The 72,089-nt window shown below is 46.1% G+C and overlaps 1 protein-coding gene across 1 annotated transcript; it reads right to left on the reverse strand.

Annotated features, from left to right (window-relative positions):
- Positions 1–12,180: 12,180 nt before the first annotated feature.
- On the reverse strand, positions 12,181–58,115 carry LOC139832376 (uncharacterized). The gene is made up of 14 exons (XM_071822117.1): positions 57,612–58,115; positions 57,236–57,460; positions 56,939–57,146; positions 43,684–44,265; positions 43,437–43,620; positions 42,914–43,064; positions 42,720–42,793; positions 42,466–42,613; positions 16,484–16,652; positions 14,907–14,972; positions 13,179–13,232; positions 12,924–13,094; positions 12,615–12,692; positions 12,181–12,206 (listed from the first exon to the last, which is right to left on the reverse strand). Exons 1-14 carry the CDS (start codon positions 58,113–58,115, stop codon positions 12,181–12,183), a joined length of 2,640 nt encoding a protein of 879 aa, XP_071678218.1.
- Positions 58,116–72,089: the final 13,974 nt, after the last annotated feature.

A 72,089-nucleotide genomic window follows, 5' to 3' on the forward strand; every position in this document is an offset into this window, starting at 1 on the left:
GGCTAAGGAGAGGAGGAGAGCAACTAGGGCATGGCCATGCCGGCCATGTCCCGAGCCCGACTACCTCCCCCTCTCTCCATTGCTTCTCTGCCCTGGCCCCCTCGCCACCATACGCCAACGAGACCCCTACGCCACCCTAGCACCGCCGTTGTCGAGCTCGACGACGACACACGCCGGAGACAGCGCGCCCAAACTCGCCCTGCATGCCGAGGACGTCGCACGGGAGCGCGCCCTGGACACGCGCCGTTCCACCGCCTCGCACTCGCCCTGGACCCCCTGTGCACACGTTGAGCACCGCAGTGACACCGCGACGTCGCCAGACACGCGCCCAGCCCAGACCCGTGACCGCCGTCGCCGGAGACGACGACTTGTTCCCGTACGCGCCGCGGCCGTCGTGGAAGAAATGCGACCAACCCAGGAGCCGCCCGACCAAGCCAACACCACTCCTAGCGTCGCCTGGAAGAGGAGAACCCGACCGCCACCTCGCCTAGCTCGATAGCTCGCCGAAGAAGCCGCACCATGGTCGACTTCTTCACGGCCCCGCAGCACCCTCGCGTCTCTATAAAAGGAGACCTCTCCTCGTCGATTTGAGCACACCATCGCCTTCCCCTCTCATCACTCGACCACCAGAGCCACTCCACCCTCGACATTGCCCACTGACGCCGCCCAATTGAAGCCTCACTGCCCGTGGTCGCCGCCGAAGCTCGCCGTCGATTGGAGCCGCCCCAGGACGAGCCGCCGGTACCAGGAGCTTCGCCGTCGTCGACATCGTCCCCGAGCACACTGCCCACCCTAGCTGGAGCCACCGTAAGCGCTCCGACCCCCTGCCCTCGCCGCCAGACCCTCTGCTTCTCGCCGGAGAAGACGACGACCGTGCGCCGTTGGATCGTCTTCTAATCCAACGCGCCACGTCGCTCGTACCGTTTCGGGTTTTAAACGCCGCTGACAGGCGGGACCCCCTGTCAGGCAGCCCACGCGGGCACAGACGCGTGGTGGGCTGGAGTGGGCCGTTTTAATTCAAATCGGCCCAGCTTCGTTTTCCCGCCGGCCCTTTAATTCAAATTTCGTTTAAATAATTTCCATCCAATTTCAATACTGCACAAACTTTGAAATTAAATAGTTTCAATTTGGCTAAACCAAATTTAGTGAATTTGATATTGTTAGAAAGCCACTGAAATTCCCTATCCAATGCCACTGGCCTCTTGGTCAAATTCTTTGTAGAATTAATGTGACAAAAATAACAAGCCAGGGACTTTTCCCTATTCAAATAAATCTTAAAAAATCAACCAAAATAGATATTAAGTTAATTCCAACTCTAATAGCTCACATTTGACTTACACTAATTGTTTATGCAATCAAATGGTGTGGTCACTTTGCATGATCATGCCATGGTTTTGTGAATGGATATTTTGACTAGTTTAACTAGTTGATATTGTCCAAAACTATTAAAATTAAATTGTGTGAAGTATTACACTTCATTTAAACTTGTCTCACATGAATTCATGGGATGTTTGGACCCCTGGTTCCAAACTCTCTTATATGAATTTCTTGAGATTTAAATCAAATGTAGTGTTATTTAAATGGCATGAGGTGTTCCACCTCATTTAAATCATTCTACCAAATGATGATGATGATGAACATTTGATTTAGGTCAATATGAGTTCATCCATGATTGTTGGAGAAATTAAATCTTAAGAAGATTTCAATGAGAGGAAATTATTTCTCAAGAACCCTATGGAAACTATCATTTACATATGGAATACCAATCCTATTTAAATCCCACCACCCATGCACCCTAGTTTACTTATGTGTGTGCATAGAGTAGTTTGTGTGTTTAATTGTGATGTGTGGAATAGCCATTGAATTAGTGAGTAATTATACTCGTATTCAAATTTAGACGGTAGCACCGGAGAGTACGCCGAAGAAGAAGGTTGCTACCAGGAGGAGGAGGAGGAACAGTTTGAGAACTACCAAGGCAAGCTAAATTACTATGCAAGCTTTTACTCTTGCAAAGTACAAAGCCCCCTTGGGGCATGGCATCATGTTTCTTATCTTTTCTTATGTGAACCCATCCCAAGTTTTCACTTGTTTTCTAAATGATTTACTTTTATAGTTAACTTTGGTCAAAGTACAAGTTGGATACTGGAGTAGTGAGTTAGTCTCTTCCAAGCAAAGCAAGGTAGCACCCCTCATGACTTAGAGCTAGTGCTAATCAACTAAACTTGACTACTCTAGATGGGAATCTTATGATTTTTGAAAGGATTTTGAAACCTTGGAATGAAGATGCATTCCATTGAATGATTTTTGAAGGTGAATATGACCAAGAGAAGATGGTGATTTTTGATAAAACATGATGTTGGTTTGAATGCGATACCTTTCCAATTATCAAGTACCCCCACAATACCTGATTATGGGTAGGGCTTAACTGGAAGTTTATGCGTCTTAGTATGGGTTCCCTCTAAACAAGCGTCATCGGGGTTATGCCGAAAGCTGCCTCTACCACAAAAGAAACGATACGATATGATGCGAAATGAGGTGAATGTCCGGCCCAAGCCCTGTGCAGTTCCCAGGTTGACAGTTGGTCTTCACTGGGAGGCCAAGCTCATGGGGAGAGGTGCTCATACTAGGGTTCGTAAGTGAAAGGTTATGGTTGATGATCCGCGTACTGTGTTACGATTATTCGGGGAAATCCCGACGGATGAAATCAAATGTTGTGGCACAAGTGTGCAACCTCTGCAGAGTGTAAACCTATTCGAATAGCCGCGTCCACGGTTACGGACGGTTGGAAAGGCCATACAGTTTCCAATGTCATATCTTTGAAAATGATGTTGAAAGGTGACGGTGAAATGACTGGTGGTGGATTGAATTGAAATCACCACTTGAATGGTGGGAATGACACTAATGTTCCCACTTGAGTTAGTTAGCTCTTGAGTAAGCTTTTCTCAAAACTTTGTGAACTAAAACTAGCTTTATGCAAATAAACTAGAGCCTAGCAAACCCCACTATATTGTCTAGCACTTACTTTTAGTATTAGTTTGCGAGTACTCAACGTACTCACGGCTTTGTCCCTGGCTATTCAAATGGCCAGAGTATGAAGATGAACAAGGAGATGATCAGCAGGACGCCTACGACAACTAAGCGCCTTCCGACGTCAAGCGTTGGCCTGTGGACTCGAGAGTCCTTGTATCTTACGCTTCCGCTATGTGAACTATGAATTTGTGTTTGTTCGTTGATCAATAGATCAACTATTCGTGTAATATGGATCATGTGATTCCAATTTGTAAGACTTATGGTTTGTAATGAATGATGACTGTGATACTTAACTATTATGCCTCGCAACAACAATATTCCTGGGATTGCGATGTATGACATAATAGGCATTCGGACTTAAAAATCCGGGTGTTGACAAGTGAGAAGTCCAAATGCTGAAATACCATCATCGTCCAGTAAGGACAATGTTTAAAGAACTGACAATAATGCTATAATGCATAGTATGAGATGCAATCGTCCTGAGCGTAACCTAACCTCGATGATTTAGGATGTATGAGTTGTAAATATTTCTTTAGGGTTGGTTGCACTTTTAGGATGATTCTCAAACAAGGTTATTATTAGGGTTGGTGATATTAATAGCACAAACAAGTAAGATAATGTATTATAACAAACATACACATAAAGGACTTGTAGTTGAACAATATGTAAAAAGCAGTTGTCCATTTTAAGTTCTACAGGACATGGTTGATGATTACTTGTATTATACTTCAAAATAATAACTTTTGAAGAACATGTTGTTTAAGAAATAATGAGTATTTCAAAGAAGGATTAGGGCTTCTAAGGTTTGATTGACATTTGTACTTCAAAAGAATAACTTTTGAAGAACAGGTTAAATAAGAATATGAACTAATATACATAGGAGATATGTAACTCTAAGGTTTACTATTGGGTTCATTTAGTTTCATTAATAGGAACTAGTTGGTTCTTAACTTGGAATGGGTTTCTATATAAATAGCAAGTATTGGTAGGTTTATTGCTATGGTTTCTTCTAAGCATCATATCAAAGGATGGTTATCAAGATGGTTCTATAAATTAGCTATTAGGGTTTACTATGGTTTCACAATTGCTTTACTAAGTAATCTCTAATTGCTTCTAAACTAGATGGTTTATTATTTCTTTAATAGGGTTTAGTTGGATAGGAGCATGTGTTGTGAATTGCTACACAAGGTTGGTACTAGGGTTCATCATTATGGTTCTACTAGGGTTTGATTGTTTAGGTTGATTTTAATGGTATGGTATATAGAAGTGGTGATCAATGGTGTCAATGTGAGGTTAGCAAGCTAGGGTTTGTAATTAAGTGACACTAGTGGATCATACAAGGTTTATTCAAAAATAAAGACATGAAATGCTAATCACATGTAAAGTGATGTTGTGTTATTTTAGTAGATCATGATCATGTATTAATTTGTTTTTTCTTAGGGTTCTATAGGTATAAGTGAAGCTTATAGATTCACATGGGCTAAACCCCTAGGTTTTAGGATTGCAACAATTAAGGATGAACACATAAAATAATGGGATTAATGTCTTACTTAAATTAAAACTAGGGCTTCTAAATTATGGTACAACTCTTAAAATGATAATTGGCAATATAGGTGTGGTTACTAATTACTTTGAAACAAAATTAGTAATGGTTTGATATTTTATTAATTTTCACAAGACTTAATAATTAGGGTAACTCCTATTTAAATTTTAATTTAGGAACTAGGGTTTTATATTTATGGTTTAGGTTTTAGAATAACTTGTGAACTAAAAATGTTTAAGCTAACAATCTTTGAGTTACCAACAATAATATTTACTTCTAATATTTTCTTGTTTTAGTATTATGGTTTAAAGAAAATAGAAAACAATAATTTGCAAATTAGGATTTATGAATTACCACTAATATTTGAATTAATGACAAGATGATCAAGAAAATTAATATTAACATTTTATTTACTTACTGAATAGCTAATATTTAATTTTGAAACTTTAATAATTATTTGAAGTCAAATTGGATTTAAAACAAATGAAAAGGCATAATTAATAGAGTTAAAAATAAGTGAATTTTTATTTTGACACACATTTTATTTTATATTTTAATTGAATAGAGTTTATTTTTGTGAGCATTTTGATATATTATTTATATTTTTCTGAGTTAATATGAATTTTATATATTTCTGCAAAGTTTCAGCATTTTTTCTGGAATATGAAATTAAACAAAAATCTAAACATACCGATTCGTTTCTAGCTATAGACACTGACGAGTGGGACCGTTGACTCGGTCAGTTGCCACGTTGGCAACGACCAGTCAACACGCATATGTGACCCCTCCGCCACGTTGGCAACATCGACGGCTAGATGCCGGCGACCAGTAGACGATGGCGCCGCCGCTACAGGGCCTCCCCAAACCTCCCGTGAGTTGCGTTCGAACGAGAAGAGGATGAGGAACACTATGGTGGTGGCGAAATCAACTATTGGTGACCGGAACCATGTCAGAAAAGACGTCCTGCGGCGGTGCACTCCGGCGAGGTGGCTAAATGGAGCTGCAGACGTAGATAGGATGCGAGAGCAGGCTCTACAGACGCGCGAACTCACCCTGAGTGTGATGGCGTGGTTGGCGACGATGATGGATGACGGAGACGGCGAGGACCTCGCCATTCCCGGCGATCTGCTGCAAGGGGAAAACCCAAAATTGGCGTTGCTCCGAGCTCCCCTTGATGCGTAGCTTTGCCAGTAGAACGGCGACGTCGAGGCGTATCTCCTCGACCAAACGGTGAGCTCCGGGGTGGCCTCAATCGACGGCTAGCCGGAAAAGGACTGCCGGTGAGTTTGGTTGATTGAGAGAGATAGAGATGGGCTGAGAGGAAATGAAGTGGCGGAGGCAAACAAGGCGTGCACGGTAATGCTCTCCACCTATTTATAGGCCAAGGGAAGCCATATGGCCTCGACACGGTGACGGCCATGGTTGGAGAGGTGGCGGTCTCTGGAAGCTTCTGGCTGGCATGGATCTCTTCGAGTGTGGATAAGCTCGGACGCGAATCGAGTTGGGCGTGGTTCTGAGAGTCCTGGCGACGTCTGGGCAAGCTTATCGACGAGGAGCTCGACGTCTACTGGTTATGTCGCGCTGTCGACGCCGGGGAAGAAGAAGAAAGAGGCGTCTCGCTTCGCATGATCTTTGACGCAACCGAAACGGTACGGTGGTGTTGGGCTGACTTCGTTCGCGGGCTAGGCTGGTTCTGGGCTATGTTGGCCCGCTTCATGTTGGGGGGATGACCCCCGGTATGCCAAAGGCATGCCAAACCGGATGGTTTGAGCCATCAAGATACCGGTTTAATGTTTTTACCGGAGCGCAAAGATAAGAGTTTGGCTAAGTAAAGCCAGGCCGGTATCCCCAGAGGGGTATACCGGAACCGGATGAAGAAGACACCGGGTTACCGGAAGGAAGAGCATGTCGGCAAGACTGGTCAAAGATTCTCTTCAGAGCTAGAGGACAAGGATGAGCTAAGCAAAGTGGCTTTAATCGAAGCCCTGGCACCAAAGAGAGGGATGACGCTGAAAGAAGCCGGAGGACGTCAGCCTCCCTGTTTAAAGAAGACCCCGGCGTCATCCATGGTTAAAGTTACTTTGTAAAGTAGTTTGTCCAGTCAAAGATGCCATTAGGGTTTCTTGCTCTGTAAGCCACCCTCTCCCCTATAAAAGGAGAGGGGGCACACCCGTATTTAGGATGATCAATCTCTGGGTGAACCTTGTACCCAAAAACCTGTACCATGTTGAGATCAATGAAGATAGTGATCTAGAGCAGAGTTCTTCCTTGTGTGTTTCTTCTTGCATCCCTGCCTTTGGCTGTGTTCTTGAGGAAAGCATCCGGAAGTTCATCCCATCTAATCACAAACCCTCCCCCGAATCCTCTAGCGTCCATTCGGCCCCAACTCAAGCCATCCCATGGCATCTGCTCGTTCACCACGACGACAGTTGGCGCCCACCGTGGGGCCTGAAGTGGCGCTTGCTGGAGTTCACATTCGGGTGGGCATCCTCGACGTCGCCGGCCAGCGAACGGTGTCCGCGCTGGTGCAGCGCATCTACGCCATGGACTTCATCAACGACAACGCGGGCTGCTTCGCCAACGGCGGCATCTTCCCCAAGAACGGCCGCATCATCGAGTTCGGCAGCCACCGCATCTACTTCGGCACCGTCCCTGTGCGCCAGTGCCCCTCGCCGGTGCTGGTGGCGTCGGATCCGCCAAGATGGCTACATGCTGGCCGCGCTCCTGGCAGCGTGGAGGTGATGATGGCAGGCGCGGTCGACGCCGGCAAAGGAGCTGTGGAAGAAGGTGCTGGGCGTGCGGCTTCAACCCGTGCGGCCAAGCCACCGCTGGAGCGTGACGCAGGCGCTGCGGGAGCATCGTCCGCGCCACTGGAAACACCGCTCCAAGCGGCGATGAACGTCCTCGCCACCCCCATCGCGCAGAACATCGACCCGGCAGCGGCTCAGGCGGAGCTGGAAGCGCAGCGCCAGAAGGTGCTCGAGAGCGGCAAAGACATCCTCAAGGCGCAGCGCGAGCTGAACCTAACCATAAGTGAGTACAACGCTGCCCATGGCTTTGTTTCTGTTAGCGCACATGCTGCTAGGATACCGGAGAACCGGCTTAAGGCTCGCAATCTAGATCAGAATCTACGCAAAGAAATTCTTGCCGGCAAAAGTACCTCTGCATGTGTGAGCATTGTAGAGAAACCTAAGTACAGTAGCCCGGATAAAACCATAAAAGCTGCTAAAGCTGCCGTAGAGCTGTGTGAATCTCTTACCGGGGACGCTCTGGCAAAACAACAAGAGCGCGTCCGGGAGCTGCTTGAGACTATCGAGCAGCAACACGCTGAGCAGCTTGTTAAGCTAAACAAAGCTGTGGCTTCAAAATCCGCACGTTCAACAAAGAATGCCGGTAGCAAGTCCCATGGGCAGGCTTCGTCCCCCCCATCCGGACAGAAGAAGAGAAAAAGAGATGAATGCGCAGCAGATGACTATGTATGATCCGGTCCTTGCCGGAAAACAACAAGCCGGGCAATACGACGCCGGTAGAAAAAAAAGCCAAGGGGCAGACAGAGGCTACACCAAAGGAGGCTATGCCAGAAACAATCATGCCGGTAGACACGAAACCGGGCAAAATTATCGAGCTGCAAGGACATCGTATGATGAGGAGGAAATAGATCCCCCAAGGTACCGGCAGGCAAGAGCCGCGGTACCAGAACATGAAGACGAGGTTGATTCAGCAAGACCGGCAGCATACCGGAACCCATTGGCAGAACGTTTGGGAGAAAGATACCTGCCAGAACGGGATGCGAGGCACCGTTTGGACAGAGTATACTTGTCGGAAATAATCGAGGCAGAAGGACCTCCAGGCCCAAAGTGTTTTGGTCCAAGGATCATGAAAGAAGGACCACCGGTTCGCAACTTCCAGTTGCCCCGTGACACAAAAACATATGATGGCACAACTAAGCCGGAAGATTGGCTCGCGGATTACGTGACCGCGGTAAACGTCGCTGGCGGCGGAGGTACCGTAGCTGGAGGAGGAAACCGACGTTGGGCCGTGAGAATCATACCAGCATTCTTGGTGGGACCGGCAAGAATCTGGCTAAACAACTTGCCGGCAGGAAGCATAAATGGCTGGTTGGACTTTGAGGAAGATTTCGTGAGTAACTTCAGCAGCACATACCGGAGGCCAAACAGGCCGCAGCAGCTCGCTCTGTGCGTGCAGCACCCAAATGAAACAGACCGGGATTATCTGGCCCGGTGGAAAACCACAAGGAACTCCTGTGAAGGGGTGATAGAGGCGCAAGCCATTGCTTGGTTTAGCAGTGGGTGCAGAAGAGGTTCACCGTTGTGGCAAAAGCTGCAGCGAAACATGCCGACAACGTTGGCAGAGATGATACGCGTGGCGGATAGCTATGCGTTGGGAAACCCAACGCAGCCGGCAGTACAACCCGAGCCGGAACAATCAAACCCGCCTCAGCAGCGCCAGGAGCAACACCGGGATAACCGGAACAACAAAAGAAGGGAAGATTTCCCGGATCGAAGGTACGGTCCGCAGCAAGTTGCTGTTGTGCAAGAGAACTCTGAGGCCAGCGGCAGTCAGAGGCAAAGAACCAGATCGCAGCCATGGGCGGGTCCTAAGAAACAGTGGGTCGAAAAGAAACCCTGGGGCCAGAAAAAGAACTGGCAGGAACCCGTGAAATACACCATGGAAGCCGCCATGGATCAACCTTGCCGGTGGCACACGCCGAATCCGGCACACCCGTCAAACCATTTGACGAAGGATTGCTCTTGGACAGATTACTTGATGCTCAAGGGAGCAGTGAAAGATGCACAACCACCACAAGATATGCTGCGACAGCAACAGCTACCACCAACACCACCACTTACCGGGGATAATGCCTTACCGGTACAGCCTCAGCCAAACCGGCAGCAGTACCAGCAAGTTAACCAGGTGGGAGAATGCAATGGCCAACCGCCTCCACCGGCACCTTTGGGCCGGAATGTTTACCATGACCCAGATATGTGTTGCGTTGTGTTCGTCACTGAGCCAACTGACAGACAGAGCTTACATCGCCGTTCTATGGAAGTGAACGTGGTGATGCCGGCAGTACCAAAATACATGTTGTGGTCTGATCAAGAGATCTCTTGGTCGTTCAAGGATCACCCCAAGATAATGCCTAACCCGGGTGGCTATGCTCTTGTCTTGGACCCAATCATGCAAGGGCCAAACGCTCGAGTCAAGTTCAGCAAGGTGCTGATAGACAATGGCAGCAGCATAAACATCATTTACCGGCACACCATGAACATGCTGGGCATAACAGAAAACATGCTTCAGCCAACGCGCACGACTTTCCACGGAATCGTTCCGGGCCTGTCCTGCGCACCGGTTGGAAAAGTCCGGGTGGATGTGTCGTTTGGAGGACGTGACAATTGCCGGGTTGAAAACCTTGAGTTTGAGGTGGTGGACTTAGATAGTCCTTACCATGCGTTGCTAGGGAGACCGGCATTGGCTGCTTTCATGGCCTCAACTCACACTGTGGTGGGGAACTATAAAGTTTCACTGGAAACAGCATTCGCCGGATCAAACCTGGCAGAATCGCTGGTGATCGCAGAGGAAAAGAAGAGGATGCAAACTACGGTTGCGCTGGCTCAGTCCTCACAGCTGAGCTTAGCGGCAATGAGTGCAAACCTGGGCACACCGGCATTCAAGCCGACAAAAGAAACAAAGGACATTGTGCTGGACCCGGCTTACCCTGAGCGCACCGTTTGTATCGGTGTCGGCATGAGTGAGGCATAGGAAAGCGCGCTCGTCAGCTTCCTCCATGAGAAACGGAATATCTTTTCCTGGTCTACTGATGACTTGGTAGGTGTTCCGAGGGAGCTGGCTGAGCACTCTTTGAATGTCCGGAAAGATGCAAAGCCGGTAAGGTAGCCACTGCGCCGGTTTGCTGAAGATAGGAGAAAGATCATTGGAGAAGAGGTGACAAAGTTACTGGTTGCCGGTTTCATCGTGGAAGTACTGCACACTGAGTGGCTAGCCAATCCGGTGCTGGTCGAAAAGAAGAAAGAAGAAAACCTAGAAGCAAAGGCTCCAAAGGTGTGGCGCATAGCATCATTACAGACAACGGAACCAATTTTGCTCAAGGTGAATTCAAAAGATTTTGGGAGGATAACAACATCCGGTTGGATTTGTGCTCGGTAGCACACCCACAAGGCAATGGCCAGGTGGAAAGAACGAACGCATTGATACTTTCCGGTATCAAACCAAGACTCATCGAAGCGGTGGAAAAGTCACCAGGGTGTTGGCTTGATGAGATACCATCAGTGTTGTGGAGCATAAGAACAACTCCAAACCGGTCCACCGGATACACTCCATTCTTCATGGTTTACGGAGCAGAAGCGGTCATACCAACCGACATCCTCCATGACTCACCAAGAGTGCAGCTCTATACCGAGCAAGAGGTAAAAGAGGCCAGAGAAAATGATGTCGACTTGCTAGAAGAAACAAGAGAATTGGCATTGGCAAGAATAGCCATTTACCAACAAAACCTCAGACGCTATCATAGCCGGAAGGTTAACCCGAGAGTATTCCGGGAAGGAGATATGGTGTTACGCCTAGTGCAGCGCACTGAAGGCCGGCATAAGCTTTCACCACCATGGGAAGGACCCTTCGTTGTGAGCAAAGCTCTCCACAATGATGCCTATTACTTAATCGATGCACAGGAATGGAAGAAAGGAAAGGCGGACAGGTCTGGAGAAGAGAGCAAGCGTCCATGGAACGTAGCTCTGTTGCGTCCCTTCTACTCTTGAAGTTGTGGTGTAAGAAGTTCCTTTTTGTACCTTACATGCTATGAATAAAAGATGTCGGAACCTCGAATGAATCTCGGGGACTACCTCTACATAAATTGCATGCAATGTGTTTATTTTTCTCAGTTCACCGGTTGCTTAGTGAACATTTTTTCTTTCCGGTTTAGTAGCTAGCGTGCTAAACCTACTGGAGTCTTCGACTCTGCTGCTGTCCGCAACCCAGCTTCATGGCAAGCCAGATAAACCGGTAGCAATTAAGCACGCGAACTGCGAAAAGAGAGAGTGGGAACGAACAATCCGGAAAAGTTTAACTAACCCCGGTTAAACCGGTTTTTTGCAAAAATTTCGAGTTATTTCTAAGTTCAAGAAAGTGCTTACTTGGTAAAAGAACTTTGTGCTCATACGCCAAAGAACACCCAGAGAAGGCAGGCAGAGCCAAAGTAAAAGAGCCAAGTGTGCATCGGATTGGATGCGGAAGCAATTCCGAAATCTTTGCAGTGCAAGATAAAAGCAAAACGATAAGCAAAAAATGCTAAGACAAACATAACTTAATAGGTTACAGGTATAGCATACCGGCATAAATTGTTGTACCACCAACAAAAGGGAGATTAAGATTTTACATCACGAACCCCGGCATACCGGGGTAGAATTTAACCAGCAATGTTTTAAGTCAAACAGGGCAAACAAGCATGTCACAGGCAAGCAGATAGCAGCAAATGCTTAAGCAGCAGGGGCTTCGGGAGGAGCGTCGTCGGCGCCGGGACCATCCAGAGGCTCATCGTCAGCTCTGGCCTCCTCATCATCTTCACCTTCCTCCTAGTCGCTCAGATAGTCCTTGACGTCTGGAGGAGGGGGGATGAAGGTCCGCATATCAGCGTACTCCGCGATGTGGTATGCTCGATCCTGCCGCTTAGCGGTAAGGACCGGGTCCAGATCGGTTTCGGCTCCTTCGCGCACTCCGATGAGGGCGTCCAGGTCCAGCTCCGGGTACCAGGAGCAGGCAACGCGAAGCGCGGAGTCTGCTCCGGCACGGGCAGCAGAGCACTGCCACTCCCGGATCCTTCGGCCGGCACCCTTCAGACGATCGCTGATGAGGGAGAAGGTGTCTGGCACCACTTCTCCGGGCCAAAGAGTCCGGAAGAGTTGGGTGGCCACATCAGGGATGTCGGAGAGGTTCCGGTCTATGGCACACATGTGGGAAACCCGCGCGTTCAGCGCAACCAAATGGTCATAGGGGTCCCAGGGCGCACCCAGATTCTCATACGCCTGTGCCACCCGATGCTCTCCAACCTTCTTCACGGCAAACGCCTGGGAGTCCGGGAAGAGCCCTACAAGACAAAGACAAGAAGCTAAGCAAATGCTACCGGAAGAGATAAGCTTATAAGCAGAAACTGGAAAAGGAAAAAAGAGAAACTTACGGAGGGCAAGCACGTCAGTCTGTGTAACCAGAAGGTCGTACTCCTTCTGTTCCGCCTCCAGCCGCGCGGCCTTCTCCTCGGCTGCCTTCCGCGCCTTGGCGGCCTCCTCCAGCTCAGCCTGCAACACCACATTGGCGTTGCTGGCATCCTCCAGAGCCTCATCTAGCCTGGCTTCAGCGATGGCCTGGGCGGCCTTCAATGCCTTGCTGTGCTCGAGCCCGAGCTGGATGAGCTGATCCTTAAGCTCCTTGGAGGTGGCTCTCTGGGCGCTCAGGTCCTCCTGGTGCTGCCGGATGAGCTGGTCCTTCTCCTCTGGAGCCCGGAATGAAAATGTTAACAAAGTTGTACTGATAAAATGAAGAGAAAGTAAGTCAACTGAAAAAGAGGAAGCAGTACCTTGGGCGGCGGCAAGCTGAGCCCTGAGGGCCTCATTAGAAGCTTCCGGGATAGCTGTTAAACAAAAAATCATAAGTGTTGAGAAAGAGAAAGTTTTCCGGTAAGAAGATGTCGGAGGCGCAAAGGCTTACCTTGGCACTTGCTGTGTGCCTCGGCAAGATCCCGGTGCTCCCAAAGAAGCTCCTCAAAGAGGATCTTCCGAGCGTCAGCCATGGTCTGTTAAAGAAAAAGATATAAGTTAAGTTTCGCGCTAAGAACAAAGATCTTAACCCGAAACTCGAGGACTGGCTATGCCGGTTTCGCGCGTTTCTAAGTTAAGTTTCGCACTAAGAACAAAGATCTTAACCCAAAACTCGGGGACTGGCTATGCCGGTTTCACGCGTTTCTTAGTTAAGTTTCGCGCTAAGAGCAAAGATCTTAACCCGAAACTCGGGGACTGGCTATGCCGGTTTCGCGCGTTTCTACCTAAGTTTCATGCTAAGAGCTGAGCTCTCAACACGAAACTCGGGGACTGGGAAGATAGACAAGATTCAGCAAAAAAAGAGAAGCCGGCATGAAATTAAAAGTTGGAGAGAAGGTAGAAAAGATCCGGAAAAAGAGAAACCGGCAAGAGTTGAAAAAGAGAGAAGTTGGCGGAACTTACCATCATGTTATTCGTGGCATCGAACCATGCGCTGTCCAGCTCCTTGACGGCCCGGCGCAGCCGCATAAAGTGCTCCTCTGAGCACCGCTCACCAGCAGGGTCAGGCGCCGGTAGCCGGTCCTTGCCCAGGCCGCGGGTCGCCTTGGACACGTCCGCGGCGTTCCAGTTCTCCGCGTAGGGCAGCAAGTGCCCCAGCTCCCGGCCTTCGCGCTGGAACTCTGTGATCCGGCCAAGCAGGCCGGTGGCCTTCTCGCCGGCAGCGCTGGCGGCGCGGGCGACGTGCAGCACCAAGGGCTGCTGGCCGTCGGAGGGGGTGCTGGAGGCCGTTGCCTTTCCCTTTACGAGCTTCAAGGTCTTGGGCGGCGGAGGCGTTGGAGTGGCACCGGCTGGCTCGGTGCGAGGAGCTTCAGGTGGTGGCGTTGGCGTGGTCTTCGGAGAAGGGGGAGCGTCAGGCGCGTCACCCGGGTTGGAGCTTGCCGGCACGGAAGTTTCCGGCGCGGCTCTGGAGGGGGAAGACGTCTTGGTCTTCTTCTTCTTCTTTTCTAGGACGGGAGGAACCAGAGGTTCCGCCCGCCCGGCAGCTTCTTCTTCGGCGCCGATGTTGCTGGCGCCGGTGTCTTGGTTCTCAGGAGGGGAGACAAGGTCCTCCTCCGCGCGGTGATCTGGCGGTGTAGGGGCCGCGCGCCCCGCACTTGAAGTGCCTCCCAGAGGGGAGGCAGAAGTTTTGTCGGCACCAGATGGTGTCGGGCTTGAGTGAGGAGGAGGGGTTGAGGTCCTCGCGATACCCTCAGAGCCCTCAGGCCTTGGGCCAAGCTTGAGCGCAGGGCTGAACGAAAGAAAAAGAAAAGGTTGGAAAAAAGCAATCAGCAAAAGAACTTGGTAAAAACGAAACAAGCAGGGGAACAGGAGCTTACCCAGAGGAGCTCGGCATTGTTTGCGCTTGTAGCGCCTCACGCCTGCGACCTTCCCCGCCAAGGGCTCCGTCCGAAAGCGCTTCGGGGGAGGGGCCTGGCTCGAACCGGCATCAGATGCCGGAACCTTGTTCTTCTAGCCCTGGGCCACGAGCTTTTCCACAAACTCGGGACCGGCCACGGCCTGCAGGGGCGGCGCGTGCTCGTGGATCTGCGGGATGGAGCTAGCTGAGGGAACATCTACAGAGGAACAATAATGAAAAAGTATAAGAGATCAAAAAGAGAACTACCTCAAGCAAGGTCAGGTCGTCCGAGGAACCAAATGGTTCCGGCGGGGATTTACCAAGGTGCTAAGCTTTCGTCCGGCCCATCTTCAGGTCTTGTCAATGAATGTAAGGGTCCGGGTCAACCGAATCTAGGGCACGCTTCTGGCAGGGGCCTCGTCGGTCCGTGTCGATGCGGGGGAAGCGGTCCTTGGCCTGAAACAAGTAAAAAGAAGGTTACCAGCAGCATAAAAGTTACCGGTAAACCGACCCGAGTTGCGTAATCTCTTACTTCTTGGGTCGGAGGGTTAGTGGAACTGAGAGGCCGGAGGCCCCATTCCCAATCATCCGGCATTGCAGTCTGGCAGATCTGCCTAGCCTTGAGGACGATGTCCTTCTTGCTGAGAGGAAGGCCGGTGATCTTGGTGGGATCACCGGGACCATACATCTCACTCATATTGTGATGCCGGCGCTTAAGAGGAAGCACCCGGCGCGAGATGAAGGTGCGGATAATGTCGTCGGAGCAGATGTTAGTCTCCTTCATCAGATGCTCCATGAAGCGTACCACCCGGTTTGTTTCGATATGATCTGTCTTCGGGTTGTAGCTCCAGTTGGTTTTTCTGGGCGGCGCCAGATTGAAAGGCGGCAGATCGATGAGATTTGCGGCGCCGTTGTTCTTCACATAGAAGAAGGTCCCTTGCCATAACCGGCATGACTCGAGACCGGAAAACTTGAAGAAAGGGCTCCCTTGGCGGGGGCCGTTGATGCAAGACCCGCATTGAACGGGGGGTTTGGGTGTAGGAATTTCCTTGCCCTGGACGGAATTGATCCGAAGAGCAAAGAAACGGGCAAACGTCTCGCGAGTGGGACGAATGCCGATATAAGCCTCCATAAAGGTGGCATAGCAAGAAAGGTAAAAAACGGAATTGCCGGGGAGATGATGAGGTTGAAGCTGGTAAAAATCTAGAAAACTCCGGAAGAACTCGGAGACGGGAAGGCCGAAGCCGCGCTCGAAGTGAGCGAGAAAAACAATGTGTTCACCGGGTTCAAGTACCGGTTCAATCTCGTCGCCAGGGAGCCGGCAGGATACTCCTTCTGGAATCCTTCTGGACCGGTAAAGCCAGTCGATCTCGTACTGGCTAACGTTGGAGCCCATCCAAGCCCCACGTGTGATACCGGCAGGATTTACGCCGGAAGCTTGGCTAGAGCTACCGGCTTCTTGGTCGCTACCGGCATCGATGTCCATCTGGACGAGATCGGCGGTTAAACCGTCGGAAGATTGGCTATGTTGGCTACTGGAAGATGAAGCGGAGGAGGACTCTTCGCTAGACATGAGAATGAACGCGGAAAAACAAGAATCCCACGATTTACACCCGCGCGAAGATCTACGAGTAAGAGAAAAAGCAAAAGAAAAGAAGAAGTAAATATACTACCGACCCAAGATCTAGAAAGCAAGCAAAAGAGGGGTAAAGGCAGATTGAGCCTAACCTGAGGCGGCGGAGTCGCAGAGGAAGAGGTTCGCCGGTGGAATGGCGAGCTTGCGGTTGACGAGGAGGTCCGTCGATGGCGAGGTGAAGAGAAGCTTGAAGAAGCACAAATGTCGCGGCCGCGAGAGGAGCACCACGGAGATTCTCCGCGCGGCGAAGTCCGGCGAAGTCTGGCGGAGCGGCCGCAAGGATTCACCGAGCGCAGAGGTTCGAGCGGCGAACGGAGCGGCGGAGGCGCAGAGAGCGAAGGGCACTGTGCGCGAGGAAGTGGAGAATGCGAGAAGAGGAAGAAGAGGGGGCAGTTTCGCCTTATAAAGGAAGAGAGAGAGGTGGGCCGAAAACCGCCGGGCCGCGGCGGTTCGCTCCGCGGGCCACGACGGTTCACTCCACGGGCCGCCACGTGGCGCGGCGATACACGCGTAAAAACGGAAAGCCACAGGGAGGTGCACACGGATCCGGAACGGTGACTAGGATCCGCTGTGAAGCAGTTAATACGCGCGCGGAAGCCGAAGGGAAGTGACCCCTGACACTGGCGTGTCAGTGTTATCACCAGATTTTGGCCAAATCAGGAGGTGGGCCGTAAGGGAGATGGGCTTGGAAGATTACACGTGGAAGATCTCTGAAGCGGCCTTGCACGAAGAATTTGGGCTAGATTGCCCGTGTATCTTTAGTTCTAGTAGATCGCATCTTAGATTAGAAGTTAGAATTCGCCTCGTGCACGGTAGGGATTATTCCCATCGTTAGAAAGTCCGCTGGACTATAAATATGTATCTAGGATTTATGGAATAAACAACAACCAACGTTCAACCAACCAATCAATCTCGGCGCATCACCAACTCCTTCGTCTCGAGGGTTTCTACCAGTAAGCATCATGCTGCCTAGATCGCATCTTGCGATCTAGGCAGCACAAGCTTCATGTTGTTCATGCGTTGCTCGTACTGAAGCCTTTTTGATGGCGAGCAACGTAGTTATCATAGATGTGTTAGGGTTAGCATAGTTCTTCGTATAACATGCTATCGTAGTGCAACCCTTGCATATCTAGCCGCCCTTACACCTATCTTAGGTGTAGGGGCGGCACCCCGCTTGATCATTATTTAGTAGATCCGATCCGTTACGGTTGCTCCTTGTTCATCAAGGATTAGTTTAATATCTGCAATAGTTAGGCCTTACAAAGGGTTGGAGGATCCAGCGGCACGTAGGGTGTCGTTTGCTAGTCCTAGACAGGATGTTCCGGGGATCAACCTCGTGTTGGTTTTTAGGCCCTATCTAGGATGGAAACTACGATCATCGTGCGTGGCCGCGAGGCCCAATCGTGAGTAGGATGATCCGATTATGCGGTGAAAACCCTAAATCGTCGTAGATCTCATTAGCTTTATCTTGATCAAGCAGGACCACCATATATTCGTGCACCTCGTACGAATCATGGGTGGATCGGCTCTTTGAGCCGATTCACAGGATAACCTGAGAGTCGATCGAGGCTCGTATTTAATGTTTACGTGTATGCCATGCAGGAAACTAAGCGAGGCATCTCCATCACCTTCCTGACCAGGTATAGGTCAGGTGGCACGCCCTTGCATCAGCATCGGACGTGTGACCAGAAGGCTTTGCGGGCCGTCGCTCGGAGGGACCAGGGCCAGCCGCAGCCCTAAGTTGTTCCCGGCTCTACTGTGTTGCCCGTCGCTGCCCGCCGGTGGGTTTTGACCGCAACACATTCTGGCACGCCCGGTGGGACAACCGTCTACATCAACCACATCGCCATCTACATCTGAGATGGCGGACGGCACGCCAGTCACGTACGAGGATCTGACAGATGAGCTCAAGAAGAAGTATGACGAGGTCAAAACCATCCTCGAAGCCGACCTCATCGGCTCTTTTCACAGAACCCATTCACATGGCATCAGGTGGAAGGGGTTCTCACCGGAAGGTGCACTCGATGGGATAGACCTCTCTGCCCCGTCAGAAGAACGCACCAGGTCCCTGCGGCAGGAGATCAACTACTTGGTGGCTCACTCGCTACACCGCCACTCTGAGAACCTGGTAAACACGTTGGAGCGTGTCGCTCTTCGGGTGATCCAGGAGATCATGAGGCACCAGTACTCGCCGTCCGGACCAGCTCTCGGGACGCATCAAGGAGAGTTGCCGCTCCAGTCCCGTCCACCGCTGCCATTTGCATTGGCGGCACCAGAAGTGCCGAATTCACCGGCATTCGTCGTCTACAAGATTGGTGGTGACCCTAGTGACTGCCAGTTCTTGCATGAGGCGCCTAAGGAGATCCCTCACGGGTACACGTGCACGTATGTGCCAGATTGCGGTAACTGGGCGCTCACAAACCAGGCCACAACATCAGGGACTTCTGGGAAAACAGGAGGGACGTCAGCGACAGATCTTGAGAAGCAGACGTGGCTAACTAAGTACGCCACCCCGACGAACCTCCAGAGCTCAGCTCCTGCAGTTGGCTCAGAGCTGGAAAAGCAAACATGGCTGGCTAAGTACGCCACCCCGGCGAATCTTCAGAGTTCAACTCCTGCAGCCAGCACAGCGGATCAGATCAGTACCATACTGAGAGACCAGTTCGGCATGGTGCCGAAAAGGAGGGCAATCGGCTATTCCAAGCCATACCCCGACGACTATGAAATGATCCCGCTACCACCTAAATATCGGCTCCCTGATTTCTCCAAATTCAGTGGATCAGATGGTTCCAGCTCCATCGAGCACGTAGGCCGATATTTGGCACAGCTAGGACCGGCCTCAGTGTCGGATCAACTACGCGTGAGGTTCTTCTCACAGTCCCTCACGGGATCGGCTTTCGGGTGGTACACCTCGTTGCCACCAGACTCGATCCGGACTAGGAAGCAGTTGGAAGAACAGTTCCATATGCAGTTCCACTCAGAGGTTTCCGAGTCTGGCCTTGCCGATCTAGCACAGATACGTCAGAAGCGTGGAGAAACTGTGACAGAATACATCCAGCGCTTCAGGAATCTTAGGAACCGATGTTATTCGGTTCGTATAACTGAAAAGGAAAGCGATCGAGTTGGCGATGGCGGGCCTTGCAGCACCGCTCAAGGACATGGCCTCCCAAGCAGACTACCCCTCACTGGCGCATATGGTTCAGAAACTGTCGGCATATGAACAGTGCCACCCGGACCTGTACCAGGACAAATTCAAGCGTGCAGTAGTCCTGGTCGAGGCAGAGGAAGACGAAGTTTCTGCAGGAGATCAAGAGGTAGCAGTAGCTGAATGGACTCGGGGGGCAAACCCCGTGTCCTGCAAATGGGTAAAGCCACCAGGCCCGCCCAGGGGATTTGATTTTGACGTGACCAAAACTGAGCAAATCTTCGACCTCCTGCTCAAGGAGAAGCAGTTGACGATTCCCGAAGGTCTCAAATTCCCCACGGTACAAGAGCTGAACGGAAAGCCATACTGCAAATGGCATAACTCGCTCTCCCATGCCACCAACGACTGCAGGGTTTGGCGTCAGCAGATCCAAATGGCGATAGAACAAGGACGTCTGATTTTCAACCAGTACGCCATGAAGGTCGACACCCAACCTTTTCCCGCCGTTAACATGGTGGAATGCACTTACCCTGAAGGTTGCCAGCCAGGATCCTCGTTCAGCATCAACATGGTAGGACCTGGGCACCACTCTGGCAAGGATGGAGACGAGGGCAGCTGCTCTCATAGCAAGGATACAGAGGAGGCCGCTCCACGCGATCGGCTCCGTCATGATGGCAAGCGCTACGTCACAGAGGGGGAAGTGAAGAACATAAGATATCAGCGACCCCTCTCTGATCACCTCCTCAACAAGTATGTGAGTCAGTATGACCAACGCCGACGATCCAGTGATTATGATGAAAGAGATCGTCTGGCTAGAGAAGCCAGAAGACATCGTCGGTACGATCGCGATGAGGAGGAGCACGAGCGCCATGCCAAAGGAAAATCAAGGGAGCAAGACGACAATGATAGGCACTGGGACTGCCCCTTCTTCACACACTGCTGGGATTCAGGAATGAGCCGATTGCCCACAATCGGCAATTGCCCAGAATGCAACCAGAAGAAGAAGGAGGCAGCCAACGTGTCCGTGTTCAAGCGCTTAGGGCCTCTCCCGCCACAAAGCAAACGCGCTGAGTCCCCTCGATGGGAAGATCTCGAGGATTCAGAAGACGAGGGACAAGAAGAAGAAGAAGACAGGTACCACCGGCCAAGGTGGTGCCCTGATGGACTCAGCCGTTCACAAAAGCGCAGGGTTCAGCGATTGCGCGGCCTGGAGGAAGCCGAAAGGTTATACTTGCATACATTAAGGAAGGCACGACCTGATCTGGCTGCGAAAGTTCAGCGAACCCTGGACGAAGAGGGTCGTCCACGGAAAATGGAGTGGCGCCCCAAGCAAAGGAAAGCCGATGATGAAACATCGGCTGGCACAAACATGGTGTTCATCCTCCCTTCGGAGTTCAGTGCTCCAGGATTAGACGAGGCACCTATGGCACAACTTGACTGCGGCCCACGGCCGGTTATCTTTGAGAAGCCAGGAGAAAGAAGCTATAGACATCTGAAGGCCCTGTACTTGCGAGGTTATATCGATGGGAGGCCTGTAAATAAGATGCTGGTAGACACCGGAGCGGCAGTCAACATCATGCCATACTCTATGCTACGTCGGCTGGGACGCTCTAGCTCAGATCTAATCAAGACCAACGTGACATTGAGCGAATTCAACGGCCAAGCGTCTGACGCACAAGGTGTTCTGAATGTGGATCTGACCGTAGGAAGGAAAACTATCCCTACAACGTTCTTCATCGTCGATAGCAAGAGCACTTATGCTGTTCTGCTAGGAAGAGATTGGATCCACGCCAACTGCTGCATTCCCTCCACAATGCACCAATGCATAATACAGTGGGATGGAGATGAGGTAGAGGTCGTCCAGGCCGATGACTCAGCCGAAATTTCAACGGCTGGCATGAACGCATGGGAAGCAGCAGGCCAAGAACCCCTCTCAGGTATCAATTTGGATGACTGCGAGCGCATCGACGTGACGAAGGGAAGGGTTAAGCTGGTTTTATCCACTGGCCTGACCATGTAGCTGAAGCAAAGCGATGAGCAAACGTGGCGAGGCTGATCCTTGTGATCGGCCCCAAAAATCTATAAAGGGACATTACAGAACCTTCAGTCAGCGCTTCAATCAATATGGAGGCCGATCCCAGCAATCGGCCAAAATTATCTTCACCACATGTTCTGCTTGTGTTCAACATCGATCTACTGGGCAGCGGTCACGTCGGTGAATAAAGTCAACACGAATCCTCGCGGAGCCGACGTACAAGTGCAGCGCCTTGGCTAACCACAAAGCCGATATCTGCAGTCACCTGGCAGATTCGGCTCGGGGGGCATATAGTCAGATGAACATGTGCAGATAAACATGTGTAAACATGTGTGCAATGAAACATTAGGGGCCGATTAGGAAAAATCGGCCAGTAAAAAAATTTTTTTGAAGCCGATGCTCAGCCATCGACTCTAGTACAGTTACACAAGACCAAGACCTACTGGCTATGCGCTCAAGGTTCACATTTTCGCCAAGATGGTTTTCAGTTTGGTGTTTCATTTACAACATCGGCGTTCAGTGGAAGGAAGCTGATCAATGACCTGTGCATCCTCGCCGGTATTCTCGCCTTAATTAAGGCTCGGGGGGCAGCTAGCCTGGTAGATGTTCTGTTTTGGGAGCCGATGGGAGTTGCATCGACTGACCCTGCATCGTGATCTTCTCTGAAAGCAGTTCAGGTGTTGCAAAAGAAAAACTGCTGAAGCTACGGAGAGGAGCCGGAAAAGGAGGCCGTCGGCTTTACAGGTTTTGGACCGTCCTGTTGACTGGATTCTCAAAATAGCCGATGAATAGTCATCGGCTAAGGGATTGCGAAAAATTATGGTCAGATATCAAATCGCAGTCTGAATTTGAGAAGTGCTTGACTGACGGTCTGATCGACATTTGAGTCCGACTTCACGGGCGTCCAAAGGAAAAGGAATCCGATACGTTGCTATCGGTCTTGGTATGGCAGGTGGAAGGAGTGAAATTGGATTAATTGAAAGAACAATTTTCATTAATTCAAAGGAGCGGCTTTACAAGAAAGAGCCGATGGCTCTCAAAAGAGGGATCTGGTGCCTAGTGCACTGCTACTACTAGTCCTACTCTACTAGTCGTCGCTGTCCCCATCATCGCCGTCGTTGATGTCGTCGGCGCTGCTCCCAGGAAGCTCCTCGTCGCTGCTGCCCCAGCCCTTGGCCGGAGCTTCGTCTTCCTCGTCATCATCATCATCCTCGCTGTCCGCCCAGGAGCGGAAGCGCTTGGTCGGCGGATACCCGATGGAGGAGGAGGATTCATCCTCCTCCTCTTCCTCCTCGTCATCGTCATCGTCTTCGCTGTCTGCCCAAGCGCGGAATCGCTTGGCCGGCAGAAGCTTAGCGGGGGAAGAGGGGCCGCCCTCCTCTTTTTCTTCTTCTTCCTCTACTTCTTCCCCCTTCCCGTTGGGGGAGGTGGGTTTCGCCCAGGGATGGAGGTCGTCTTCACTTTTGCTTATCAGCTCCCCATCGATGAGGAACTTGAGGTCCTCTTCCCCATCGGTCAGAGGCAGGTCGCCCTCTGGCGCGTGATCGGAGTTCCACTCCGGCTCGCTCGAAGAGAAGGATTGGAGGGAGAGGCCGGAGGAGACAGAGGAAGAGGAAGACATCGCTACAGGGGAAGAGGGTTTTTTGGTGCCGATAGCTAGAACAGAGGAAGGGGATGAAGAGGGCTAATCGATCGGCACGGATAAATAATGAAAAGTCTGGTGGAAATTTAATGCTATTGCAGTTTCCGAGGAGGTGATGCCAAAGCTATCAAATTTTGCAGAGAAGTTGAGAAGGCCGGTCATCATGATGAAGAATACTGCGACAGGTCTGCTCTGCCACGACATGACCCTTCGAAGGAAAAACAGAGTGGTTTTGAAATTATCATTGCCAAAACCAGGGGGCATGTGTTATCACCAGATTTTGACCAAATCAGGAGGTGGGCCGTAAGGGAGATGGGCTTGGAAGATTACACGTGGAAGATCTCTCAAGCGGCCTTGCACGAAGAATTTGGGCTAGATTGCCCGTGTATCTTTAGTTCTAGTAGATCGCATCTTAGATTAGAAGTTAGAATTCGTCTCGTGCACGGTAGGGATTATTCCCATCGTTAGAAAGTCCGCTGGACTATAAATATGTATCTAGGGTTTATGGAATAAACAACAACCAACGTTCAACCAACCAATCAATCTCGGCGCATCGCCAACTCCTTCGTCTCGAGGGTTTCTACCAGTAAGCATCATGCTGCCTAGATCGCATCTTGCGATCTAGGCAGCACAAGCTTCATGTTGTTCATGCGTTGCTCGTACTGAAGCCTTTTTGATGGCGAGCAACGTAGTTATCATAGATGTGTTAGGGTTAGCATAGTTCTTCGTATAACATGCTATCGTAGTGCAACCCTTGCATATCTAGCCGCCCTTACACCTATCTTAGGTGTAGGGGCGGCACCCCGCTTGATCATTATTTAGTAGATCCGATCCGTTACGGTTGCTCCTTGTTCATCAAGGATTAGTTTAATATCTGCAATAGTTAGGCCTTACAAAGGGTTGGAGGATCCAGCGGCACGTAGGGTGTCGTTTGCTAGTCCTAGACAGGATGTTCCGGGGATCAACCTCGTGTTGGTTTTTAGGCCCTATCTAGGATGGAAACTTACGATCACCGTGCGTGGCCGCGAGGCCCAATCGTGAGTAGGATGATCCGATTATGCGGTGAAAACCCTAAATCGTCGTAGATCTCATTAGCTTTATCTTGATCAAGCAGGACCACCATATATTCGTGCACCTCGTACGAATCATGGGTGGATCGGCTCTTTGAGCCGATTCACAGGATAACCTGAGAGCCGATCGAGGCTCGTATTTAATGTTTACGTGTATGCCATGCAGGAAACTAAGCGAGGCATCTCCATCACCTTCCTGACCAGGTATAGGTCAGGTGGCACGCCCTTGCATCAGCATCGGACGTGCGACCAGAAGGCTTTGCGGGCCGTCGCTCGGAGGGACCAGGGCCAGCCGCAGCCCTAAGTTGTTCCCAGCTCTACTGTGTTGCCCGTCGCTGCCCGCCGGTGGGTTTTGACCGCAACAGTCAGTTACAGTGCGCATGTCACTGACAGGCGCGGGGCCCGAGAAATTCTCGACTTCGCCGAGGAGAGAGTTAATGGCTAAGATACCGGAGGAAAAGATACCGGAAGATACCTTGCAAAGAGGGAAAACGTAAGTCCGGGCAAAGATGCCGGATCCAAGATGAGCGCCGGAAAGATTAAACCGGTATCCTAGAAACAAGAGAACCTGGCATGGTCTGTTGGATAGAATCCACCAGGCTATAACAGCTTCGGGGACTAATGTTGGGGGGATGACCCCCGGTATGCCAAAGGCATGCCAAACCGGGTGGTTTGAGCCATCAAGATACCGGTTTAATGTTTTTACCGGAGCGCAAAGATAAGAGTTTGGCTAAGTAAAGCCAGGCCGGTATCCCTAGAGGGGTATACTGGAACCGGATGAAGAAGATACCGGGTTACCGGAAGGAAGAGCATGTCGGCAAGACTGGTCAAAGATTCTCTTCAGAGCTAGAGGACAAGGATGAGCTAAGCAAAGTGGCTTTAATCGAAGCCCTGGCACCAAAGAGAGGGATGACGCTGAAAGAAGCCGGAGGACGTCAGCCTCCCTGTTTAAAGAAGACCCCAGCGTCATCCATGGTTAAAGTTACTTTGTAAAGTAGTTTGTCCAGTCAAAGATGCCATTAGGGTTTCTTGCTCTGTAAGCCACCCTCTCCCCTATATAAGGAGAGGGGGCACACCCGTATTTAGGATGATCAATCTCTGGGTGAACCTTGTACCCAAAAACCTGTACCATGTTGAGATCAATGAAGATAGTGATCTAGAGCAGGGTTCTTCCTTGTGTGTTTCTTCTTGCATCCCTGCCTTTGGCTGTGTTCTTGAGGAAAGCATCCGGAAGTTCATCCCATCTAATCACAAACCCTCCCCCCAATCCTCTAGCATCCATTCGGCCCCAACTCAAGCCATCCCATGGCATCTGCTCGTTCACCACGACGACACTTCGGCTGTCCAGCAAGGTAAGGCCTTCCCTCTCTCTCTCTATTTTCTGTTTTCTTTTCTATTTTCTATTTTTATATTCTGGTTTGTATTCAAATTTGATTTCTGGTTTGTTTTGCAGGTTCTAAATTATTTGAATATAATAACAATTTGATAATGATACTCACTGTATTGTTTTGTTTTTAAACAACCATTTTATAATTGATTAATTTTGGTTCTTATGAGGCACAAGTTAAAAATGCAAATAGATATGAATTTTAGAGTTCAACTCAATTGCTTTCAAATTTATAAATCAAATCTGTTTAAATGCTTTAAATTTTAGAACATGTGCATGGTGAACATATTCTATTTTGCAAGTGCTTAAAAACATTGGTTGTTCATATGCATTCTAAATTATGGCTAGAGTTTAAATTAAATGGTGTTGAGAATAGGATGAATCATGATTTTATGTGGAGAATTACTTCTAAGGGTTTAAGAAGATGATTGAATAAACTCTATAATTACTAATCTTGCTTAGCAACTTCTAACTTGGATTACTTAGGATAATTCCCAAGCTCATCATTGGTCAATTCACTTGCTAAGGTGATGGTTCAAACTATGATATATTTTCCTATTTGGTTAACTAAATAATTACTTGGATACCAAATAGAATTGGATATTGGTTTTACTCTTCTCACCAAATGACATTTAGTTCTAAAGTATATATGGATTGGCTTATACTTGTGATCCATGATTCACAAGTTAGGACATCATATTTTATTTAGGGTGAATTCTACTTGAAAGTTTAGAGCTTTAGTGATGCTTCACTAATTGAAGTATAAAATAGGCATGAGGCATGGCAGGGCTCTACTTATCATCCAAAGTGATACTTGGATTGAAATTCAAATATGGCATAGGGTTTTAGTTATGATCACCAATGTGATACACAACTAGGATTAGGTATGAGCATAAGCTTGGTTATGTTTAATTGGCTAGGGTTCCTCCTCCTCACTTAGGTAGAATTATTGTATCAAGGCAATGCTAGGTTTGTCTCAGGTGTTTGGATAGGCAAGGTTTAAATACCATATCAATACTACACAAGGCATGAGTATTGGTCTGGATTAACTACTATTGATATATTTATCATTTCATGTGAAGAATGAGATCTATGGATCACATATATAGGTTTAACTTATCATCTCAATTTATAAGGTAGGATCATGCATTAGACATGATCCACTTATTCCTCACTAATCTCTCTTCTTTATTACTTCTCTCATCACACTCACTTAGATTCTTAGGGTTTATGATCATCACCCAATTTGTAATGATCAAAGTATTGGCCTTAAAATAATTCATTAATGAATCATGGTTCTCTCTCCAAGATCAAGTATAAGTCCATATACTTGAGTATACCCTCTTTAGGTTGAGCTCTTTTGAATAGGTAGGATTCCTCTAGGGTTTAGGATTATTACCAAGTTGTAATGATCACAACACTTGCCTCTCTATAATTACTAGAAGAATAGGTTCTTACTTACCATCAAGTGTTAGCTAGGTCAAGTAGGTTTAATACTTGACTTATATTTCTTGTATCATTGGTTAGTATCAACAAGTACCTCAATTGGATAAGGTTTAAATAGTAATCTAGGTTCTATTCAATGGATAGAATAAGCATATGAATGATTCTCTCCTTTCTCTAGGTTTAATGGTATGAGTTGGGAAACAAGGTTGGAATGGTCAAGGGTTAATGAAGAATAAATATGAATGTCCTTGGCTTGGGTTCAAGCATTGTAGTTGAAAAGATGTACCATGTGACTCAGGTTAGGAATTACTTATTTAGTTAAAGGCATGGAAAAGATAAGTAAAGAATAGTTTCTTAATTAGTTGTGTTCTTTGATTTATAGTTGAATAATTATTCATGTGTTGTTGTAAGGAATGTCATGTTAAGATCTTTTATAAGATATTTTAGTTGATCCTTACTTAAGGTATTGTTTGTTGTAAAACTAATTCCATTTGATCTAGCCCATAGATCAAATCATCTCTACCCAAAACAAGGTTTTAGCAAAGATCACAGTGAAGTTTATAGCGCTTGACTTGATGATCTACTTCAATTCCAGCAAGTCAAGTGAAACTTTAGTTACTGTGGTAAGTTTTATTTGAAAGCGCGAAAATTCTCCGGATTTTCTATGCATGAATGCAATGCACACTTTGGTGTTCTCTCATTTTGTAGCCTCTAAACCTGGGATATTACACGTGCCGATATTTATAGGCTGGAAGTAACGGGCCGACTGAGAGAGAACCATTAGACCGACAACTTCATGATTGTTCTGACACGGTGGTCTCGATCGGGGAGGTAGTAGCATGACGGTTATGCCCGTCACGATATACCGGGCCGCGTGGGCTTCGAGCGTGGGCTAGGCAGTCACGGATCCATGACGGGATGCCCTAATTGTCAGTCTAGCCATCTATGACGCGATGTTCGCCACATAATTCCAAACCGTTATTACGGGATTTCCATGAAGGTTTTTGGCCATTCGCTAACGAACTAAAATCGTTATGAACTTGCGAACTGTTGTAGTGAAATCCCCTGGCCACAAGCGAACACCGATGAAGCCCGTTTTGCTACGGCGACGAGGAGCCATCTCAACGGCAGCGGAGCTGAGAGGATTCTATGGTGGTGTTGGAGGTGAAGTGCTACTGGTGGTGTTGTGCTGGAGGAGAACTTCCCAAGACATGGCTATATATACAGAGGCGAGGGGCTAAAACGGTGGGAAAACTTGTCGGGAGAAAAACAGCATGAAAACATGGAGGGAGAGAAAGGGCGGGAGAGAACGGAAGGGGAAGTTTGGCGGAAGAAATCGAACGGGAAAAAGAAAAAAAAGGGTGAGGCTATGCCGAGGTTGGCCGTCAGCGTATATGAACATCACACGGCGGGAGAAAAACAAAAAACGAGGTGAGGCTATGCCAAGGGCAGCCCTTGGCGTAGCTATGACGCCGTGACAGCACCGTCATAGCCCAGTTTTGGTGGGCCACACACATAGTCCTACATCGATGGCACACAATACGCCGATGGCAGCCATAGCCTTGCCTACGTGCGCTGAGGGCGTTGCTACGTCGGCGGCCCTTTTGGCGGGTTGGCCTGGCCGGCCCATACGCTGACGGCCCCGACTTTTGGCCATCGGCATCTTGCACCAATCCTGTAGTGATCGAGCCAGGGTCGCTGCCAGGCGGACCCGTGGGAGAAACGAGCGGTCGCGCCACGCGTGCGTGGTCCGCGCAGATGCAAATATGCCGTATATTTGGATCACGGTTGCACCTTCGCTGACGAACAGGTTACTATGCATCGAGCCGCTAGATCTGGTTCCAGGCGCAGTTTCGAACCGCGTGGACGGGTAGGGCTGGAGGTTTGCAATGTCACGAGTATGGCCTCCAAAATGTTTTCATTCATTGGAGAAGCTTCCTGGGGGAAATTTTGCACGGCTTCGTGGCGGACGTCCTCCACCACGCATCTACTCCGCGGACCTCAGCAGAAGTGGTATGTCTCTACGGTCGTGGCCTTCCTCCGCTCCCACCACGCGGCGCGGAACAACCACGCGAAGCACAGCTCATCGAGGTCCTCCGATGCCACGTGCAGTACTGGCAGCTGATTCTTGGATGCAGCGCTACGACCGATGGCCAGGCATGGACGACTGACGACTGCCATGGAACTCGGGGGGCAACATCTTCACGAGCCTGCGGCGGCGATTTACGAACGGAATGGCAGGCTAGATCTATGGATTTGGTGGGGCGGAGGAGAACCTCCGGCGGCGCCCGTATTCTTGAGGATAAAACAGAGAAGAAGAAGGAGCCCTACTCAGGCTACCACTGGTGGAAAAACAGGCTTCGGGTGAGCCCCATAAGTCGCGATGCTGCAGGAACCGCGACTAATGGTACCTTTAGTCGCGGTTCGGGAGGAGAACCGCGACCAAAGGCCTGGGCCCAGGGCGCTCGGTGGCCAGCCGGTGCACGTGGGGGGTCTTTAGTCGCGGTTGGCCAGGCCAACCGCGACTAAAGGTGCCCGAAGGCCTTTAGTCGCGGTTGGCCAGGCCAACCGGGACTAAAGCCCCTCCCCTATATATACCCATCCAGCAGCCAACACTTAGCCATTTGGTGCCATTCTCTTCACAAGCTTCACAAGTGGGTGTTAGGTTTGCTTTTGGTTCCTCTTATGCACATAAGGTGTTTGATGAAATGCCCCAAGAGCATGAAATAAACATGATATGAAGTGTTGGAGCCACACTTGAGCTTTCTCATTTATTTTTTCCTCCTCGATCGCGGTTAGCAACTTGAACCTTTGATGTGTCGTTGATAAAATGTGCATGTGTGTGTAGTTCATTGTTTAATTTATATTGTTTGTAGCTAGTTAGTTTAACAAATGCGTGATGGTTAATTATATATTTTATATTATAATAATGCAGATGAATCGACAATGGATGTACGGTAACCGACTCTCCGGCGAGTTCAGTGCGGGTTTGAAAGATTTCCTCGTAGTGGCTAATGCGAACAAGCAGGGGGGTTTTGTTATCTGTCCATGTGTTAAATGTAAGAATCAGAAGGGTTACTCTTCCTCAAGAGATGTTCACATGCACCTGCTTCGGCACGGTTTCATGCCAAGCTATAATTGTTGGACCAAGCATGGAGAAAGAGGGGTTATAATGGAAGAAGATGAAGAAGGGGATGATTTCATCGATGAAAGCTATCTTGCTCATTTCGGTGATACTTTCATGGAGGATGCTGAAGGTGAAGGGGAAGGTGAAGGGGAAGGTGAAGAAGAGGCACGTGATGATCCCGTTGATGATCTTGGTCGGACCATTGTTGATGCACGGAGACGCTGCGAAACTGAAAAAGAGAGGGAGAATTTGGATCGCATGTTAGAGGATCACAGGAAGGCGCTGTACCCCGGATGCGATGATGGTCTGAAAAAGCTGGGCTGCACACTGGATTTGCTGAGATGGAAGGCATAGGCAGGTGTAGCTGACTCGGCATTTGAAAACTTGCTGAAATGTTGAAGAATATGTTTCCAAAGAATAACGAGTTGCCCGCCACTACGTACGAAGCAAAGAAGGTTGTCTGCCCTCTAGGTTTAGAGGTTCTGAAGATACATGCATGCATCAACGACTGCATCCTCTACCGCGGTGAATACGAGAATTTGAATGAATGCCCGGTATGCACTGCATTGCGTTATAAGATCAGAGGCGATGACCCTGGTGACGATGTTGAGGGCCAGAAACCCAGGAAGAGGGTTCCCGCCAAGGTGATGTGGTATGCTCCTATAATACCACGGTTGAAACGTCTGTTCAGGAACAAAGAGCATGCCAAGTTGTTGCGATGGCACAAAGAGGACCGTAAGTCGGACGGGGAGTTGAGACACCCCGCAGACCAAGGTGATGTGGTATGCTCCTATAATACCACGGTTGAAACGTCTGTTCAGGAACAAAGAGCATGCCAAGTTGTTGCGATGGCACAAAGAGGACCGTAAGTCGGACGGGGAGTTGAGACACCCCGCAGATGGAACGCAATGGAGAAAGATCGACAGAGAGTTCAAAGATTTTGCAGCTGACGCAAGGAACATAAGATTTGGTCTAAGTACGGATGGCATGAATCCTTTTGGCGAGCAGAGCTCCAGCCATAGCACCTGGCCCGTGACTCTATGCATCTACAACCTTCCTCCTTGGTTGTGCATGAAGCAGAAGTTCATTATGATGCCAGTGCTCATCCAAGGTCCGAAGCAACCCGGCAACGACATCGATGTGTACCTAAGGCCATTAGTTGATGAACTTTTACAGCTGTGGGGCAGACCTGGTGTCCGTGTGTGGGATGAGCACAAAGAAGAGGAATTTGACCTACGAGCGTTGCTTTTCGTAACCATCAACGATTGGCCTGCTCTTAGTAACCTTTCGGGACTGTCAAATAAGGGATACAATGCATGCACGCACTGCTTACATGAGACTGAAAGTGTACATTTGCCAAATTGTAAGAAGAACGTGTACCTTGGGCATCGTCGATTTCTTCCGAAAGGTCATCCAGTAAGAAAGAAAGGCAAGCATTACAACGGCAAGGCAGATCACCGACCGAAGCCTGCGGAACACACTGGTGCTGAGGTATTTGATATGGTCAAGGATTTGAGAGTCATCTTTGGAAAGGGTCCTGGCGGACAATCAGTTCCGAAGGGAGCTGACGGGCACGTAGCCATGTGGAAGAAGAAATCTATATTCTGGGAGCTAGAATATTGGAAAGTCCTAGAAGTCCGCTCTGCAATCGACGTGATGCACGTTACGAAGAATATTTGCGTGAACATCCTAAGCTTCTTGGGCGTGTATGGGAAGTCAAATGATACAAAGGAAGCACGGCAGGACCAGCAAAGTTTGAAAGACCATGATGACCGGCATCCGGAACGGTTTCAAGGTCGTGCCGGCTACGCTACGACCAAAGAAGAGAAGGTCATCTTTTTGAATGCCTGAGCAGTATGAAGGTCCCGTCAGGATTCTCGTCCAATATAAAGGGAATAATCAACATGGCGGAGAAAAAGTTCCAAAACCTGAAGTCTCACGACTGCCACGTGATTATGACGCAATTGCTTCCGATTGCTTTGAGGGGGCTCCTGCCGGAAAATGTTCGAGTAGCCATTGTGAAGCTATGTGCATTCCTCAATGCAATCTCTCAGAAGGTAATCAATCCAGAAGTTCTACCACGGTTACGAACGATGTGATCCAATGTCTTGTCGATTTCGAGTTGGTGTTCCCGCCATCCTTCTTCAATATTATGACGCACCTCCTGGTTCACCTAGTCGATGAGATTTCCATTCTCGGTCCTGTATTTCTACACAATATGTTCCCCTTCGAGAGGTTCATGGGAGTATTAAAGAAATATGTTCGTAACCGTGCTAGGCCAGAAGGAAGCATCGCCAAGGGCTATGGAAATGAGGAGGTAATTGAGTTTTGTGTTGACTTTGTTCCTGACCTTAAGCCGATTGGTCTTCCTCGATCGCGGCACGAGGGGAGACTAAGTGGAAAAGGCACGATCGGAAGGAAATCAACGATATGTATGGACGGCCATTCTCTGACTGAAGTACACCACACAGTTCTGACCAATTCCAGCTTGGTGGCTCCGTACTTTGAGAAACACAAGAATATTTTACGCTTGGACAACCCTGGGAAGCCTGAATCCTGGATTAGGAAGGCCCACATGGAGACTTTCGGCAGTTGGTTGAGAAAACATTTCATGAATGACGAACATGTTGTAGATCAGCTGTACATGTTGGCCAAGACACCATCTTCGACTATAACGACTTTCCAAGGGTACGAGATAAATGGGAATACATTTTACACGATCGCCCAAGATAAAAAGAGCACCAACCAAAACAGTGGTGTCCGCTTTGATGCAGCAACCGAGAATGGGCAAAAGGTCACATATTATGGTTACATAGAGGAGATATGGGAACTTGACTATGGACCCTCCTTTAGGGTCCCTTTGTTCCGGTGCAAATGGTTCAAGCTAACAGGAGGTGGGGTAAAGGTGGACCAGCAATACGGAATGACAATGGTGGATTTCAACAATCTTGGTTACCTTGACGAACCATTCGTCCTAGCGAAAGATGTCGCTCAGGTTTTCTATGTGAAGGACATGAGTAGCAAACCGAGAAAACGGAAAGATAAGAAAACGATCAGTACATCATGCGATGATCCAAAGCGCCACATTGTTCTTTCAGGGAAAAGAAACATCGTGGGAGTGGAGGACAAGACAGACATGTCAGAAGATTATAATATGTTTGCTGAAATTCCGCCCTTCAAAGTGAACACCGACCCAAGCATTAAGTTAAATGATGAGGATGCTCCATGGATACGGCACAATCGTAAGCAAGCAGGGACACAAGGGAAGAAATGATGTGTAATAATTTATTGTACCAAACTTTGTTGAATGAATCATGTGAATTATATTACCCGTGATGTGTTTGGTGTCCATTTTCGAATGATTCAATTGACTCGAGATAGCACTGATGATACATGAAATTTGGAGTGATTCAGTCATACTCCTGCATACAGGAAATTTGGAGTGACTAAGTCATACTCCTGCATACATGAAATTTGGAGTGACTAAGTCATACTCCTGCATACATGAAATTTGGAGTGACTAAGTCATACTCCTGCGTACAGGAAATTTGGAGTGACTAAGTCATACTCCTGCATACATGAAATTTGGAGTGATTTAGTCATACTCCTGCCTAGGCGTATAATATGCATACTCGTAGTCTTCATAGCCGCTGCCGTTGTACTGGTAGTCGTCGCCTTCTAAGTTGCCGGCGTCGTCGTCGCTGCTATCGTCGCTGTCGTCGGGCGGCGCTCGTGGCTCGAACTGAGGGTAGCGCAGGCGGGGGATATCGCCGGCCGTGATGTAGTCCATGACGCTCTGCAGAGTCCGGCCGTACCACCATAGCCGACGGCCGGCCTCGTGGAAGTTTCCAGGAGGCAGACCGTCCTCCTCAGACCACGCGAGCGCCCTCTCACGCCGATTGATGAAGAAGGCGTCCCAAGTATGCTGGTTATCGGGATGCCAGCGGGGATTCATCCGCTGCTCCGGCGTGAGGTCGAGGTAGTAGTGGTTCGTGATGGCCGCCCGGCGCGCAGTACCTTGAGGGATGGGAGGGACCGGCATGCCGCCGGTGCTTAGGCTCCAGCCGGCAGGGACGCGGTAGCCCGGTGGGCAAGGGTAGTTCGAGGCGCAAAGCTCCTCCACCTGCTGGTAGGTTAGAGTGGGTGCGGTGGAAGCCATGAGAGAGTGATGAGAGATTGTAGAGATGTGATAATGCTGGCCAAGCCGGGCAACATATATGTAGTGAGAAATGGCGGGAGAAATGGGAGCGGGAAGACAGGAGGCGGGAAGAAAGTGGCGGGAAGAAAGAGGCGGGAAGAAAGAGGCGGGAAGAAAGAGGCGGGAAGAAAGAGGCGGGAAGAAATTGGCGGGAAGAAAGAGGAGGGAAGACGGTGAAGAAATGAATTAGTTTTATTTTTCTGAATTTTTTGATATATTATTTGTATTTTTAAGATTTTTAAATGAATTAGTTTTATTTTTCTAATTTTTTTGATATATTATTTGTATTTTTCACATTTAGAAATGAATTAGTTTTATTTTTCTGAATTTTTTGATATATTATTTGTATTTTTAAGATTTTTAAATGAATTAGTTTTATTTTTCTAATTTTTTTGATATATTATTTGTATTTTTCACATTTAGAAATGAATTAGTTTTATTTTTCTAAATTTGTTGATATATTATTTTGTATTTTTCACATTTAGAAATGAATTAGTTTTGTTTTTCTAAATTTGTTGATATATTATTTATATTTTTCACATTTAGAAATGAATTAGTTTTATTTTTCTAAATTTGTTGATATATTATTTTGTATTTATAACATTTACAAATAGGAAAAATTTCGAAATAGGCCTTTAGTCGCGGTTGGCCTGGCCAACCGCGACTAAAGCTCATTTCCGCGGGAACCGAAAAAACGGGCGAAAAAAGGGATTTAGTCGCGGTTGGCCACACCAACCGCGACTAAATCGCCTCCCTTTAAATACCCGCGGGGCGGCGCGGGCGCAACAGTTCTTCTTCCTCGCCCGCTCGTCTGCTCGCCGCGCGCTCGATCTTCTCCGCCGCCAGGCTGCCCGGCCGACCGTCGCCCGCCGTCCTCGATCCTCGTCGTCGTCAACCGTCGCCGCGCTCGATCCTCGTCGTCGCCGCGCGCGCTGGCCGGCCGGTGCCGCGCCCGCCGCCGCCACGAGAGATCGCCGCCGCCGAGGCGACGGCGAGAGAGCGTAAGGACTCATCTCAGATCGCCGCCGCCGCTGCCGTGCCGCCGTCTCAGATCGCCGCCGCCGGCCGTGTGCCCTCGCCGCGCCGCCGGCCGTGTGTCTGCGAAAACGGAGAGAACGAGAGAGTGAGGAGAGAGAGAAAGGGCCGGGCGCCTAGCCATCCCACTTTTTTTTTTTGTTTTTTTTTAATTTGTAACTAAGTACTTAACAAAAAAATACTTAACAAAAAATAGTACTTAAAAATTAAAACTTCAAAATTTGTAACTTACAAATTGTAACTTAAATGAAAAATAGTTTTAAGTAATTTGTAACTTCAAATTTTTATTCAACTTAAAAATATTGTAACTTTAAATGAAAAATAGTTTTAAGTATATTGCAACTTAAAAATAGTGTAAAATTTAAGTTTAAAGTTTGTGTAAAAGAAGAACTACAATTTGACTTAAAAAAAATTGTGTAAAAAGAACTAAATTTTAACTAAGTCAAATTTATGAAAAATCCCGTGCTCGTCGACTTTTCTTCCCCGTACGTCCTCCTTCCCCACCGACGGCGCCCACCTCGGCATGGGAACGCGCTTCCGCGGTGACCAGCTACCACCGCGCGTATACGGTGGGGGCCGGCAGCGCGCGTCGCCCCCTCCGTAGACGCGCGGTGTTTGGGATCGAGAGGGCGGCGAGGGTTATGTGTCGTCGGCACCGCCACCGCCGCGCCCTTTCGCCACCGGTTCGCCACCGCCACGCGGTCATTGCGAGGTCGATCGTCCGCATATAACACGCGTCCCCCCTCTCACCTCCCGCTCGTCGCCCTCTCTGTTTAATTATATGTAGAAGAGATGTGATAATGCATATACACAATTAATTTGTTTTTACTACATGTTTTCAGGACTGACATATGGCGGACGATAGAGCTGACCCGATTCTGGACAACTATGATCCGGATGCTGAAGACCATATGTTCGGCATCATAAAAGGCGATATTCCATATGTGCCGACCGGAGAAGAAGAAGATGATATCTCTTCTTATCTGAACCTTGAGTGTGAAGATGAAGGGCGCCGTCAGCAAGCAGATGATGCCGAAGAAACGTCGATAAACGACGATCTTCAATTGGAAGTAGCAACCACCTCCGGCGCCGAGGTATATATATATACATATTGAGCGTCTGGTGATACAACTAACTGATTTGAATAAATGTGTGTGTACTAACGCGCGCGACTCTCTTTCTTATTTTAGCCCTCGGCCGGATCGTCGAAAAAATCGAGTACGTCGTCAAAGCGTGGCGCAACCAAGACGATGAAAGCAGGAGAAACATGCACCATCGATGTTGTCGACGAAGCAACCGGCAGGCCGCTGGAGCCCAGCAAGAACGCCACCAAGTTTGTCAGCCAATGCGGAGCCGTTGTTAGAGACAACGTCTCGATCACCCGCCAGGAGTGGAATGAGCCAAAGAAGGCACGTGTTGGTTTCACTTTTGTCGATAAGAGAGAAAAAAAAGATTGCTTCAACAAGCTTATGGAACATTTCGTTCTACCTCCGGAATACCGCAAATACGATGAGGAGGGTAACAAGATTGCGGAAAACAAGAAGAGGCGCAAGCTAGTCAAACAGTTCGCTCTTTCTAGGATGGCCAACGCATTCCGGAAATACAAGCAAAATCTAGCCCATGACTTTGTCAACCAGGGCAAGACTCCGGATTTCAAAGGACAATATGAGAAACTGCAACATGATTGGCCAGAATTTGTGAAGCAAAAGAAATCGGAGCAGTTCCTTGAACTATCGAAAAAATAAGGAAAATGCGGCCAAGAAGGAGTACAATCATAAAATGGGGCCAGGAGGGTATCGCTTTTGGCAGCCTAAGTGGGAGAAGATGGAGAACGAGCTGAGGGCGCGAGGAATCCGTCCGGAGTACGGAGGGATGGGACCCAAGGGCCAAAAGCTGGTGGTACGGGCATGGGGGATCGCTGAACCCGGAGACGAGGGAGTGTGTTTATCGGGGCAAAATAATTACACCCACCCAAAAGCTTATTGAGGCAATGAGGGAGGCTCAAGAGGGGAGGATCAGGTTCAACGGAGAGAACGACGCCCGACAAAAGCCCTCGGGAATCCCTGAACACGGAGGACGGATACGAGCCATGGAGCCCATTCCGTGGAACATAGGGTTACCCCAGAACGATGACCACGTACGGTTACGGAAGCCGTAAGAGAAAGATGGATCGGGATGCAGATGTTGTGTGGCGAAGTTGGTACCGGAAATGGCTGTGATCAAGACAACCGTCAGTGTACACGTCGCCGAAAGAGATGCAGCTCGGGCGCAGCATGCTGAAGATCATCCAATGGATCTCGGAAGCCAGCAGCGGAGAAGAAGCAGCGTGGCTTCCACGGAGGCCTCACCGGCTGGTGCACCGACGATCGAAATTACTGCACCGGAGCCTCTGGTGGTCGAAATTACTGCACCAGAGCCTCCTCGCTACCCCGTGGACGATATAAAGGAGATGAAAGCATGTCATCTGTATTATCCTATCGGGAACATGTCCATGAAGGTAGCCATCGGCAGTGCTTTGCCACCTGGAGCACTCCACCACAACAACCCCATTCAAGATGGCTATGCTCATGTGACGGTGGAGGAGATAGTCCAAGGGTTTGAGGACCTGGACATTGACATTGCTACACCTGAAGGGGTGAAAAGACTTGGAGATGTCAAGCGCCGATTCATTCTATGGCGAGAAGAAGTTTATCAAGTTTCCAGGCGAGGCGCCAACAAGTCCACCCCCCTACGGTGGTGGTGGTGGCGGTGGCGGTGGCGGTGACGGTGGCGGTGGCGGCGGTGGTGGTGGTGCTTCACCTAATACACCTCCTTCACGTCAGCCGACGCCGCCCCCCAGTCCTCGTCCGGCGGGTAAGCAGACGCCGCCCCCTAGTCCTCGTCCGGCGGGTGATCAGCGGACACCGCCCCCAATCCACCTACGGCGAAGAAGCGAAGCAGTCCTGGGTTATTAACCCGGACCCTTATGTACCTAAGAAAACAAAGATACCGAGCCATCACGAAGCCTCTCATCCCGAGGCCTTGGGAACTTAGTGTCGAGGAAAATGCAGCGGCCGTGGCTGCTCGGCATGAGAAATGGAAGGAGGAGTGCAAGAAGAAAGAGAGAGGCGAGCCCAAGCCGGTATATTCGACAAGCAAAAGCGATGGGCTAAGTCATTTTTGAACACACCGTCCCAAGCCGCGAAGAATCTGCCTGACGACTATTTACGTGAACTTCGTAGGCAAGCACTCGCGTTCAAGAGGAACCAAGAGTTGGCGGAGAAGAAAGCCTTGGAGGACGAGGCCGAGTCAAAATTAGAAAGGGGGAAAGAAGTTGCCCAGCTCGGGGAACAAAGTAAACAATCGATCGCCCCGCTCATAGTGCAAGCCGCCGATCCGGATGCCCCCGATATCATAGCAGGCTGCGGCTTGTGGATTGACCGTAACGAGTGCCGAGAGAACAAGCGGCCGAGTTAGGTATCACTCTTCGTGCACTGCTAGGCCTTGATGAGGCGCCAATGAAGGACGTAGTATTTACATATGTGAAGAATGGCCCTCTCGTCGAGCCTGCGCAGGAAGAGGATCTACCTCGACAAATGAAAGGTCTGCTAAATTGGTACAAGGGTTACATAAAACATAAAAATGCCAAAGAGTATATCTATGCGGAAGTTAGATATGAGCATCACTTCAAACATTACTGGGTACAAATTCATCTGAGTGAATTGTTCCAGCTGTTCAATCTGCGCGACCTCGACAAATCTATCATCAGTTGCTACGTTCTGTAAGTGATTTATTAATTTCTACCCCATCTCGTTCATTGCCTGCACTGTCCTAACTATCTTGTTGTGTACGCTATTATGCAGAATGAAGAAGCGGGAAATGCGAATAAGGAACATCCATGATGTTGGGTTCATTGACCCACAAATCGTTAATTCATATGTGTTAGAACACCACCCCGCCGACGTGGAGGATGACCTGTGGCGGTTTATTAGAAAACAGCAACAGAAAAGTGATATTCTATTTCCTTACCATTTTGGGTGAGTGTTTCTGTCTTGAGCACATTCTCTTTTGTTTACTCCATGCATGGTATGTGGCTAATCGATGAGTTATGCTTGTGTGTGCATGTATCGGGTCCGCAGGTTCCACTTTGGATTCTTATGGTAATTAAAGTTCAGACCTCCTCAGTTCTCGTCCACGACTCTCTGAATATGGATCCGGCGCTTTGGGGCGACATGAGAAAAATGATGCAAAAGTAATTATTTTCATTCATTTGCGCTCTATATCGATCGGCCTATTTCGTTCATCATTTCCTAATATCAAGTAACTAATTAATAACTCTCTTGTTTATTTAATTTTCTTTGCCTCGTAGGGTTTGGAGACGGTTCGTAGATACCAAGGTCGGTGAATTCAAAAAAGAGCTACATTTTAAAATGGCAGTGCGGACGACTGGGGATATTCAGCCACCGGGGACCAATCTATGTGGATACTATGTTTGTGAGAGGATCCGGAGATACTGCAATGAGCGGGACCAGACGTGTGAGAACAACATCCTGAGGAATAACCTCCGGAAGACGCTTAGTCCAGAAGCTCGCTTCCGACCACTTCAAGAGGAACTAGCTGGATGGTTGGCGAGGGAAGTCATCGATCCTAGAGGAGAACACTATTACGATGACGTAGAACTTTATATGCACCAGAATTTGTAACTAACTTGTTCAAAATTGTATATGGTCATCCGATATTGAATATATATTGTATATGGTCATCCGATATTGAATATATATTGTATATTCCTCTTGAATTCTTTTTGGTTCTAATTTCAAATTTGTTTGAAATTGTACATTCATATGCATGTATGTATACAGTACCGTAGAATATGTGAAACTCCTTCAAAATTAAAACCCAAAAGAAATAAAACAATACAAATTAAAAAGAAACCAGATTTAGGGGGAGGGGGGCTAAAACCCTAAACCCTGCGGAGGCCTTTAGTCGCGGTTGGCCAGAAGAACCGCGACTAAAGGTCCTCCGCCCTGGCGCTCGCCTGCGGCCCACGTGGACGGGCCTTTAGTCGCGGTTCGTAAGGAACCGCGACTAAAGGGGGGGGCCTTTAGTCGCGCTGCTTTGGTCGCGGTTGTGCCACCGCGACTAATGGCAGTTGCCAACCGCGACCAAAGCCCTTTTTTCCACCAGTGTACGGTGGCTCGGGACGCCAGACATAAGTGGATGTGTGGCGTCCGTGGGAGCGGTGCAACACAGCACTACCACGTGGGCTGGTCGATGACGCGCTCGGCACGTATGATAGGATGTATGGTGCTGCTCCTACGAGCGCCACAAAAAAGGTTAGAGAAACTGCAGGATCATTCGTGCGATCCCGAAAAAGATTATTTTTGTGTAAATTGCCACAGCAGCAAATCATGAAAAGGGCGGCATCGCACTCTTCCACAGCGTAGGACGTGGCCGTGAAGGGGTTCGGCTTCTGCATAAACCGATGCTGCATGCCAGAGTGCAGATCTATTATTATATCTATTAAAACAACAAATAACCAGTGGTGGAGATTAGACATTATATAACAAATGGATCAGATTACGCACGGAAAGTAAAAGGAGAGACCGTTCAAGAAAGAAAAATAGGAGACACACATACCAAAGTTTAGATATACGAAATTGATAAGCCCTAAGAATATTACCTACCATAAAAAAACTTTAAAAAAAAAACTTTCACGGCTCCATTTATATCAGGATAACAACTCTCTCTCTCTCTTTCGCGGTTGCACAAAATGATTTTTCTTCCTTTGTCCAGATCGCGGTTGCACAAAAGTAGATCTTGATAGCTGATTGTTCTCTCTTGACACGATTTTTTTTTATTTTGTAGATCTCCATAGCAGATTGCTTTCTCTCTTGACACGATTTGGGTGTTCTTATTTTGTCCAGACCGATTAAACTCTTCGCAGCGTTTTCAGGTAGTGCATGTTGTAGATCTAGACGGCTGATTGTCTCGGCTGTACTGATTTGTGTTCTTTTGTCCAGATGATCAACCCATAGCAGCAGTTGTAGCCAACGTGTTTGCAGGTTGTGTGCACGTCGTAGATCTCGACGGCTGACTGCTCTCTCTCTTCCCTCCTAACAACAGAAGAATTACATGTCGAAGGCTACAATCGCGACCGAGTTGGTTGATCTGGATATAAAAGAACAACGGGGAGGAGTAAGCAAATCACTACAATTCAAGGTCGGTTCTAGACCCTCCCCGTCCGTGTTCCAAGACTGTTCTTTTGCATTCATATGTCAACAGGTGACCGTGTGTTGGTTTCATATGTACTACAGATACAATTTGCTACTCCCTCTTTCTCAATATTTTTATCTAAAATATATTAGAATTTAGATGTATCTAGATGTAGATAACTTTGGGCATTGTTTGTCGTGGTGCCATTCAGATTAATTGGGTTGTGCACTGTTAAAGTCGTAGCGTGGAACGTGCTTTTACCTGCACGGTTACGTGTTGATTTATATGGCACAAAGTCGGTTGTTACAAGGAGAACAAGAGAGATACGGGAGAGAGAGAGAAACCGGTAGGGTGGAGGACTCCTCCATACCTACAATCTAAACCATATAATATATGTTTAACACTCCCCCTTAATCTAAACCTTTAGAAAGGTTGAGATTACGCTTAAACTCCTCTAACTTCTTGATTGGAAGAGCCTTTGTAAAACCATCTGCAACCTGATCTTTACTTGAGATAAATCTGATATTTAGCAAGTTCCTTGCAACTCGTTCTCTCACAAAATGAAAATCGATCTCAATATGCTTAGTACGAGCATGAAACACTGGATTTGCAGACAAATAGGTAGCACCCAAATTGTCACACCAAAGGCATGGTTTTTCTTTCAATTTTACTCCAAGTTCTCTAAGAAGAGCTTCAACCCATATCATCTCGGCTGTGGCATTTGCTAAAGATTTATATTCAGCTTCAGTACTCGACCTGGATACCGTAGCTTGTTTTCTAGCACTCCAAGATACCAAATTTGGTCCAATAAATATAGCAAAACCTCCTGTAGACCTTCTATCATCAATAGAACCTGCCCAGTCTGCATCTGAAAAGGCACTAAGAAAGGTGGAGGAGGACTTGACAAAGGTAATCCCAGTATTCACAGTGTCTTTCACATATCTGAGAATACGTTTCACAGCTGTCCAATGTTCTGTAGTAGGGCATGAAGAACTGACACACCTTATTAACTGAGTATGCCAAATCTGGTCGTGTCAGAGTTAAATACTGCAAGCCTCCAACAATACTTCTATACTGAGTGCTATCATCAGATCCCAGAGGTGTACCATCTGTAAGAGATAACTGTTCAGTAGAGGACAGAGGTGTTGGAGCTGACTTACAACCTTGCATGCCGACCTTATGAAGCAAATCATTAGCATATTTTTCCTGTGTCAACAATAGGTCATTACGCATCCTTGTTACCTCAATGCCAAGAAAGTAGTGCAAATCTCCAAAATCCTTGATAGCAAAGTTCTTATTAAGATCTTGAAGCAAAGCAGAAATAGCATGATCAAAGGAGTTTGTTACTATGATATCATCAACATATATCAGGACAAATATAGTAATACTTGCTCTGTTGAAGAGAAACAACGAGGTGTCAGCCTTCGAAGGTATGAAACCAAGGTCACATAGCTTTGAGCTGAGCCTAGAATACCGGGCTCTAGGAGCTTGCTTCAGTCCATATAAAGCTTTATCAAGTTTGCAAATATAATTAGGAACATTAGGATCTTCAAAACCTGGAGGTTGTCTCATATATACTTCCTCTTCCAGAACACCATGAAGGAACGCGTTCTTGACATCTAGCTGCCCTAGACTCCAACCTCTAAAAACAGAAAGAGCCAGAACAGTTCTGATAGTAGCAATTTTAACCACTGGACTGAATGTATCTTCATAATCAATACCATATCTTTGTTTAAAACCTTTCGGAACCAACCGTGCTTTATACCTATCAATTGTACCATCTGCCTTCTTCTTTATGCGATACACCCATTTGCAGTCAATTAGATTCTTGTTTCTACTTGGAAGAACAAGATGCCAGGTTTTATTGTCCATCAATGCCTTGTACCCTTCATTCATATCATTGCACCAATTTTCATCACCTAAAGCTTCTGTCAGTGTACACTGTTCACCTGTGGAAGTAAACATGCCATAGCAAATTGTACCATCAGTATATTTCTTTGGATTTTTTATACCTCGTTGGAGCCGGGTGCGAATAGGTGATAGCGGTGTAGGCTGCACTGGTGGTGCAGATTGCACTGGCGAGGATGGCAGTGAATTATCAGAAGACACGCCTGGACTGCCCACAGAATCATGTGCAGCGCTAGAAGATGTAGAAGATCCTCCCTGGCCAGCGGACTGCGCACCAGAATCCGCAGGGGAACCATGCATGTGAGGCCCCATCGAGCTACTCGGCTGCTGACGCGTGGCCGCATCAGGGGCGTGGTCGTCTGGCGCGGAGCGGGCAGCGCGCGTGGGCGAGGCGTGGTCGTCTGGCGCGAAGCAGGCAGTGCGCGTGGACGCGGCGTGCGGGGCGGGCGACCCAAAGCGCTGCAGACTGGCGTCAGGAGGAGCAGGACTGGGATCCACCTCGGGATCAGACAAGATCTCCTCGGAGTCATCTGCCTCGGGATCTGACAGAGCAGAAGAATGTTCCTCCTCGTTCTCTGAACGAGTTTCGTCATCTTCTGCCACATGTGATGATAATAGGTTTTCTGAAGTTTCTGGACGATTTTGAACTCCGTTTTCAGCACAGTTTTTTCTGCTGCTTCTCCATCCTGCAACACATTAGTACAAGACACAATAGGCACAATAGGGTCATCAAAATTAGCATCATCCTCTTGGGAAGGGATTGTGGTGGATGGAAGAAGCAAGATATCCTGTTTGAGATGAGCACCAGCATTGGGATGTAGTGCAGCAAAAGGGAAGACATTCCCATTAAAGACAACATCTCGAGAAATATAGACACGTCCAGTGGATATATCAAGACATTTGACACCCTTGTGAAGAGGACTATAGCCAAGAAAAACACATTGTTTTGAACGAAAAGCGAGTTTGCGTTTATTGTAGGGACGAAGATTAAGCCAACAAGCACAACCAAAAGTGCGAAGAGCATCATAATTAGGTGTGACATGAAGAAGACGCTCAGTTGGAGATTCAAAATCAAGGAATTTGCTAGGAAGAATATTGATAAGAAAAGTGGTTGTAAGAAAAGCTTCATCCCAGAACTTAAGAGGCATAAAGGCATTAGCAAGTAAGGCAAGACCAACCTCAACAATATTACGGTGTTTTCTTTCAGCTGAACCATTTTGCTGATGAGCATGAGGACAAGAAACATGATGTGTAATGCCAACCTTCTGAAAGAAACCATTTAATTTTTCATATTCACCACCCCAATCAGTTTGCATAGTAACAATTTTCCTATCAAACTTGCGTTCAACATATTGTTGGTAATTGAGAAAGGCTTGATAAACATCACAACGCTTTTTGAGCAAATATATCCATGTAAATTTACAAAAATTATCGATGAAGCTTACATAATAGGCATGTTTTCCCACAGAAAGAGGAGCGGGGTGATACGTCTCCGACGTATCGATAATTTCTTATGTTCCATGCCACATTATTGATGATATCTACATGTTTTATGCATACTTTATGTCATATTTATGCATTTTCCGGAACTAACCTATTAACGAGATGCCGAAGGGCCAGTTGCTGTTTTCTGCTGTTTTTTGTTTCAGAAATCTTAGTAAGGAAATATTCTCGGAATCGGACGAAATCAACGCCCAGCATCTTAGAAATACACGAAGCTTCCAGAACACCTGGGAAGGACCAGAGGTGGGCCACAGGGGCCCCAGGAGGGTGGCTGGCGCGGCCCAAGCCCTGGCCGCGCCGCCATACCCCCTCACCGCCTCATCACCCCTCCGACTCCGCCTCTTCGCCTATATAAAGGTCCTCGACCTAAAACCTCGATACGGAAAGCCACGGTACGAGAAACCATCCAGAGCCGCCGCCATCGTGAAGCCAAGATCTGGGGGACAGGAGTCTCTGTTCCGGCACGCCGCCGGGACGGGGAAGTGCCCCCGGAAGGCTTCTCCATCGACACCACTGCCATCTTCATCACCGCTGCTGTCTCCCATGAGGAGGGAGTAGTTCTCCATCGAGGCTCGGGGCTGTACCGGTAGCTATGTGGTTAATCTCTCTCCTATGTACTTCAATACAATGATCTCATGAGCTGCTTTACATGATTGAGATTAATATGAGTTTTGTATCATAATTCATCTATGTGCTACTCTAGTGATGTTATTAAAGTATTCTATTCCTCCTGTATGGTGTAAAGTGGGCAGTGTGTGCATCATGTAGTACTTGGCGTAGTTTATGATCGTGATCTCTTGTAGATTGTGAAGTTAACTATTACTATGATGGTATTGATGTGATCTATTTGGTTATGTTGATCTATCTTGCACTCTAAGGTTATTTAAATATGAACATTGAATATTGTGGAGCTTGTTAACTCCGGCATTGAGGGTTCGTGTAATCCTACGCAATGGTGTTCATCATCCAACAAGAGGGTGTAGAGTCTAGCATCTATCTATTTATTTATGTGATCAATGTTGAGAGTGTCCACTAGTGAAAGTATAATCCCTAGGCCTTTGTAATAACCCAGAACATAGGAACAACGAAGGGTAGATTTAAAAATGGGATGTGCATTTCATTGCAAAACGGGGGAAATTTTCGCGCCTTATTGCAACTAAACCTAAGAGGGATCGAGGTTCTCTCTCATTTTGCACTTAGGGTTAGGCAATGTGAGTGAGGGAAATTTCGACATGATCTCTTTTGTATCTTGTTGATTTGGGGAATTGATTTCATTTGACAAGTGTTAATACATTTAACAATAAGCATTGAACAATATAAAAATGGAATTCATAATTTAAACACAACTTATGAAATCAAACAACTTTGAATTTCAAAGTGAATAATGAATACAATATTTATTCCAGAATATAAATATTACATAAAGCAATAGTTCATAAACAAAAACTTGGGCTTTATTGATATCACAACACAGATTACAAAGTCTTTACAATATTCTTGATACAAGAATTGATGAATAATAAATAGAAATAAAAATGAAGATTACAATATTGTTCCTAAACTAAAACCTAGACTAAATGACTTGGAGAATATCTTCTGGTCATGTCCATCTTCATAAACCTGCAAAATAACACACCAACACTAGCCAGAATGTTAGTGTTAGCCAAAGAATTCAGTTTGGACAGAACCAAGTGTCATGCACACTTGTGCTTGTCCAAAACCATGGACAGCACAAGATAAGGGCAGCAGCAGACCAAACCTGAGCACCATCAGGGGCTCAAGTTTCAGCATATGAGAGCACACAGCTCAAGTGTGCTGGGCAGCAACAGCAAGGCCATGCATCAGCTTAGTCACCAAAGCAAGCCAGGCTTGTGTGTCAATGCAAGGACAGAAGCAGGGTTCATATAAAAGGGACACAAACCCTAGAAATAATAACCAGTCGACCAGATAAGGATTCACCAGGTAAGGGTGAAGCAAGAACAAGCTCAGTTCATCCAGTTCTTGAGCAAGAACAGAACCAACACACACAACCACTCAACCACCAGAAATCATGGTGACCTGAGAAGATCATCCAAGACCTGGAGGTGAAGGGTTGTGACACAAACCCAAGTCTGCATCAACAAAACATTTCTTTCTAGGAGCTGGAACAAGGTATACCAGATACCTGGACAGATCCAATGGATCTGATCCATCATATGCATGAACTAAGCATGGGATGAGCAGATGCTCATATGGGTAGATCATCACTTGGTTTTCACCAAGGATTACTGCCAGTCAAAAGCCACTAAAATAAAAAGGCATCCAGATACAGATCTTGTGCACAGAAGCTAGAAATCATGCACAGATGCACACACTAGCAAGATCTCATGCACAGATAGCACCAGTAGATGGCCAAGATTAGCAGCTAAGACTACACAGTAAGTCCTAAGCATGCAACCATCAGAAACCCTAGATTTCTTCACAGGCAAGCATATTGGCATTCATAGTTGCTATGATTCCCAAATATGCAAGCAAAGATGAGTAGCCAACAAAATCCAACCAACCATGTGAGCAGCCAGTCAGTAGCAAGGCTTCTGAGGTCACAACACACTTAGCACCAATTAAGAGAAAGCCAAATATATCACATCACTATCCAGAAATGGATTCAGACTCTATTTGCTTGTAAAAGAATCATGAACAGCACATTCATATACAAGCAAGTAATTTAATCATCACTGCATAAGCAGTTCATCATAATTTAATTAATACAAGCATGAATTTATCACAGATCTATGCTTAGCACTGACAGTAGCATACTATTAAGCAACACAGTTAATCTATAGCCACTAGTGCAAGTCTAGATAGCTAAGATGAGCAACAGCACAAGTAAGCAACAGCACAGTGATGCTTGAGCATCAGCATCACAAGATAATTGAATCATTTAGCCACAGTATTAGCCAGTAAGCTATCACTGACAATCAATTGATCAAATGGGTCAATTATAGCAAGCCAAGCTACCCAGAGAAGTTAGCCAACAAGCAAGGAATGATCCAATGGATCATTGGCTTGCAGGGTAAGCACTGAAGTATATCACAGGCACCACTGGCACACACACAAGTGTCACAGATGCATCACAAGTACACCTAGACAAGCAAGCATGATTTACCAGTAAGCACAAGCAAGCCATAATCAAGCATAGCATGGTATAGATAGCTGTTGAGCAAGCACAGTAGAGCATGGCAAGTACAGAGCAGGCTAGGAGCAGCAGAGAAGCAATCACAGCATGAATAGCAAGCAAAGCAGCATGTGCCAGTACCAGTAACTGGTAATTGGGCCATGAGCTTGCAGTAGACATAAGCACAGGAAGATTGCGCAGCAATAGCATGGCTCTGCGTGATCACAGGACCACCAGAGAGCAACATAGCATGAGGAGGAAGAAGAACAGTAACAAGGGGAGGCGCACAGAAGAGAAGGTGGAGATGCAACACTTACTTGCGCCTGGAAGTAGAGGCTAGGGCATGGCGAGGCAGTGCTCGTGCGGCCCTAACAGCTGCAAGTCCAGGGTAGGCGCCGACGTTACGCCGGCGAACCCAGACACGAACCAGCACCACCGTAGCAAGCACCTGAGGCGACGGCACGAGTACTGCAAGCAGCACCCGCGCCAGGTCAACCCCAGGCGCGTACCCATCGTCGGCGAGGACGAGATCTCGCCGGAGTTCGTCGAGGCGATTCTCCACGAGATCCAGATCGGAGGCGATTCGCCAGGAGAGGAAGAGAAGGGGAAAACTGCGTGGATAGATCGATAGATCTTCACGCGGCGGTTCAGGTTTGGTAGGTAGCTACGACGGAGGAGCACGGCGATGGCCGGAGCGAGGCGGCGGCCATGGCGGCGACGCCATCGCCAGAGCGTCGCGAGAGAGATTAGGGTTAGGAATGAAACGTGAGAGAGGGCCGAGTGAGTGAGAGCGGTGGGCCGTTCGGCTCCACCGAGCCACTATGGGGCACGCCTTAGTGGGCTGTCCCATGGGCCCAATATGGGTCCAGGGGGGTATTTTGGTCTTTTTACATTTAATAAAAGGCCAGAACTTTACCAAATTTTAATAAATCAAATGCAACCCTAAAAATTCATTAAAAATAGGATTAATGAATGAAAAATAAATCTTAACAAGAATAAAATATGAAATGGAATATAAGAAACAAATTCAAAATTATGAATTTTAAGAATTTAAATAATAACTTGGAATTTAAAAATTATTATTTCCTTATAATTAAAATTCAAGGAAAAATCTCAAATAAGTTCAAATACTTATTTTCAAACATTTCAAAATGAAATTCTACTATTCCAAGTCATTTCTTTTGAAAAAGGGTATTTTTTCCCAGAAAAATACTATACTCCTTTTTATTCCAAAAACTATAGAGGTCACTCTATAATTTCAAATTATTTTTGGAATGACTAAGGTAAAAAGTAAAATAATTTTATTTTGAATTGTTGTACTTTGTGTGAATTACAATGATTAATACTTTTAAATCAATTATAAATTACCGTCAAAGACATAAATCTTAAATACAACCCTAAATTGTAATAACTCAACGGGGTAAAGGGATTCAACATAAAATAATCCATCCATGATTGCATTATTTAGATTTTATAACATTGTCCTTACCGGACAATGATGCTTCTTACAGAACCCGAGGTCCAGGTTCCATCAACTGCATTGAACTGCACTATCTCGCAGTCCACAGGCAAGTTCACCCTTGCTCATGTCAACTTGATTATTTTCAACTACTTTAATGCAAAGCTATATACTTATCATTCCTGCATCGCAAATAAAATGTTACTTTCCAACTATGAATATGACTATGTGGCTGGCAATGGAACCATGGTATGTGTTGATATGGTGGAGGTTCCATTGCAATGGGTTATATCACCCTAGGATTAATCACCAATGTCGTCCAGTGATTCTAGCGCCGTACAAACCGCGTTGACCATGAGATCTATAATGGCTCTGGGGAAGCCAGCCGTATCTTTTCCCTTCTGCACGCCAACGGATCGGAGAGCTGGTGGGGTGCTGGAGGCACTGCCGCAATAGGTTGGGAAATCCTTTTAAATCCCCATCCATTAGTGATGATAAGCTCTACGATCTATGAGGGATTGTCCGGAGTACACCATGAGTAAAGCCGTATTATCGGGGGAAGTCTACTGGAGGTGTACGGTTGGACAAAAGGGTGGGTTTGCAGTCGCGGAGAAGGCAGTGTGGGCTTGGATCTTTATACCTGGCCTCACACCAAAGGAAGTGTGAACGGGGGCAAGTCCCTGCGGATGGCAAAAAGGGTGAGATCTCTTGTGGGAAAAGTAACGCACCTCTGCAGAGTGTATCAAATTGTGGCTGTCACTCCTTGTTCCGGAAGGAGGCTGACGCGGCAGGAAAGGAACTCCGTGAAGTTCTAGTCAACCTGTGAAGACTGACGGGCATAGTTTTCATAATAAAAGCAACCTTTTGAAGAAATGATTTCAAAAACATGCATTGACCTGCGATTTCCTGATCAATGGTCGTAGCTAGTGCATCAAACACCTTTTTACTCTTTTAGAACTTGCTGAGTACCTCTGTACTCACTTTCTTTCGACACCCTTGCTAGACTGTGATCCGGAAGTGGAGGCCATCAACGATGGAGCACCAGAAGGAAGCTACGAGCTGGTCTACGAAGAACCTGATCTTACCGGCGGAGTGGAAGGCGTAGATTATGGAATAGTCTACGGACCAGATGACACGGAGGTGGAGGAGTAGTGATATACCTAGCATCATAGGGCCGAGCAGCGTAGAGCTTACCTAAATAAGCTGTTGAGCTCTTTCATCTTTAGTATAAGTTGTAATCGTACTTTAGTAGTATCTTAGGGTGTTCTCATAGGACCTGTGAGAATACCAACTTGTTAAGACAATGTTTGTAATAAAGTATGGAGTGTTATGACCTGCAATGTTTCTGTTGTACCACTCTGAGGGATATGGCAATTTGTGAAGAAGTCCCTTCACAAAGATCATATCAACGACTTGTATACTACAACATGCAGTGGTATGCTGGGTCACCGCAGCCTTGTTCCTAAATACTGCTATCACTGCTTGTTTACTGTTTTACTGTATCTGTACTGCCTGCAATATTACCACCATCAATCACACGCCAGTCCTGGACAGCAAAGCACTTTTCTGGCGCTGTTGCTACTGCTCATATATATTCATACCACCTGTATTTCACTATCTCTTCGCCGAACTAGTGCACCTATTAGGTGTGTTGGGGACACAAGAGACTTCTTGCTTTGTGGTTGCAGGGTTGCATGAGAGGGATATCTTTGACCTCTTCCTCCCTGAGATCGATAAACCTTGGGTGATCCACTTAAGGGAAACTTGCTGCTGTTCTACAAACCTCTGCTCTTGGAGGCCCAACACTGTCTACAAGAATAGAAGCTCCCGTAGACATCAAGTACTTTTTAAGGCGCCGTTGCGGGGAGGAAAGGTAAAAGGCACTCATACTCCAGTTCAGATGTAACAACTTTTAGCGCCATTGTGTTTGTGCTCGAAGCTATTTCCTTTAGATCCTGCAATTGCATCTTTTTGTTTCTTGTTTACACTAGTTAGGCATAATGGAAAACAACAAAAATATGAGAGATCTTTATGAACTTTATCTTGAATTAGGACATGATGTGTTTGAAGAGACAATTAAAACCCATGGAACTTTATATGCATGCTAATGGGAATGTTATTAATATGAATGCTTTGAACACTATTGTTGCTAATGCTATGGAAAATTCTAAGCTTGGGGAAGCTGGTTTTGATGAGCATGATCTTTTTAGTCCCCCAAGCATTGAGGAGAAAATTTACTTTGATGATACTTTGCCTCCTATTTATGATGATTATAATGATAGTAGTCTTTTGGTACCACCTGTTATGGAGGATAAATTTGATTATGATTACAATATGCCTCCTATATTTGATAGCTACTTTGTTGAATTTGCTCCCACTACAACTAATAAAATTGATTATGCTTATGTGGAGAGTAATAATTTTATGCATGAGACTCATGATAAGAATGCTTTATGTGATAGTTATATTGTTGAGTTTGCTCATGATACTACTGAAAGTTATTATGAGAGAGGAAAATATGGTTGTAGAAATTTTCATGTTACTAAAACACCTCTCTATATGCTAAATTTTTTGAAGCTACACTTGTTTTATCTTCCTATGCTTGTTACTTTGCTCTTCATGAACTTGTTTATTTACAAGATTCCTATGCATAGGAAGCATGTTAGACTTAAATGTGTTTTGAATTTGCTTCTTGATGCTCTCTTTTGCTTCAAATACTATTTCTTGCGAGTGCATCATTAAAACTGCTGAGCCCATCTTAATGGCTATAAAGAAAGAACTTCTTGGGAGATAACCCATGTGTTTATTTTGCTACAGTAATTTTATTTTATATTTGTGCCTTGGAAGTTGTTACTACTGTAGCAACCTCTCCTTATCTTGTTTTCTTGCATTGTTGTGCCAAGTAAAGTCTTTGATAGCAAGATTGATACTAGATTTGGATTACTGCACAGAAACAGATTTCTTTGCTGTCACGAATCTGGGCAAAATTCTCTGTAGGTAACTCAGAAAATTATGCCAATTTACGTGAGTGATCCTCAGATATGTACGCAACTTTCATTCAATTTGAGCATTTTAATTTGAGCAAGTCTGGTGCCTCAATAAAATTCGTCTTTACGGACTGTTCTGTTTTGACAGATTCTGCCTTTTATTTCGCATTGCTTCTTTTGCTATGTGAGATGGATTTCTTTGTTTCATTGACTTCCAGTAGCTTTGAGCAATGTCCAGAAGTGTTAAGAATGATTGTGTCACCTCTGAACATGTGAATTTTTGATTATGCACTAACCCTATAATGAGTTTGTTTCGAGTTTGGTGTGAAGGAAGTTTTCAAGGGTCAAGAGAGGAGGATGATACAATGTGATCAAGAAGAGTGAAAGCTCTAAGCTTGGGGATGCCTCGGTGGTTCATCCCTGCATATTTCAAGAAGACTCAAGCATTTAAGCTTGGGGATGCCCAAGGCATCCCCTTCTTCATCGACAAATTATCAGGTTCCTTCTCTTGAAACTATATTTTTATTCGGTCACATCTTATGTGCTTTACTTGGAGCGTCTGTATGTTTCTTGTTTTTGTTTTTGTTTTTGTTTGAATAAATACTTGTGTGGGAGAGAGACACGCTCCGCTGGTTCATAGGAACACATGTGTTCTTAGCCTTTAATTTTCATGGCGAAGGTTGAAACTGCTTCGTTAATTTGTTATATGGTTGGAATCGGGAAATGCTACATGTAGTAATTGGTAAAATGTTCTGGATAATGTGATACTTGGCAATTGTTGTGCTCATGTTTAAGCTCTTGCATCATATACTTTGCACCTATTAATGAAGAAATACATAGATCTTGCTAAAATTTGGTTTGCATAATTGGTCTCTCTAAAGTCTAGATAATTTCTAGTATTGAGTTTGAACAACAAGGAAGACGGTGTAGAGTCTTATAATGTTTACAATATGTCTTTTATGTGAGTTTTGCTGCACCGGTTCATCCTTGTGTTTGTTTCAAACAACCTTGCTAGCCTAAGCCTTGTACTGAGAGGGAATACTTCTCATGCATCCAAATCCTTGAAGCCAACCACTATGCCATTTGTGTCCACCATACCTACCTACTACATGGTATTTCTCCGCCATTCCAAAGTAAATTGCTTGAGTGCTACCTTTAAATTTCTATCCTCTACTTTTGCAATATATAGCTCATGGGACAAATAGCCTAAAAACTATTGAGGTATTGAATATGTACTTATGCACTTTATCTCTTATTAAGTTGCTTGTTGTGCGATAACCATGTTCCTGGGGACGCCATCAACTACTCTTTGTTGAATATCATGTGAGTTGCTATGCATGTCCGTCTTGTCTGAAGTAAGGGAGATTTACCACTTATTTAATGGTTAGAGCATGCATATTGTTAGAGAAGAACATTGGGCCGCTAACTAAAGCCATGATCCATGGTGGAAGTTTCAGTTTTGGACAAATATCCTCAATCTCATATGAGAAAATTAATTGTTACTACATGCTTATGCATAAAAGAGGAGTCCATTATCTGTTGTCTATGTTGTCCCGGTATGGATGTCTAAGTTGAGATTAATCAATAGCGAGAAATCCGATGCGAGCTTTCTCCTTAGACCTTTGTACAGGCGGCATAGAGGTACCCCTTTGTGACACTTGGTTAAAACATGTGCATTGCGATGATAATCCAGGTAATCCGAGCTAATTAGGACAAGGTGCGGGCACTATTAGTATACTATGCATGAGGCTTGCAACTTGTAGGATATAATTTACATGATGCATATGCTTTATTACTACCGTTGACAAAATTGTTTCTTGTTTTCAAAACCAAAGCTCTAGCACAAATATAGCAATCGATGCTTTCCTCTTTGAAGGACCATTCTTTTACTTTCATGTTGAGTCAGTTCACCTATTTCTCTCCATCTCAAGAAGCAAACACTTGTGTGAACTGTGCATTGATTCTTACATACTTGCATATTGCACTTGTTATATTACTTTACATTGACAATATCCATGAGATATACATGTTACAAGTTGAAAGCACCCGCTGAAACTTAATCTTCCTTTCTGTTGCTTCAATGCCTTTACTTTGAATTTATTGCTTTATGAGTTAACTCTTATGCAAGACTTATTGATGCTTGTCTTGAAAGTACTATTCATGAAAAGTCTTTGCTTTATGATTCAATTGTTTACTCATGTCATTACCATTGTTTTGATCGCTGCATTCATTACATATGCTTTACAATAGTATGATCAAGGTTATGATGGCATGTCACTCCAGAAATTATCTTTGTTATCGTTTACCTCGACGTATCGATAATTTCTTATGTTCCATGCCACATTATTGATGATATCTACATGTTTTATTCATACTTTATGTCATATTTATGCATTTTCCGGAACTAACCTATTGACGAGATGCCGAAGGGCCAGTTGCTGTTTTCTGCTGTTTTTGGTTTCAGAAATCCTAGTAAGGAAATATTCTCGGAATCGGACGAAATCAACGCCCAGCATCTTAGAAATACACGAAGCTTCCAGAACACCCGGGAAGGACCAGAGGTGGGCCACAGGGGCCCCAGGAGGGTGGCTGGCGTGGCCCAAGCCCTGGCCGCGCCGCCATACCCCCTCACCGCCTCGTCGCCCCTCCGACTCCGCCTCTTCGCCTATATAAAGGTCCTCGACCTAAAACCTCGATACGGAAAAGCCACGGTACGAGAAACCATCCAGAGCCGCCACCATCGCGAAGCCAAGATCTGGGGGACATGAGTCTCTGTTCCGGCACGCCGCCGGGACGGGGAAGTGCCCCCGGAAGGCTTCTCCATCGACACCACCGCCATCTTCATCACCGCTCTATCTCCCATGAGGAGGGAGTAGTTTTCCATCGAGGCTCGGGGCTGTACCGGTAGCTATGTGGTTAATCTCTCTCCTATGTACTTCAATACAATGATCTCATGAGCTGCTTTACATGATTGAGATTCATATGAGTTTTGTATCACAATTCATCTATGTGCTACTCTAGTGATGTTATTAAAGTATTCTATTCCTCCTGCATGGTGTAAAGTGGGCAGTGTGTGCATCATGTAGTACTTGGCGTAGTTTATGATCGTGATCTCTTGTAGATTGTGAAGTTAACTATTACTATGATGGTATTGATGTGATCTATTTGGTTATGTTGATCTATCTTGCACTCTAAGGTTATTTAAATATGAACATTGAATATTGTGGAGCTTGTTAACTCCGGCATTGAGGGTTCGTGTAATCCTACGCAATGGTGTTCATCATCCAACAAGAGGGTGTAGAGTCTAGCATCTATCTATTTATTTATGTGATCAATGTTGAGAGTGTCCACTAGTGAAAGTATAATCCCTAGGCCTTGTTCCTAAATACTGCTATCGCTGCTTGTTTACTGTTTTACTGTATCTGTACTGCCTGCAATATTACCACCATCAATCACACGCCAGTCCTGGACAGCAAAGCACTTTTCTGGCGCTGTTGCTACTGCTCATATATATTCATACCACCTGTATTTCACTATCTCTTCGCCGAACTAGTGCACTTATTAGGTGTGTTGGGGACACAAGAGACTTCTTGCTTTGTGGTTGCAGGGTTGCATGAGAGGGATATCTTTGACCTCTTCCTCCCTGAGATCGATAAACCTTGGGTGATCCACTTAAGGGAAACTTGCTGCTGTTCTACAAACCTCTGCTCTTGGAGGCCCAACACTGTCTACAAGAATAGAAGCTCCCGTAGACATCACGGGGCCCCATACATCAGAGAACACTTGCTCTAAAGGAGCAGTAGAAACACTAGTGGATATGGGATATGGTAGCTGATGACTCTTGGCTAATTGACAAGAATCACAAATATATGGACTGCTTTCTGGGATGTAAGCTATTTTATTCTTCCTAAGAACTTGTTGAACTATAAAAGAAGATGGATGACCTAAACGACGATGCCATGTAGAGGATGACGGCTTTATTGCAGTGTAGGCGAGCTTGGAGGTCTCATGGAACATGGGCAGCAAAGGATAGAGACCATCATAGCAGGGACCCCTAAACAGAGTTCTTCGTGTCTTTATGTCCTTGATCAAGAAAAAGAAAGGGTGAAACTCAATAAAAACATGGTTATCAAGTGTGAATTTATGAACGGAGAGAAGATTTTTTGATGCACTGGGAACATGAAGAACATTTTTAAGATGAAAGGAACCAAGAGGATGTGTAAATTTTGAATGCCCAATATGACTAATGTGCATACCTGTACCTTCTGCCGTGCGCACACGGTCATGTCCTGTGTACTTCTCATGTGTACTAAGTTTGCTTAGCTCACTAGTGATGTGATCAGTAGCACCCGTATCCGAGTACCAGTTCGTGTCAATGCCATATGATGCATGATTTGCACTCTTGTCACCTTTGGAACCTCGATCATCAGAGTCATCATCATCACCATAGCGCCACAAGCAGTCCTTTGCAGGATGTCCATAGATGTTACAGATTTGACACGTTGTGTCCACAAACGGCGTTGGGGCACGGTCAGTACGACGACGTCCCTTGCCACTGTCCTGGCGACGATCATCAGTCCATCGACGAGGGCGATCATCACGGTCACCTCCTGCACGAGTGTCATCCTGGCGGTCACGGCGGAAGTTGCCACCGCCACCTCCTCTATACTCATGGCGTCCACGATCGCGACGGTCAGGACTCCGAGCACGTCGACGATAGTCACGATCACGATCATTCTCCTGTCCTCGGCGAATAATGTTGGCACAGGAGGTGAAACCTTCATGAGTTCCATGGCCGGAGCCGTTGCGCATATCATAAGAGCTGAGTTGGCCAAAGAATTCATCGAGTGTTGTGTCAGCCTTGCCATTGATGTTCGTGATGAGAGAATTGTAGTGATCCTTGTCAAGTCCGCGAAGAAGATATCCAACCAGCTCGTCGTCGTCAAGAGGCTTGCCAACAGCTGCCAGTTCAGAGGCAAATCCCTTCATCTTGGTGAAGTAATCATCGGCACTCAGGGATAGCTTCTTGGTGTCATTGAGTTGGCTCTGAAGATGCTGAGTTTTGGAGCGGGCTGCAGTCTTGAACATGCCATCAATCATTGACCAGGCTTCAGCGGAGGACTCTGCACTCAGGACATGGGACAAAATATTCGGGGACAACGAGTTTAGAAGAAAACGCAGGACTTGTTGATCCCTTGCAATCCATGTATCATAGGCAGGATTTGGAACTTCAATCAACTTCTTGTTCTCATCTTCTTCCAGGGTCTCAGGCGGTGCTTTATCAGTGCCAAGGATGAGCCCCATGACACGAGCTCCGCGGAACGCGGGAAGAACCAGCGCCTTCCATGCAAGATGGTTGGTGCGGTTGAGGGTCTGTGTGGGGGGCACGCCAAGAGCAGCGGCCAGCGTCGATGAAGACGACGAAGAGCTCATGATGTTGTGTGAGCAGAGGCGACTGGGAAATCACAGCAGCGGCGGCAGTCGTGGTTGTAGATGGCGGCGGCTGTAAAGTAGACAGCGGCGGCGGTCTTGATCGTAGGCAGCGACGGTTGCAGAGAGCAACGGTGGCAGCGGTCGTCGAGTTGTAGAGACGGCGGCGATAATCGAATCGCAGCGGCTGTCGTAGGGTTCGTAGGGTTCGTCAGGTCGTGGAGGCGGCGGCGATGATTGGATCACGGCGGCTGTCGTCGGGTTTGTTGGGTCGTGAGGCGGCGGCGATTGAATCAAAGATATCAAAGACGACCAGCTGGTGCGCACCCGGCAAACGTCTGCCCAACCCATGGCCTGCGCTGCTCAGCCGGTCAATGCCGCCGAAGCAAACACAGGTGGAACGCCCAACGATTCGGTGATCCATCGTGCGATCGCAATTTGCATAAGCTGCGCTTGATTAATTTCGGATCACGGGCGTGGACTCGAAAGCAGTACTCGACTTAAGTTTATATAATTCAGTTCCATCAAATAAATTGTTCAAGCACACCACACAATGCATGAAGTCGATTCTAAAAGGTATGTTCCTTCCACTGCTCTCCACATATATTTGCATCTGCATGAGTCGATGAAGGTTGAAGGCTGAATGCATACATACATGCATATATGCAAGAAGCGTTAGAGAGACGATGGGGGAGGCGACGGGGGAGGCGACTGGTGATCTCCCTCCAACGCTGGAGCCGATCTCGCCGGCCATCGTCAACAAAGGGGCGCCGGAGCCGATTTCGCCGGCCGTACTCAGCAAAAGGTTTTCAGAGCGATCTTCACTGGGTCGCTTCTGGGTTCTGGAGTCGGACGAGGAAGACGATTGAGAGGAGCTGTCACCCAGAATCTGCAGTGACAAATCCTTCCGGTATCTTTGCCGCTCGCCATCTCCGGTGAGTACAAGGGATATCTCGGAGGAACCGCTCGAACTTGCTCGTCGCGCTCAGCGGAGGATTCAGAGGCAACGACTACAACAACAGGCGGCGCTAGCGATCTCTTCTCCAGCGCTGTCATCTTCAGAAGGTACGTCAGTTGATCTACGTGAGTTTCAAAAAGAGAAACCCAAGTCTGTGAAGTTTAAGGATCAAAGGATCCGTCCTGTTCTGGAACCTACAATCTTCTCGGATGATTGTAGTGGTCCATGGACAGTTGGTCGTCGACGGCGTTGGTCGTCGATGATCAACAGGACGAACGGCATATCATGCAAATCGCTGGATCCGGGAATCACGCGAGTTTCAAAAAACCAAGGCAGTTTGGGCCGTCGTGGGCTGCAGGCCATTGGGTCTGCACGCACAACGTCCCTGGATTCCAGAATTTCCATCGAGACCGAACGCACCCCTAAACCTCTGCCAAATCTTGTCGCTGGGCAAGCCTTTCGGCATCTGTTAGGTTTTGCTTGGTCGAGGATTCGATCTGGGGAGCGTTTCGTCCAAGTCTGGCGGCGACCCGACATGAATGGCGATGGCGGGCGTGGTGGTTTCAACCAAGGAAGAGGATACCAGGGTAGAAACTTCAACCCTGCATATGCTGGTCGTGGTGCTGGCCGTGGGCGTTTTCAACCTGGACGCAGCGGTGGTGGCTCTGGTCCGGGCGGAGGCGGTGGTGGCTCTGGTCCGGGCGGAGGTCGCTTCACCAGTATCAACAACAGGCCAAATTTCTTCCAGGGTGAATCGAGTGGCACGGTTGGAAATCGGGATGATATGGGAGGTGCTGATTTCCAAGATAATCGTGGAGGTAATGTGCCCAATTTTCGTCGTGGTTCTAATGCACATAGTTTCAGAGATAATACTGGATATGCTGGGAACCATAGTGGGAGGCAGTATAGTGGAAACAATAATCTGAGATCTGGTGGATACAATGGTCGTTTTGCGGATGGAAGAAATACTTTTAATGGGAACAATGGAAGTGCAAATTATATTAGAGCTAGTGGAAACACAGGGGATAATGTCCGAGTAAACAGTGGGATAGATGATGTTTTTTTGCAGAAGACGGTTGCAGCTGTTGTGGCAGCAGTCACCGCTGCTCAAAAGCCACCAGAGTTTGTTGCTCATCATGACTCGGTGGCCCGGGGTGATGCATCAGCCGCAAATCATGGAAGTACACCATCTGGAGGAATGCCTCAAGGTGTTGTCTTGAATACAGAGAATGTGGTGCAATCTGTGGAGCATCAAGCACAAGCTCAAGAGAAGGTTTTAGAGGATGATGTACCAAAACAGAAAGAGGTGGAGGGGGCTGGTCCAGCGAAAAAGAAGAAGGTTGACAAAAACGGATGTTTTAGATGCAAAAAGCCTGGACACTGTATTGATGATTGCACCATACCTTACTGTTTATATTGTGAATCCATTAATCACGAGTCTGCGGAATGTCACTTGTTGAAGGCTCCGAAACCATCTGTAACTTTGCATGGCTATGCTTGTGAAGAACTGATGTTTTTTGAGCTTTCATGCTCAGGCACATACAAACCAAAGGTGGACAATCCAAGACTTGCAAAGGTTACAGTCGAGGGTGAAACGATGACAATACTGGAGATCATTGAAAATCTGAAGCGAATTGTGCCATATGATAATTTCAATTGGGAAGTGTATCATTTTCAGAACAACATATACAGAGTTAAACTCCCAAACAGAAATGAAGTCCAGAGATTGAAAAATTTCGGTATTTATATATGTCCTGGTAGACCTTCCGAGATGACTTTTGATTACTGGTCAGCTTTGGAAGAGCCACTTTATATGTTGCCCGAGGTTTGGATGAGGGTTTCTGGAATCCCATCTGATATTAGGACTGATTTTCTGACACTATGGGGTGTGGGATCTATGTTTGGCAAGACAGTAGAAGTGGACATGGCTTTTACTCGGAAGAACAAGGTGTTGAGAATCAAGATCGGTTGTATTAATCCGTCCCTTATTCCTCTAGACTCTGATCTATTTATAAAGAGAGGTTTCTTTAAATTGCATTTTGAGGTAAAGAGGGGGCTGGGAGAACATGATGCGGATATGATTGAATCTAATGGGGGTCGAAAAGATGATGATGGTTCTGATGAGGCAAACAAGGACAGAGAGGACGACACTGATGGGAAGGGTAATGAGATGGATATGGATGGAGCAAATGGGCACACAGATAAGGAGGATTCTATTAATATGGAAATTAATGAAAATGAAGGTCATAAGGGGAAACAAGTTGCTCTGCACCGGTCTGAAATGGAGTTTAAATTTGGGGCTTTTGTGTCTCAAGTAAAACTCTCAGGTACTAAATTATCCACCTCTGATGATCTACATAAAAATACTAATGAAATACCTATACTGCATGTACAAAAACATATTCTTGATGACAAATCTATGATGTTTTCCGCTGCAGATTTGGATACTATTTTGGTACTACCCAAATATTTTGGTGGTGAGGCGAAGAAGATTTCGGAGAAGTCTGATGTTGCTCAAGAGGAGCACCTACTGTCCCTATTGACTGAAACGGGGTACACAGTGAAGGACACGGCCCAAACTGAATTTTTGGCTGCGAAGTTATCGCCGATGCTAAGGGCTACCACAGCTCCTTCATCGCCGAGGGCAGCCGCGGAGAGTGTCAAATGCATGAGGATCGATGAAGAGTCACTGCATAGGTTGTCTGACTCTGCGTCGTCATTGCATGTGACTCGGGATAAGGTAAAAAATAATTGTAATATACATAGTGTGATGCAATCATCGAATGAAATAACGAGCCCCTTCCTTTTGCTTCAAAATGTGGTGCAGCAAACAGAGGATGGACATATATCGCTTGATGAACAAATAAAGACTGGGCAGTCTAATACTACTACTGTGCATACTTCAGATGTGGCAAAAACAAATGTGAAGTTTGTAGCCAAGAGTACGGAGAATGAGGATGATGTTCACAAAAACGTACAGTGTGGTACGTCCCATTTTTTTGGTTTATCTGATATGGTGCCAAAAAATACTACTGTTACTGTTGACGTAACAAATAACTTGCCTCTGTCAGTTTCTCCAAAGCCCTCTGTCGAGGACGTGGTAGCCTTTGGAGGAATACCGTGTCCTGCTGCGAACGAGGTGCGGATCAGCAAGCGAATTGGTGCCCAATCGGATGCGGATTTGACACAGATGGAGCGTGCAATGAAAAAGACTCAATTGCGTAACTCTGTCAACTCAGGTAATCATATACCTAAATTCTCTATTTTATCCATCCCTGATACAGAAAATAAGGAAAGAGCGAACCGCATGGGAATCTCTTTAGGAAAATCGTTTGATGAAGTTGCGAGTAGTATAAATGGGATAAAAAACCGAGAGGGTGAACGAACTTTACTAATAATGCAAAAAAATGCTGATGAAATTTCAAATGAAGGTTCCGCCTCCCTCATTGTTTCAAGAGCATCCAATTTGTGTGAGGATCTTCTAGATGATGAAGATATTCATGCAGACTTGGTAGATCACTTCAAACAGACAGAACCGATTAAAAAAGAAAAGAAACAGAGGAGAAGGAAGGTTTATGATCTCTCCAATGTCCGCAAGAGTACAAGGAAAATTATCAAAAAACAATGCTCATAATGCAAAATTTAAAAGGTTTAAATTGGAATAGTGAGGGTTTTAAAGACACGGCTAAACACTTATTTGTTAAAGAGGCTATTCGAGAACACAAATTGGATTTCATTGCCTTATTGGAGACAGGGAGATCCAATTTCTCTATACCCTTTTTAAACCAGTTAGCCGCTGGATTTAATTTTAATTGGTTCTGTTTACCACCCCATGGTCGATCTGGAGGTATACTAGTGGGTGTAAATTCAGATACATTGCAGGTGCTGAAAGTGAGCAATGGTGACTATTGTGTCAAATTGCATATTAAATGTAAGAATGATGGTTTCGAATGGATTTTTGTGCCTGTCTATGGGGCTGCCCAAGAGATGCACAAGTCGGATTTTCTGGCTGAATTGGTTCGAACATGTGAACATGAACCACTCCCTATGTTGGTAGGGGGGATTTTAATATTATTAGGAAAAAAGAGGAAAAAAATAATGATAATTTCAATGCCCGCTGGCCCTTTGTTTTTAATGCTATCATTGAGCATCTCAATTTGAGAGAGATTGATCTCTCGGGGAGACAATTCACTTGGGCTAATCGTCGAGATACGCCTACATATGAGAAACTAGATAGAGTTCTTGCGAGTACTTCTTGGGAACAGAAGTTTCCCTTGGTTACGGTTAGAGCCCTATCTAGAGCTGAATCTGATCATACTCCCATCCTTATTGACTCGGGTGTGAAGGCACATTTGGGAAATAAGGCTCAGTTTTCCTTTGAGTTGTATTGGTTACGACAAGAAGGTTTCTATGAGATGATCGAGAAAGAATGGAACTCGGTAATGACTGGAATCTCTCCAATGGATAGATGGCTAAATAAATTGCGTCATATTAGGCGATTCTTGAAAGGGTGGGCAAAAAACTTGAGCGGAAAATATAAAAAGGAAAAAGAGAGGTTGCTCTCTATAATTGATAGTCTAGATTTAAAAGCTGAAAATCAACCTCTTAATGTTGTTGAACGAGAGGCTCTTAATAAGGCTAATGACAGTATTAGAAAATTACGAAGAGACGAGGAAACAAAATGGGCCCAGAGAGCTAAAGTAAAACATATTCAAGAAGGGGGGAACAATACTAGATATTTTCACCTAATTGCTAATGGAAAGCATAGGAAAAAGAAAATTTTTCAATTGGAACAACAAGAAGGAACCATTGTTGGTCAGGAAAACCTAAAATTGTACATTACTGAGTTCTACAAAAGATTATTTGGACCTCCGGAATCTACTAATGTATCCTTGAGGGAGGATTTAGTACATGATATTCCACAATTATCTGCTGAGGAAAATGTGATCCTAACATCCCCTTTCACTGAGAAGGAGGTATGTGATGCAATTTCACAGATGGAACACAATAAAGCTCCTGGGCCGGATGGTTTTCCGGCCGAGTTTTATCAAATGTTCTGGGGAGTAATTAAAAGTGATATTATGGCACTATTTGATCAGCTCGTTTCAGGGGATTTGCCCTTGTACAAACTGAATTTTGGTGTTATCACTTTACTTCCAAAAATACAAGACGCATTCCAGATTCAGCAATATAGGCCTATTTGTCTTCTAAATGTTTGTTTCAAAATTTTCACAAAGGTAGCGACCAATCGCATTACGGGGATTGCCCCAAAAGTGATAAAACCTACCCAGTCGGCATTTATGCCGGGTCGTAACATCCTAGAGGGGGTGGTGATTTTGCATGAAACAATCCATGAATTACATAATAAGAAAATGGATGGTGTTCTTTTGAAAATTGATTTTGAGAAGGCATATGACAAGGTCAAGTGGTCTTTCTTGCAACAGTCCATGCGAATGAAAGGTTTTGCTAGTGGATGGTGTAAGTTAATTGAATCTTTTATGCAAGGAGGAAGTGTTGGTGTTAAAGTGAATGACGACATTGGTCGTTATTTTCAAACAAAAAAAGGGGTCAGACAAGGTGACCCATATTATCTCCAATGTTGTTTAATATTATAGCAGACATGCTTGCTATTCTAATCGAAAGAGCAAAGGAGGATGGTCAAGTGGGTGGTCTTATTCCTCATCTTGTTGAGGGGGGACTCTCTATCCTACAATATGCTGATGATACAATTTTGTTTTTAGAACATGACTTGCAAAAGGCGGTAAACATGAAACTAATCTTATGTTTGTTTGAAGAATTATCGGGCCTCAAGATTAATTTTCATAAGAGTGAATTATTCTGTTTCGGAAAGGCTAAGGAGGAAGAGCAACAGTACAAACAAATTTTTGGATGTGATATAGGGGAACTACCCTTTAGATATTTAGGAATTCCTATTCATTTTAGGAAGCTTAAAAATTCAGATTGGTATCCAGTGGAGACCCGGTTTGAAGGTAAATTGGGATGCTGGAAAGGAAAATTGCTATCGTATGGCGATAGATTAGTACTTATCAATTCTGTTTTAACAAGTCTTCCAATGTTCATGTTATCGTTCCTGGAAATACCCGTTGGGGTCAGGAAGCGTCTGGATTTTTATAGGTCTAGATTCTTCTGGCAATCAGATGAAGCTAAGAGAAAATATAGACTCTCAAAATGGAACATAATTTTCCGACCAAAAGATCAAGGAGGTTTAGGTATTGAGGTTCTTGAGCTCAAAAATAGATGTTTATTGAGTAAGTGGCTCTTTAAAATACTAAATGAGGAAGGGGTGTGGCAAGAGTTGCTACATAATAAATACCTAAGTCAAAAAACCCTTGCTGAGGTGCAGGCAAAACCGACTGATTCTCCCTTTTGGAAGGGACTCATGCGGGTAAAAGATGATTTTTTCAAAAAGGATATTTTAAAATTGGAAACGGTGCAACGACAAGATTTTGGGAAGATATTTGGTTAGGAGAATCCTCTTTAGCTACTCAATACCCATCCTTATATAATATTGTGAACCATAAAAATGTGTTAGTGGCTCATGTGTTGGCACAAACACCGCTGAACATTAGCTTCAGACGGGTGCTATCTGGTAATAAGTGGACATCATGGTTACACTTATGCCAAAGATTAATGATGGTAAATTTAAATGATGAACCAGACTGTTTTATGTGGAAACTAACAGCTAGTGGGTTGTTTACAGTCAAATCTATGTATGAGGATCTTATGAATGATCATACACCATACTTGCGGAAATATCTTTGGAAAATGAAAATCCCCCTGAAAATCAAAATTTTTATGTGGTTCCTGAGTAATAAGGTGCTTTTGACAAAAGATAATTTAGCAAAGAGACAATGGATTGGGTGTACTAAATGTGTTTTTTGTGGAGAGCAAGAGACGGTAGAACACTTATTCTTAACATGCCCTTTGCTAAATTAATTTGGCGAACTGTTAATTTTACTCATAATCTCCCTCCGCCAACCAATATTACAAATATGTTTGGAAATTGGTTAAATGGAGTTGACAAACAATCCAAGGCTTTAATTCGCATTGGTGTATCAGCCTTATGTTGGTCAATATGGAGATGCCGCAATGATATAATCTTTAACAACAAGAAAAATTTCAATTTTTTACAATTTATCTTCTCCATGGTGCATTGGATCCAACTTTGGGTTCTCCTATCACCACCAGAGCAGCGGGATGTCATGGCTTCTGGATGCACACGGCTCCAGATGGCCGCTCAGGATATCTTGTGCCGGGCTGGCTGGCAGCATATTAGTCGACTAGAGGATGCTTAGTCGATTCATGTTGTTCTCCTTTTTTCGCTGGTTGATTCTTGTATCGACTTTATGCGATCCTTGAGATGTAATAAGTACTGAACAAAGACTACTGTTTCTCAATAAAAGGCTGTGTGCATCACCACGATGCAGAAGCCGGGCTTTTCCCTTTTCAAAAAAAAAATATGCAAGAAGCGTTGTAGATGCATGTACGGATGGCAGACTGTATTAATTGGTTCCGGATACGATGCTAGCACATAGAAGATATAACCAGTGAGATACTATATTTCTACGAAAGCAATCAGGGTTGATTGTAAGATGAAATCATCATTTTACAGAAAATATATTTTCATTATTATTAAGACACTTGAAAATAAGTCATCACATACAGCAAAACATCTGCACGAATAATAGTGATTAAAGATTATAATTGGACGGAAGAATAATTTCCTAATCAGAGTAAATAAAATACAAGTTGATACAACACGACACATGCATAATCAGAATAAATAAGTTATGTAGGGAGTTAGAGTGACTGTTTGAATGTTTATAAGCAAATAATGTAAATATACACCAATTGTTACACTAACTTGAATGAGCCAGAGTATATGTAATTAGCCATACATGTTTATTTAAAACTAATTCTTCGTGCAGACCTGCAAATACATATTGGTCCAAGGATATAGCAGGATACGAGAAGGATGGTACGGATCAAGAACAAAGTACTCCCTCCAACCTATAATAAAATTTAAAATTTAAATCTTTCATACATATTTTCTTATTTATTTTTTAAAATAAGTACCCACAAAAATGATAACATTGAATTGGTAAGATAATAAAAATCTAAAAATGTAACATATAACAAATCTAGCCGCGCAAGTGCGCGGGTCACCATGCTAATTAATGTAAAAGAAAATTGCGTGAGTTTCAGTGTAGCTTACGTATTTCTACGTTGGTCGAATGAAAAGTTCTTCTAGCTGAACTAGAACCTGACTTGGCTATGGTGGTTAGGTTCCTTGTGGTGGAACCAGCCCATCCAGGTTCAAGTCCCTATGTTTTCAGTGGTAGATGACGTGCCCGTCAACAGCGAGGCGTTAGTGGTGACTTCATCAACCTCAAGATATGTCAGCTCAGTCCCTCGGAGGTGCTCATAGGGGTAGGGTGTGCGTGCGTTCATAGGTGTTTGTAGTTTTGTACGTGCGTATTTGTGAGCGTCTGCGTTGTACTATGTTCTCAAAAAAAAAAACTGACTTGACATAGGAACGGGTTGTAGTCGTCTTCACACGTCGGCTAAAAAAATTTGAGGGAGCCTTATACTCCCTCATAAAAATAGGATATATATAAGTTTTCAGTTAAATTCTAAAATATTTAAGTTTGACTAGCCATATACTTCCTACGAGCCTTTTTAATTGACTATAAATGTTGACATATTTTCTTACAGAGTTTGTTAAAATTTTAAAAGTTTGACTTGAACCAAAACCTACACGCATCCTATTTTAGAAAAGAAAGAGTATACATACACTTGGCAACACCGATTTTTCTATCCTTGCAAGCTATAACTTCTGAATCAATATTTCAATTTGTTTCGCAGCAATCGCGCGGTCATGCAGCTAGTTTACTAAATCTGACCGTAGGTGGTATGCAACAAGATCCTAGGATGGATGCCCTCTAACCCTTATTTTGAGGATATAAACCTTGCTGAGTCTGAAAAGGTTGCATGTCACGTACATGCCCGGTACGAGCAAGGACTCGTTGTGCACGTACAATTCATACCTACTCGACTGCATTAATGACGCTTAGCATACACGCTATGAAAAAGCCGGCAACGAACCTACTCCTAGGCTGTACAACCTGTCAACATCGCGATGGTTAGCTATAAAATTGATGTGTGCATATATACGTGCATCCTCTAAATGCAAAAAAATTGTTTAATTTTTTTGGAGATTTGGAAATACAGATTTTTAGCCCACACTGTAATCTAGGTTCGGCAGTACCAAGGTATTGCTGCGTATCGATGTCGAACTGCGAATCTGGTAGTGGAGGTGGTGGTGGAGGAGACGGTGGAGGGAACTAGCCATCGCCGGGGCGGTTCATCATTGCGCACTGGTGGTGGAGGAGACGGCGGTGGATCGATGAGGGTTGTGTTTGTGGCGGAGAAAGGGGTGTTGGCGGCTGTGGTGGCTTTCATTGAGCCGGGAGGGCCTTTTATAGACGCCGGCGTTGGGAAGAATAAGGCAAAGATGTCGTCGTGTGTCATGTGCGCGAATAACTTCCTTCGCGAGGTAGACGACGGTTAGGTTAAAATTCAATGTGCCGCTGATGGGTCGGCCCCGCGTCACTTCTGAATGGATCGTATGCCTCACCTAGAGGGGGGGTGAATAGGTGTTAACCAATTTTTAGTTCTTTTTCAATTTAGGCTTGACACAAAGGTAAATTTTCTAGATATGCAACTATGTGAATTTACCTATATGACAAAGCCAACAACTAAGCAAGATATAGCTACGCAATATATATATAGAGGAGATAATAGGATAGAGGTAACCGAGAGTGGAGCACGCGGAGACACGGAGTTGATTCCCGTAGTTCCCTTCCTTTGCAAGAAGGTACGTCTACATTTGGAGGAGTGTGGTCGCTACGAAAGCCAGACCAACGCCACGAAGGCTTCACTCAGGTCTCCTGTGAACACCGCCACGAAGGCCTAGCCCACTTCCACTAAAGGATTTCCTCGAGGCGGAAACCGGGCCTTTACAGGGATCTTGAGGCACACATCCACAACCAAATTGGAGGCTCCCAAATCTGTAACAACACAACAATCAACAAGAACACATCAACAACAAACAACTAGGGATTCCAAAGAGGAACACTAGCAAGGGGGCCCTCAACAAAATGAGGGGGAAATGCAAATCGCTTTGGTGAAGATGTAGATCGGGGTCTGATGCGTGTGGTTGGCACGTCCGTTGGGAACCCCAAGAGGAAGGTGTGATGCGCACAGCGGCAAGTTTCCCTCAGTAAGAAACCAAGGTTTAATCGGACCAGTAGGAGTCAAGAAGCACGTTGAAGGTTGATGGCGGCGAGATGTAGTGCGGCGCAACACCAGTGATTCCGGCGCCAACGTGGAACCTGCACAACACAACCAAAGTACTTTGCCCCAACGAAACAGTGAGGTTGTCAATCTCACCGGCTTGCTGTAACAAAGAGTTAACCGTATTGTGTGGAAGATGATTGTTTGCAGAAAACCGTAGACCACGTAGTGCAGTAGATTGTATTTCAGTAAAGAGAATTGGACCGGGGTCCACAGTTCACTAGAGGTGTCTCTCCCATAAGACGAACAGCATGTTGGGTGAACAAATTACAGTTGGGCAATTGACAAATAAAGAGAGCATGACCATGCACATACATATCATGATGAGTATAGTGAGATTTAATTGGGCATTACGACAAAGTACATAGACCGTCATCCAACTGCATCTATGCCTAAAAAGTCCACCTTCAGGTTATCATCCGAACCCCCTCCAGTTAAGTTGCTAACAACAGACAATTGCATTAAGTATTGCGCGTAATGTAACTAGTGACTACATCCTTGAACATAGCACTAATGTTTTATCCCTAGTGGCAACAGCACATCCGTAACCTTAGTGGTTCTTGTCACTCCTCCAGAGTCACGGAGACATGAACCCACTATCGAGCATAAATACTCCCTCTTGGAGTTACTAGCATCAACTTGGCCAGAGCATCTACTAATAACGGAGAGCATGCAAGATCATAAACAACACATAGCATAACTTTGATAATCAACATAACAAGTATTCTCTATTCATCGGATCCCAACAAACGCAACATATAGAATTACAGATAGACGATCTTGATCATGTTAGGCAGCTCACAAGATCCGACAATGATAGCACAATGGGGAGAAGACAACCATCTAGCTACTGCTATGGACCCATAGTCCAGGGGTAGACTACTCACACATCACACCGGAGGCGACCATGGCGGCGTAGAGTCCTCCGGGAGATGATTCCCCTCTCCGGCAGGGTGCCGGAGGCGATCTCCTGGATCCCCCGAGATGAGATCGGCGGCGGCGGCGTCTCTGGAAGGTTTTCCGTATCGTGGCTCTCGGTCGGGGTTTCGTCACGGAGACTTTTTATAGGCGGAAGGGCAGGTCAAGAGGCGGCACGGGGGCCCCACACCACAGGGCCGCGCGGCCAAGGGGGGGGCCGCGCCGCCCTAGGGTGTGGCCCCTCCGTGGCCCCTCTTCGTCTCTCCTTCGGACTTCTGGAAGCTTCGTGGAAAAATAGGCCCCAGGCTTTGATTTCGTCAATTCCGAGAATATTTCCTTACTAGGATTTCTGAAACCAAAAACAGCAGAAAACAGCAGAATCGGCACTTCGGCATCTTGTTAATAGGTTAGTTCCAGAAAATGCACGAATATGACATAAAGTGTGCATAAAACATGTAGATAACATCAATAATGTGGCATGGAACATAAGAAATTATCGATACGTCGGAGACATATCAGCATCCCCAAGCTTAGTTCTGCTCGTCCCGAGCAGGTAAAACGATAACACAGATAATTTCTGGAGTGACATGCCATCATAATCTTGATCATACTATTTGTAAAGCATATGTAGTGAATGCAGCGATCGAAACAATATATATGACATGAGTAAACAAGTGAATCATATAGCAAAGACTTTTCATGAATAGCACTTCAAGACAAGCATCAATAAGTCTTGCATAAGAGTTAACTCATAAAGCAATAATTCAAAGTAGAGATATTGAAGCAACACAAAAGAAGATTAAGTTTCAGCGGTTGCTTTCAACTTGTAACATGTATATCTCATGGATATTGTCAACATAGAGTAATATAATAAGTGCAATAAGCAAGTATGTAGGAATCAATGCACAGTTCACACAAGTGTTTGCTTCTTGAGGTGGAGAGAGATAGGTGAACTGACTCAACATTGAAAGTAAAAGAATGGTCCTCCATAGAGGAAAAGCATCGATTGCTATATTTGTGCTAGAGCTTTGATTTTTGAAAACATGAAACAATTTTGTCAACGGTAGTAATAAAGCATATGCATCATGTAAATTATATCTTATAAGTTGCAAGCCTCATGCATAGCGTACTAATAGTGCCCGCACCTTGTCCTAATTAGCTTGGACTACCGGATCATCACAATGCATTGTTTTTACCAAGTGTCACAAAGGGGTACCTCTATGCCGCCTGTACAAAGGTCTAAGGAGAAAGCTCGCATTGGATTTCTCGCTATTGATTATTCTTCGACTTAGACATCCATACCGGGACAACATAGACAACAGATAATGGACTCCTCTTTTATGCATAAGCATATAACAACAATTAATAATTTTCTCATTTGAGATTTGAGGATTATTGTCCAAAATTGAAACTTCCACCATGGAGCATGGCTTTAGTTAGCGGCCCAATGTTCTTCTCTAACATATGCATGCTTGACCATATGGTGGTAGATCTCTCTTGCTTCAGACAAGACGAACATGCATAGCAACTCACATGAAATTCAACCAATGAATAGTTGATGGCGTCCCCAGTAAACATGGTTATCGCACAACAAGCAACTTAATAAGAGATAAAGTGCATAATGACATATTCAATACCACAATAGTTTTTGAGCTATTTGTCCCATGAGCTATATATTGCATAGGTGAATGATGGAATTTTAAAGGTAGCACTCAAGCAATTTA

The sequence above is a fragment of the Lolium perenne genome, chromosome 6, assembly GCF_019359855.2.
Source record: "Lolium perenne isolate Kyuss_39 chromosome 6, Kyuss_2.0, whole genome shotgun sequence".
NCBI lineage: Eukaryota > Viridiplantae > Streptophyta > Magnoliopsida > Poales > Poaceae > Lolium > Lolium perenne.

Bases quoted from the DNA above. Each gene is read 5' to 3' on its own strand.
- LOC139832376 (XM_071822117.1), bottom strand. From the start codon at position 58,115: ATGAGCTCTTCGTCGTCTTCATCGACGCTGGCCGCTGCTCTTGGCGTG. The intron at 42,614-42,719 runs GTATTTAACTCT...ACGTATTCTCAG, and splicing joins AGTATTGTTGGAGGCTTGCA to ATATGTGAAAGACACTGTGA. The intron at 12,693-12,923 runs GCAACGCCAATG...TTTGTCTTGTAG, and splicing joins TGAGGCTCTGGAGGATGCCA to GGCTCTTCCCGGACTCCCAG.